The following is a 72,089-nucleotide window of genomic DNA, read 5'->3' as shown; positions in this document are numbered from 1 at the left end:
GACCAATACAACCACTTGCTTATAGAACCCAAGCTCAATATATCATTGTAGCTACGGACTATTTGACCAAGTGGGCCGAGGCTAAAGCAACTCAAAAGAATGATGCCAGAACCACTGCTGCATTCTTATATGAGTATGTATTCACGAGATATGGACTGCCAATAGAAATTGTCAGTGATCGGGGAACTCATTTCCTCAATGAGGTAATCGAGTATTTGCTTAATGAGTTTATGGTCATTCATAACAAATCAGCTCCCTATCACCCACAAGCAAACGGACAAGGTGAGCATACAAATAAAATTCTTAGCTCGGTACTGACTAAAGTGGTTAGTTCAAGAAGGACGAACTGGGAAAGGAATGCTACACCCTATGGGCTTATCGAGTTTCATTCAAAACAGCTTAAAATGCTACACCCTTTAACCTTGTTTAAGGTCTTGATGACATACTTCCAATAGAATTTCTACTGCTGACATTAAGGGTAGCACAGAATCTTGAGTGGACTGGACATAAATTGTCAGAAAGACTTCAAGATTTGGAAAAGCTAGATGAGCAAAGGCTAACTGTTGTAGCTCATATCTATGCACAAAAGCGGGAACAAAAATAGTTTTTTGATTCCCACTTAGTCACAAAAATCTTCAAGAAAGGGGACTTAGTTTTAGTCTATTCCCTTAAGCAACACATTCCCAAGTTTCAGAAAAAGGGAAACGGACCGTTTATCATTGAAGATGTATCTCCAAGTGAAGCAGTAAAATTTTCCATCCTAGATGGTGAACCCATGCCTAATTGGATTAGTGGATGTCGTTTAAAGAAATATAATTTGTCATTAACCAATGAATTGCTAGAAAGAATGCATGCAGCCAAGCAAAGAAAGATCAAACGACATCAGATTATTGATGAAACCCAAGAGGAAGCTCAGCTTTGGGTACTCAAGCGGAAAGCTGCTCTCAAGAATCAACAGATATCAATTCCCATCAACACTTTGGAAGTAGATGATCGACAATGGGAATTACCTAAAGACACTGTTTCAAGAGATGATGACTGGTTAGATGGAATGGACATGCGCATCAAAGTACAGCTCAACAATCATAGCACCAATGCTTTGGTCGACACAGGAGCTAGAGTAAATGTAGTAAGTTATTCCACGTACAAAAAGGCAACAAGTCAAGTATTGACAGCAGGAATAACGACAATCAAAGGATGCAACAAGAACCCAACTCCAATATTGGGAGTAGTCAACTTGAACGTGATAGTACATGGATGTTCATCTCCTCATCAATTTATATGCTTACCAGATGAACACATGAATGAGATAATGATTCTTGGAATTCCCTGGATACGAACATACAAAGCAGTACCAGGTTGGGATACAAATCAGCTAAAGCTATCACTTAAAGGAGGGCAACTCATTGTTCCAATGCACCAAGCAAGGAGGAATGAAAAAGAAGCAATCAACAGACCAAACCACGAAGTAGTCAATCTTCTCCATCCCTTCGACAATCAAATGCTACAAGTAGCATGCAATGAGTCAAGAAAATTTGGGTACCAAAAGCACAGCTTAAGTATAAACCAATTCAGATCTGGGTGCCTAGAACTTCACCGACAAAACAAAAGAAGGTTCCAAGGGTTAAACACAGAGACGAGCATCTCCGAGCAAGGAACCTAACATGGAAATGGTTTGGAAGAAAAAGGAGCACTTATCTTCTCCACAAACCGTAAAACCAATCAAGCAATGGCGAGTTAAGTCTCAAAAGACCCCACCACACTAGGCAGCACCAAGCAGACCAAGCTACCAATGGAGGAAAAAAGTTGGACAACAGTCAAATGTGCTACCAACAGCTGAAGCAATCAGTGTGCTAAAGCATCCTGATGGTACAATTAAGCAGAGAGCACACAAGCTACAAGATTTGCTCTTTGGAAGACATCAGCACAAGAAACCTCGACATCGAAAACCCCTGAGTTAATTACTCAAGGCCTAGCTCTTGCACACCATATTGGTTTGAATTGCATTGATCTTCATAGCATGGTAGAGCCAACCACGGCCATGCATGGACACAATTGTTCAATCCATGCACACAGTCGTCCCGGAGTACGCCATCTAAGAGGGGTGGAAGGGCACTAAGTAATAAGTAATTAAGGGCAATGTTTGAAGAGGGAGGAAAAAGTTCGATGTTAACGTGTGACTTTTTGCAAAATTACCTAAGAATGTCCTTATAATTCATCATCAAGGAAAAATTCACCGATAATATCTTCCCCATGAGTGTAAATAGTATATACACTATCAAAAAATCATCAAAAATAGTCTTTTTGGGGTATTTTTCATCATTTTTATTGATAATGAGGCTTAGAAATAGAAAAATCCAACAAAAAATAATAAAGATGTGTTTTTCAATGGATTTTCTTAATTATTGGATTTTCACTTTACTTTTTTAGAGCATTTTTCTATTTTCTTTGATTTTTTTAAATAGATAGGTCAAAAATCAATAATAAATAGTAGGGAAGCTCAGATGGAAAAACAGAAGACACGATGGTGATCAGAAAGACAAGGCAGACAAGCACAAAAATTTTCAATGAAATCAGAAGATGGAAGCGGGAAGCCTAAATGAGACGGCCAGGCGTACTTTTGCAAAATTCTTGCAGAATGAGCTACAGGAATCCGATCAGGAAAATTTTTGAGTCTAACATAGATTTCACGGACTAGTAGGACTAACGAGGGAATCTGGGGAAAATTGGTTCGAGAAGTCCGGGTATAGATATCCAAGGTAGGCTAAAACCACCTCATTTCCATTTGCAGCCTTCGCAGAGAGAGATTTCGGCCTCTTTCGCGCGACTTTTTTGAAGCCCACAGTTGACCATTTTCAGTGTTGTGTCACACGAAACATGAGGGGTAAGTTCTTTACTAGTCAATGATCCATTTTGTACGGCTGGTAGCTAGTCTAAAGCCCTAGAAAAAACCCTAGAAATCGAGCAGTGCACGAAGACCTACGACCAAAAACTGACCATAGCGGCCTGCCATCTCGACCAAATCAGATGGGATTTGAACCATAGCATGCCCTAACATAATAGAACCTTTCTATATCATCATTTGACCATTCAGAATGGGTCGAGGGGGTCCCTAGTAGAAAAGTTAGGTTTTTGACAAATGCCAGAATTCTGATATGACTCCACAGATAGCTTGCTTATGAGGTCCATATACAATGTATATGATTGGTTTGGTGAAATCCATCAAGCAAAGCCCTTGAAAAATAGAAAACGGATAGAAGGTTACAAAGCGTTAAATTCGACATACCAGGTCAAACTGACTCCAAATGAGCCAGAATTAGACAGGTTGCTTCACAACTATGTTGCGGACAAGTCCAAAGCCTCAAAGCTGACCGACCAACCCAACAGGCAGTGTAGGCACAAAAAACGGTGATTTCAGAGTCGACAAAGCACAAAGTGATGCCTGCATGACCAAACTTGACCAAATTCAATTTAGGACTTGTATTAGGTGTATGGAATATGACTAGGTCAAAATTTGTGAGTTCTGCAAAAAATTTGTCACTGTTGTAAATAATCGTAATTATTTACTTTTGCATCAATTTTGCTTCGAAATTGTCACCTCACCTCACCTCACTTGTCATGTGTACACACCTATTACATGCCAAAAATCAAGTATAAGCCAAAATGACCACCCATTACTTAGAAAATTGCAAAAAAACGCAAAGAAGTCTTTGCAAGCCAATTTCTTGGTTATGGACAACATTTCTTGACCCAAATCACCTTATATTTCATATACAAGGTCTACAATGCCTAGACTAGTTTGTACCAAAAAATGTCAATTTTGGAAGAAAAGTTAATAATCACGATTATTTACTTTCTAGTCAAAATTGAGGAGTTTTGATATTTTGCCATCATACATCCAAAGTACATGATGTGTTAAGCCCACTAGCCAATTTTGAACCAATTTGGAGCTCAAAATCTCAAATTTCCTTTATATCTACTGTTTCAGAGACCTAAAACCAAAATCTGGTACCATTTTCACCCTATGCATCCAAATGAGCCCGTATTTCACTTAGAGCATGTATTTGGTATATACTTCAAGCCTATGAAGCCAAGTTTGCAAAAAGTTGAAAATTTTTCTCAGCTATAAATAATCGCGATTATTTATTTTGGTTGCAAATATTTGTTTTGACTTTACAGTTTTGTTCCTTGCATGTTTTTATGCATCTATGCTTGTTCAGAAATTGATTTGAAGCTAATTGGACCAAAATTATCAGCATTTCAGCCTAAAGGACATTTCAGAGAAAATTCCGACAAATCTGCATCTACTAACTTTGCACTCTATTCAGTGAACAGGAGCCATGTAAGCAGCAGAGAACGCTAAGAAGAAGCCCAACCAAAAGGAAAAGCTACAGGAACTGCCCGCATATCTATTAGACCCAGATTCGGTCAATGCAACCAAGGCAGCATACCTCTCCAGAGAAGAGCTAGAAGAGCATCACACTACAGTCTTCACCGACAGATTTAAAAGTGAAGAGGGACATCAAGTGGAGTTGCAACTCTTACCGAAGGAAGTCTATGATGTAGCCGCAAAGCCAGAGATTAAAGAGGCTAACCGCAGGCTGGGACTCAGGGATTTCTACGAACAGGAGTCTTGCAGAGTGGATTTTTAGAAAGCTTACGAGCTTTTATCCACCATTAAACAAGATGGAACCACACAGATATCTGACACTCAAGGAAACAAGGTCGAAGTGGTCATCACTAAAGATATAGTGGCAGAGGCCCTCAGACTGCCTACGGAAGGAATGACCATGAGAGCAAGAGACAACATCAGGAACCTTTACCAAAGAGATAGCCGCGGCTACATTTGCCGATTTAATTCACAAACAAGTGGAAGAACCAGCTCGCTTGTACCACCAGCACTTCCATTTTTTGGCAAAAAGGCCACCAAGGTACACTATGCCAAATCACGCAGTTGCCACCACATTCACTCAAATTCTTAAGTCGACAACCAGGCAACCAGTGAACCACGCCCAGTACGTCCTGACCACTTTGAAGGGCACCAAGAAAGAAGGCAAAATCACTTACTTGGGTGCGCCAGAGATCTTGACCAGGATAGCATACCATGCTATTGGTATGGTTGACAATTTACCACCTTCTCCTGACCAAAACACCTGGATATTGGCAGCACAACCCTCTCTAAGAGCTATAAGGTCAGGAAAGAGAAATTATAAATTCGATGAAGAATCAGCTGCTGACAGTTTGCCAAAAAGTCACAACAACGAGAGCTCTGACGAGGAAAAGAGAGCTCGTAGAGAAGAAATAAAAAGAAAGGTTGTGGCCGCCCACCAAGAAGAGCTAGCCCAAAAACGAGCACGCTTTGAAAGAGAGAAACGGGCCTACCAGCACAGTAGACAAGCACAAGGGAAGGACCCAGAGAAATGGGTGCCTATTGGACTTAAAGGCCCACGGACGAAGCATCATACGAGAAAAGAGGCTGAAGATCCGACACAGCGTTTGGAAAAAATGTACCAAGAAGCCAAAGCCCTCAAGTTAAAGCAAGCAAAAGAAGCGGCAAGGAAAGCCAAAGAGGCGGAGGAACAAAGACAAGCCAAGGAGACGGCTAGAGAAGAAGCACAAGAGCAAAGTTACGAGTCTCCAAGACCCACCTCACCGCCTACAGAACAACAGGACCATCCCATGCCAAGCCCACCACCATCACCTGAGAAAGAGAAAAACCAATGAATCTGAGTCCAACAAAGAAACAAGATCTACACAAGAGGCTAACCAGCACTAGAAGCAGAAAGAGAAAGAAGCAGAGCCTGAACAAGAGGAAGCTGCCGAAGCTACTCAAAAGCCTAAAGAGAAAAAGGCAAGTGAATCTGCACAAGAGACTGATAAAGAAGTAGAGCCAGAAAAAGAGGCTACCACTGCACAAGAGAAAGAACACGAGCCAGAGAAGGAAGTAAGCCCGTCACCAGAAGAGACAACAAGATCTGAGCCATCATCCTCTACTTCCACTCAGCCAGAAACCGTCGAGTCAACAATGCCTCAGGATGACAAAGAAAAAGCCCAACCCTCTACCTCCACACAAGAAGAACTAGCAGCTACGAGCAGTAGAAAGACACATATGAGGCTACAGGCACATCTCAGCTGGCAAGACAAGAGGATTGGCAGTCAAATGACAAGGTAATAGTACAAGTAAATGAATATGCAAGGCAAATGCAAAACATGACGGAGAGACTCCATTCAGCAGCACTTAGCTGCAGTAACAAGGCTAAAGAGCTTGAGATGGTGATTGACACTCTCCAAGGAGAGTTAGAAGACAGGATGACTGTCCTCGCCGATCTTCAGAGGCAAGTGTTGGAGATGAAGGTAGAAGCTAAATAGCATCAGCTAGCTAGAGACAGACAACATAAGGAAATGGAGGAGTTAGGTGATCTCCTCACCAAATTATCCGATGCTGCAAAGTAAAAGACGAGCAACTGACTGAAGTTACGAATGAACTTCTTACTACATCCCAGTCAGCTCAAAAAAATCAAGTGCAATTGGATGTTGCAAATGCCTCTTTACAGTCTTCTGAACAGCGAATCAATGATCACGCAATCTTCTTACGGCAAATAAGAGAAAATCCAGCCGTGGCCTCAATCAAAGGGACTGATGAAGTGTACAAGGCACTAGAAAAGAAGAACAAGGACCTAGAGTTAGAATTAAATTTGGAGCAATCACAACGCAGGGACCTTGCATTGATGTGGGTTCAGAGAGAAGAAGAGCTCCGAAAGGAAATAGCAGAGCTCAAGAGAGTTAACCAACTCCTCAGAGATGGAAAGCCAGAAACGTAGGATGAGGCAGACACTTCAGAGCCACCACAGATAGACATACCCTTGATCTCATTTGCTGAGTTTGAAACACAATCCACAACAGAGCCGAGTGGTGAAGAGAATTTTCAAATTAACATCACAGATGCAGACACAATGCCAATGGTCCAACTTTCAAAAGCTGAAGAAGACGCACTGAAAGAGAAGATCACCCAAGAGGTGGATGAGCAGTGGAAAGCCGCAATGGATTGGGAGTTGAGAGTTTCTACACTCTGTCAATGTCACTCAACTCACTCCCAATTAGATCAATGCTCAATGGCATCAGCAATCCCTGTCGTACCCTCTCATCAAAGTGGAATTACTACAGGTAAAAGAGAGGATGTACAAAGACATGCAAGAAGATGGCGCAGATAAAGACCACCCCAAGTGGAGGTTAAGCTGGCTGAACAAGAATCCAAGATATCTGATTCTGTTCACAAGAGCACCTGCAGCCCTGCAAAGAGATCCCACATTTTGTCATGTACCAGAGTAAGGACATGGCAAGAGCATGAAGCACTGACAAAGAAGAGGCCAACTTGGCTTAACTACCCAAGACTACCAGCTCTAGAGAGAGGACAAGCTACAGAGGAATACATGGTGAAAACCCTAATGGGATCCATGTCTTTCTTCAAGAGTCTACAAGATCTCTCCTGCACCATGTTATATAAAATCTGCAGAATGTTGCTCACATGTATCCAAGTTTTTAATGAGCGTGAGCAAGCAAGAGCCCCATGGATGTCATTTTTAGAAGGTAACAAAGGCTTATGCTATGATATGAGTGGGTAACCTTCAGAAGAAGTCCTTTACGGCTTCTACGCCAGATGTATGTTTTTACCATCAAGCAATATGTTGGCATTTGAGGAAGCTTTCTACACTGGATTCTTTACCTGGCGAAGGAAGATATTTGCGCCAGTGATCAACAACCTTACATCCATATTTGTAGGCTACTCAACAGTGGAGCTGAAGAATAAAGTGACCATGCAATTTTTGCAAGTGCCAGACAAAGAAAGAAAAACCAGATACCAGAAGGCACTGGATGCGCTTAAAGACCGCCTCGCCAACCGTCAACCTGAAGACTATTTCAGCCATAAAGCTGTGTCAAGGGACGACACAGCCGAGGAGGGGGGGAATGATAGTAGCAAGCTAACATGGACACCATTTTTCGGAGTTCTCTTTGTAAAACATTTATTATTTTGATAAATTGGGAATATTATAACTCCTATTTTCTCGGATAAACTCAACCCAGCTTTGGTAGAACTCAAGATTATTAGTTTTGACCACCCAAAAACCTTGGCCAAGGTATAAAAGCCAATTTTTGTAAATTTTTAAGAAGTTTCTGGATAAGAAATACACAGCGTGAATTAACGGCGCTCACTCCTCTCCTTCTCGCGCTTCCTACTCCCTCCCCGGTTGTCACACTGCAGTCACGTTTGTTGCATTGCAACCGCAGGTAAGAGCTCTACGCATTGACGTAAACACATCACATTTTTTCGTAGCTTTTGGCGTCGCCAACCTGCGACCTAATTTCGTCATAACTAGGAATTTACACTTTTAAATCGCAAACTAAACATAGTCGGGGTATTGGGGCATCATTGCTAAGCATTTAGATGCATTTTGGGTCGAAAACGATTAGGTCAAAAATCCACTGTTGTTAATCGCGATTTTGGAACTTGACCTAAAGTGGGATTTGAGACCATAAGCATGTGTGCTTAGGTCCTATAAACTTATCCTAGAAGTTTTGTTACGTTTGGATGTCATCTGATGCTGTAACGGATGTGGTTTGTTTGCCGATGAGCGATTGGCTTTTGGTGATTTCAGTCACTTGAGTGTAGCTTGAGTTAGACGCGAGTTGTTAGTTGTTTTCTGAGAGATTGACAACCTCTTGTAGCCTCTATGAACTAGTCGAGTGAGCTTCGTCCCATGGTTTGACAAATTAATCGTGGTTTTCACTAATACTACAATACAATAGGATGGTGAGGTTAGACATGCGTCCCACTGTGTGTGTGTGTGTGTGTGTGTGTGTGTGTGAGAGAGAGAGAGAGAGAGAGAGAGAGAGAGAGAGAGAGAGAGAGTTAAAAAAAAGGCTTGCAAGAGAGAGAGAGAGGGAGGCTAGACACCACATGCCATAGGGTCTTAATGACCCCAGGGCGATGGAATCGACGGTGGTGGTTGAAGCGCACGAATCTTGAGGCACGGGAATGGCATAGAAAAAGTCAATGATCGATCACAGCTGGGATTTGAACCCACCACCTTGCGGATGAAAGTTCGGTGAGCTAACCACACGGATGTAGATGGAAGCCCGCTAGCTATCTAACCATACAAATGTGTATGGTTTGTTATAACCATTGTGAATTCACAATATCATAAAATTAGTTCATGTTTACTCCTCCCATGTCCTTGTTTGCTTTTCAACATTTGATGTCTACACGTGTCTCTATTTTTGTGCTTGGGTTTCTCCGCCATTGATCCCACCGCTCTAGCTTCATTTACTACCCTGTGGCATATAATGCTAAGAGAGAGGGAGGGAGATACCGTTATTGCTCAAGGGTTCACAATCTTTGATTGGGCTACGTTGGTGGGTAAACTAAGGGCTCAATATAAATTATGATATTTGAGAGAGAGTTTATGTTTAATGATTCAGGTGCATCGTGGTCCTTGTGTAAGAGTGTGCATGAGAGGGAAGGAGGAAAAGAGTGAGATTTTAATAAGATGAATGTTTGCACTCAAGGGCTCCAAATGTTTGATTGAGGTGTGCTCACTAGGGGAAAAATTACTAGAGAGAGTGAGAGAAAGAGGGGAAGAGCGGAAAGGGAGGGGAGAGAGAGAGAGAGAGAGAGAGAGAGAGAGAGAGAGAAGTGAGAAAATCTTCAAGTCTCAAGGGTTGACCGAGAGAGAATCATGTTTGGAATTTGCTCGCCCGATTAAAAAAGCGCTCCTTCAAAAACGTTTACCAAAAATATACATTTGTCGATGCCTACACTTCGACTCTAGTTAATATTAACCAAGTCATCAAGTTCGACCCTAACACAATTGAGAAGGTTCATTGCGACAGTCGTACCAACCAAGGCATCCTTGTCTTCAAGACTAAAAAGGCGTGCATCGCACTTCTACAACAAGCATGACTCCTCAAGGACACTAAAGTCTGGATTAGTGATGTCTTTACACATGTTCAACTCAAAGTCAAGAAACAAGAGCTTCAAAGGCACAAGAAGCAAGAGCTTCAAAAGGTACAATAAGCATGAGCAACAAGCAAATGGGTCGTCTACCTAGGTAGTGGCAAGGCTATCATCAAGGAGTTTCAGGTTACAAAAACCCCCAAGCCACCTTCTTTCCCTCTCTAGAGTGACATATGTCACACTGTTGTTGTATCCATATTTAGTTATGTTCTCCATGTACTCTTTTAGAAAGAGCCCTTCCATGTATGTTCCATTGGTTCCATAGGTCATATTTGACGTCCGAGGACGATAATGAAATCTATCTTTATATCTAACTCTCTCCCATAGAGTATGCATAAGGCCCAATCTATTATTGAAGATACGTTTAGAAAGGGTAGTATTTTTCACACCCAACACAAAAGTGAGAATGATAAACACTAAACATAAGTTTGTGAAAATGATAACACTCAACACAAAAGTGTGAATGATAAACACTAAACATACAATTTGTGAAAATGTTTATCCTTGTCATTGAGAAGCTACTTGTCAACAAGGTTGTAGAAGGCCTGGACAATGTTCTGATGCCGATCTGTTAAATTACTTTTGAGTGGAAAGCTTGGACATGGCCCATGAGTAGCCGATTCTATAAACCCCATACCAAGGGCATTTACCAAGTGTTAATACATGAGGCTGATTGGTTCGCCCCTTTAAACAAGCAGTGGAAGAAGCAATGGTCAGAGGCTTGATGGATAGACGTCACGAAGAACATTTGGAATCCATGGTGGCCTCAATTTATGAAGATATTTATGTGGAAGGTACTTTGAGGGGCCCTACCGACCAACGTCAAGATTCAAGCACGTGGTATCGGGCCCGATAGATGTTCAGGGTGTATACTGGCTAGTGAAGACGTCGTCCACCTTTTCATAGAATGCCCTGCTATTAGAGGCCTTGCATGAAAGATGTGTAAATGGATACAAAGAACGTGGAAGATAGGGTTTTTCAAGAAGGATCTATGCCTTTGTGGCAAACGTTTCGAAGTTCTGCACTTATAATATGTACTCAAATTACAGATACTGTTTCTTTAATAATATCTGGAAGGCCAAGAATTGTCGTGTCTTTGATAGCGACCTCTGTGGCTAGCTTCTCGAGGATTGTACAAGAAATATATGTGGTAAGTAAAAGGCATAACTCAGATGATTGGCTTAGGGCGACCCTCGCCATTCGATCAAGCCCTGCTTTGTAAAGGATTGGGATGTTCGCAATAGTACGCTACTAGGTACTTTTGACTAAGCTTGGATGTAACCCTGTGTCCCTCAAGGCTTGGCTTGAGCTTGAGGCTGATTTGTATATTTCTCGGTGACATTATAATACAATCACTCACAATTGTGTGTTTCGTAAAAAAGAAAAAAAAAGTTTATCAATAACCTTGTGTGCTAGTGCATGGACAAGAGGTTGCAACAATACTTTTTAATCCCAAAAACATGTGCACAAAGGCCATCCAACATCCGATTTTCATTTTGGTTGAGCATGTCGATTGACAACATTGTGCAATCTCTTTCTCAATGAGCGACCGACGTTCAAGAAGGCTAATGACGTAGGGTCGGTCCTCCCATTGCACTTTGGGATGAGCCACACGTTAGCATCTCCCCTCTCACTCACACACATGCAAGATGGGCATGCCTACGCACACGTCACACATCTAATCCACTAGATTAAGAGAGGATCTGCACGGTTCCACCCCGCCACCCATCAACAACTTTGTCCGTTCGATCAACTATAGCCAACATGAACTGACAGATTGTCGAGATGGATGGGGATAGAAGACGTGTTTTCTAACTCTGCCAATTTTGGCAAAGTTGAGACTCATGGGATCGTTTGTTGGCACTACCTTTCGACAAAAAGGGGGGGGGGCAAATGTGAGAGATTTTCAGCCCGTGTTCAACGGAGCACCCTTTCAATTTTTGGAAGATATGCTCTCTTTAATCTATAGTTTCTCTTTTTCTTCGTTTCCCTCTCTTATTCTCTCTCTCTCTCTCTCTCTCTTTCTTTCTTCAGGCCTAGTGAAAGGCAATGCCAACGTTTGTCTCCAGACGCCTTGTTGATGATAGCGGGCTGGGGTTCTACCCCAGCTCGTGGGGATCAGCCCCCTTAAAAGGTGTACACCGTGCCAACAAAGTTCAAAGTAGGAGTTGAATCTTGAGAAGCTGATATTGAAAGGACCGAGCACCGAAGATGGGGGGGATTTAAAAGCTTCTCGGGCCTCGGCCATACTTTTGGTCCAAGTTTAGCAGCATCGTGCTCGCCATTCTGGCCTTGGCTGTTTGAAGTTTGAAAGTTTGCAGCAGCCCATTCACCGACACTTCCTCAAGCTCGTAGGCTATGGCGGAGCTCTAATTGAGCCCGTTCGTCTGCATCTCTTGATCATAGCAGACGCCGATTCCGATTTGCCTATCGGAAGGAGCGCTGACGAAGAGTGCATTTCCTCGTCGTCCGAGGTGAGGCACCATAGCCTTGCTCACGAAGCCATCATTTTCTGCCCTTTTACGCTTTCAGAAGCTGTTTATGCTAGGTCACAGCTGGTTTGGGAGCTGGCTTAATCATTGCATTGGCATCTCTAGCGTACTCTGAGCATTTTGGGAACCCTAGGTTATGGACAAAACAGGCTTGTGGTTAACAAGACATCAGACATCCCTTTTCGTGATGGCAGCTTTTGCCCTTTTGTCAAACCGTTTTTGGATATTGTGACGTATGAAGAGCCATGTTCCATTGCGCATTTCTGTCAACTCGATCCTTCAAACTTCAAAGCTCCGGTTAGACTTATTAATGTCGTTTCGGCTCGTCCTCACTCAGACAAAGCCAGCACAGGCAGCACTTACCTGCGTCATTCTTTTGAGCTTTCGAGTTCTAACTTCTTTCTTCTCGCTTGTGTGGTTTACTGTGCACTTCTCTCTCTCATCACCGACAAAACTTTTGCCAACCTCCAATCACTGATTTCCTACTTTAATTAATCTCGTTCACGGATAATCTTTGAAGTTCCTTTCCCTTTCTGCTCAAATGTCCCACATCTAGTTGTCGTTACCGATGAAACCTCTCCTAGCTTAGCAGCCTTCCTCTTCTCTGTATATTCTCAAGGTTCTTCCCCTACTTCAGGTATGATTTTATGTTTTCGAAAGCGAGATTTAGTCCGATCACCCTTAAGTTTGTTGCTTGTTCTGCCATCTTCGCCCCGTCTTTGAAGCCCCCAAATCATACTATTTCTTATTAGAATCGTGATGCTCTTTACGGTTTGCGCCTGTATTTGCTTGGCCCTCTTTGATTAAATTCCTTCCTACATTCTTTGAGCGGTGTAAACAGACAGACAGACTAATCAGCCTTTCCTGACTTTTTCAAGCCTCATAATGACTCGTGCACCAGCTTTATGCTTGCTTGAGCATCTGCATCTCTGCAGAACACAGCCGCTTGATAAGATCTTTTTCACGTTATTTCCCTGCTTATCGGGAAGGGGGCCAGGGTGGCATGGATGCAGAGATTTATTGTGGTTCGATTTTCTTCTGTATGCAGCTTCAAGGTCCCTGGTGTGCATGCAGAGGAGGTTCACCTACTTCAAAATTATAGGTAAAGTTCAAGACCTGACTTGTGTCATCAGGGCTCTGATGTTGCATGCTTGTGAGTTTTTATGGTGTGGCATTTCATATTGAAACAGACACTAGTTGATTTGGCTTGCTGTCTGAAGATTGTAAGTGCTAGAGAGACATTTTGCTCTTTCATCAAGTAGAGCTATGGGGCTATTTTTTGGCCTCTTTGTGGGTTTTACCTTGGGCTTGGCATTCGTGGCTGGTTGGAAGCATGTCATGGCAAGCAGGAGTAAACATCGTATTTTGAAGGTTTGTTTTGTTGCCCATAGCACTGAACTTTGTATGTCTTTCCGAGTTTCTCAGATTGTGCAGCTAACTTCCACATTGTTTCCCAGGCTGCGTGTTTCTCTCTCCTAGGACAAATGAACCAAGATGATGTAAAGAGGCTTTGCGATAGCAATTATCCACCATGGTTGTCATTTCCAACCTTTGAAAGGGTAAGACTTGATTCTTGTTTGTCCTAGTGTAAGCTTGGGGCATGATTTTGGTTAGTCTCGAGTTGAAATTTTTGTATATGCTAGATCCGCACAAAGCCCGGATAAATATCAAGACTTGCTGTTCATAATGTGGATTCGACATGCCTTTGGTTTACAAGAGATTTCACTCTCTCTATACTTCATTGGAGAAAATGCTAAGAAGTGATGTTACACTTGCACCTTAAATTTTCGATCTACCATTGTGGAAATTTGAGGAGATGGAACTGCTGAGCATTTGTATGTGGAGATAATTTCAAAAGAATCAACCTTTGATAAGGTCATGGAGGGGTTTATATGTCATCTCATATCTATATGTAGTCTCTTTGGGCTTGCATGATTGGATTCTCGGCATTCATGGATCCACATGCCAGTTGGAGATCTTCTTGATTGCTTTCTTTTGCTTTCAATGTAATGCTTTCTTAATAGTTATATGGGTTGTGATAGCTTCTATTTTCTCATGTGAATAATTATGTTTTAGAGCATGCAATTTGGACTTAAGAGACATCACCTTAGAAGAGTCTAGCTTAAATGACACTTAGGAATCATTGAAACAATGTCAAGCCTTAACCAATAATCAGAGTCCAGTGTAGTGTCTAGATTTGTGAAAATAGTTCTGGATTATCTAAAGAACCTATGATGATTAGTTTTGCCTAGATATACAGAGTTTTGATAGGAGAATCATTGGAGGGCCGCTTGTAGGGGGTTTTGGGACGTTGTCTCGTGTTAGTCTTTTCTCTCTCTCTCTCTCTCTCTCTCTCTCTCTCTCTCTCTCTCTCTCTCTCTATCACTCCGAGAACCTTTACTCAATATCTTTCTCTCTCTTCCTTTGTTTATTGCACATCTCTCTCATGAAATAAAAGGAAACTTGTATACGTACAGAGCGCTCATCTTGAGCTATCACCATCAACACTTCCGTTGCACCTTTGTTATTAGAGCTCTTTGATAGTGCTTCAGTATCATCCCTTACGAAAAGAACATAAAGAACCATAGAATACTTCTTGCTCGTTTAAGATTTGGCACGTAACCCAATAAAAACTTGGACGTGTCGATCTCTCTAGTGTGTGCTATGAAGAGTGGCAAGTAACTCTTTAAAGAAAGTTTGATTTAGCCTCTCCATAGTTCCTCACTTCCACTCATGGAGAGCGGACCTTGGACGTTGCAAAAAGCCAATTGATGTGAGGAGGGAAAAAGCAACCTTGGTGTGAGCGCAAGGCCGCCAAGGGGTGCACCTGTATAAAGGAGGTGAGCGTAGGTAAGAGACTTGGCAAGAGGCACTGATAGCCGCGCACCTCGAGCGTGCCGCTGATGGCGAGCGACTTTTTTAGAATTGGGTTGACTTCTAGGTTAAGTAGCGTTTTATGCCATCGCAGTACCTTGACTACTTGCGAGATGTAGGCAACATTGGCACGTGTACACCCGTTCCTACGCACATGTCAACTCCTACTTCTAGGTTTAGGATAGCCTAGGAAGTGTTCAGGCAAGTAAAGTGACTTAGTTTTTTTTTTTTTTTTGGTGGTTTTCTTGTGTCCCTTGCTTTTGTAGTTTTGTGAGTGTTTTATCCCCTCTTATAATTCGTGAGTTCAGACTATTCTAAACTTGTGAATATATATATATATATATATATATATATATATATATATATAGATAGAAAGTGTTCTTGCACCCTTGTGAGCCTGTACACAACACTTCTAGGGTTTAGGTCCTAGGACAGCCTGGGAAGTGTTTTGGCACCCTTGTGAGCTTGTACACAGGACCTACTTGTCCATGCACTTTAAAGTAGCTGCACACCCTTTGATTGCACATGCGCATAGCGAGTGTTTGGTAGGTGTAGGCATTGGGGAGTGTTCCCATATATTTGCATTTATACCAAGCCTAGGGAATAGCACTATCACAACCTGCTGATATGTTAATCCAATGGGTTAGGGCTCCTTGAGCCTAACCCTAGCCAACCTGTAGATCCTGGTCGAGGGGCCTAAACCCTAGCAAGAGGAGCAATAAGAGAAGTAGCAGAATAAGAACTTCTCACCAACTTATGAAGTTTGGCCGAGTGGCCTAAATAACAAATGGGTTAGGATTTTTAACCCTGACTCCAAACCAACTAGCCAATTTGCAAATCATTGGCCAAGGGACCTAAAACCTTAAAATAAAGGGCCCATATACTCAGTAAAAAAACTGCGTACTAGCTGATGATGTGGTAGACTGTACCAATCCTTCCGCGCTTTGCACTGAAAGCATGGATTTCCACAATATGCGTTGATTGCTGCTCACGTGGCAGGGCTACATGACCATATGCTTTTGATTTGATGCTTTTTATGTAAACTGCTTTTGGTAGGCCAAGGGCCCTTAAATATGAGCTAAGGGCTCATTCTTTGGCATGCTTCCGCATGGAGATGCAGAGCAGTGTTGCCAGCGCTCTTCTGAGTTGAAGCGATTTAAAGAAATACCAAAAGAGGTATGAATTGCTACTCTGGGTCTATGAAGAGCTCGTAGGAGGTCACGAAGCGTGTGAGAATAGTTAAGGGTAGCCCACGGAGCTTGTGTGCGTCCCTGTGTGGACTAGTCGCACTCAGACAAGCATAGTACGGGCTGTCTGCACAAATTTCAGCATTCCGATTGCATTTAGCAGCAGAATTCAGCCCAAAAGAACTCGTGTGGGTACTCCCTACGCGAGCAGGATAACAGCAAAAGTATTTCCCGCTCAGAAAATCTCAAGTACGAAGTAGAATTAGCCATTTATAACCACAGGTATGAAAATTTCAGTCGCTTGGATTATGAATTCATGTGCTCTTACGCATCAGAGTAGTGACTGGGACAGTAGCAGCGTATGCTGTGTTGAATCTATGCGCTTGTAGTTATCAGAAATTATAAGAAATCTCCTTCTAGGGGGGGGGGGGGAGGGGACCAGCCCATTTTCTGGTCCCTAGTGCTTTGTCAATTTTCTTGCATTATTCTCTCAACTTTGTATTGTGCAGAGTTTCTTTTTTATGAAAAATCGTAAATAAGATCTAAAAGTATACGATCACGCTTCCATTTTTGTGACGGGACAAGCATAAGAGCTCTAGAGCAGTGGAAGGAGCGAGCAAAGAAGGGAATGACAAAGGTGGACTAGTAGCAGATTTCGTGGGGATAGACCCGAAACAAATGGATGTAAGTATGAAGCTCTGTAGAGCGTACGAGATCAAGAAGCCCTTATCTTTTTCGAAGGAGGAGCCAAGGCCAACTTCATTCGATTGAATTGGCAGCCCGATTTGATATCACGCCAAAGGAAATGGGACCACCGGTTGAGGCAGTTCTATCGACACTTGGACAGGATGTTGCCATTTACATCTATCATAGGCAAACTTCGGTTGCATTATCAGGGGTATTTAGGGCACGAGGACTTCTATATCATGCCTTTGGAGGGGTGTGATGTTCTTTTAGGAATCCCTTGGTTCCTGGATAGGTTACAAAGTTCTACTTGTTTCAGTAGAGTCGACGTGCAAAGTGGCTATCATTAGATTAGGATTGCTTTTGGAGATGTATATAAGACTGCGTTCAAGATGTCCATTGGATTGATGAGTATTTGGTGATGCCTTTTGGTCTCACAAATGCTCCTACAACGTTGAATAGGATGATGGACATAATTTTTGAGAGTATACGTCATTTGTGGACACCTTTCTCCACTATATCATCGTATTCTCCAAGCATGGGGCCGAACATTGACACCACTTGTTACAGGTTTTATTGGAACTGAGGCAACATCGGTTGGTGGTGAATGGGAAAAAGAGTGAGTTTTTCTTACCAGAGATTTACGTTTTGGGACACATTGTCTCTATGGAGGGTGTCAAAATGGATCCGGCCAAGGTTGAGACCATCATAGACAAGCCAGATTTGAAGAATGTTCATGAGGTTCACAACTTTTTGGGTTTGCGTTCTTACTATTGGCGGTTCATACGAAAGTTTACGGAGATTGCTTCTCTTTCGCATGCTTTGACAAAGAAAGGGGTTCCTTTCACATAGGGACCATCCGAGATTGCAACCTTCAAGACCCTCTCAAAGAGAAGTTGACGATTCGCCTACTGTTGGTTTTGCCAGACTTGCAAAAGCCATTTGAGGTATACTGTGATGCCTATGGTCGTAGTCTCGGAGCGGTCTTGATGCAGGAAGGCCATATTGTAGCCTATGAGAGCAGAATGTTTTCTAGAGTAGAATGGGTTGCACAGATTTACGAAAAGGAGCTGCTGGCAGTTATCCATGCTCTTACTCAGTGCCAACACTTTTTACTCGGAGACGATTTTATTGTGTTTACCTATCATCAGGACAAGCAGATGCGGTGGACAAACATTTTGTCACAATTTCACTTTCAGATTGTGCATGTTTAGGGACAGAAGAATGTGGTGGCGGATGCCTTGTCTCGTAAGCCTTTGGTTTTGGTTATTTCTGCAGCTCCATCACCACAGCTTTGAGGATATGGTAGATCAGTACGCCACAGATTCGGATTTTATAGACATCTTTGAAGGATTGCATAGTGGGGATGTAACAGACTTGGACACCCCAAGTCGGGAATCGGACATGACACACGAGAAAATACTTGAAGTAATCTTATCACAATTTAGTTAGAGACGACACACGACCCGACGTAGTTCCGTACCCAAAGGTATTGGCCCCAAAGTTTGGCGTCCCTTCCGTTATTTATTTTATATTATACCTTGAGCAAAGTACAAAGTTCGAGGGTCCTCTCTGCTCAGTACTCTCAGGCAAAACAGAGAGAAGAGACCCCTAGGTACATATTTATAGGCCCTAGGCCTTCTCAAAAGCAGTTACATAAAAAGCTTCAATCTCAAAAGTAGGTGGCCTAAAAGCATAGCGTCAAAAGCCACGAGTGCAATTTGCGGATTTCCGTACAGCCTGGCACGTGAGCCAACCAGCGCGTTCTGCGGATGTCCGTAATAGCCTGCCACGTGAGCCAACCAGCGCGTTCTGCGGATGTCCGTAACAGCCTGCCATGTCAGCGCAATCGTGGAAATCTTGCCACGTCAACAGCTGCACGCCTTTGTCTTTAATTCTCTTTGTGTCCCCATAGGCCTCATCAGATGGGACCTCATAAGTTTAAATAACTTTTAAAATTGCCACGGGTTTATAAAATTGGCACTTGCCACGACATCATTTTGTGACATACCCTCCTCTTGAAAAAATTGTAATTGTCCTCGATTACGCCTGCAAAATTAGACATAAGCTATAAACCAATTTAGTAGACACCAACTTTAAGTAGTGAGGCACTAGAGGACTTAAATCAAGCACTTGCACAAAGACGACAATCAATGAACATTCAAATCCCATTCATATCAAATCACAGAAAGTCTATCAAGATCTCGGACCATGATCTATCGGCAACGTGTTTAGCAATCACATCTAGATCTATACCCGATCTCATTGATATCGGATTGACTAATTCTTATTGCTATCATGTCCATCTTGTATGGAATCTCAAGACCGAAATGCTGTAATCATTTCGTCTTTCAAACATGCACTCAGACACGACTCACATGAGAGAGCACACGTAAATCAATATCATTTCGAAAATTCCCATGTGAAAGTACTTCTTTCATAAAGTCATACAACAGAATACTGTCAGCCTATCAATATCCTGAAAGCCAAAGGAAAATCAATGACTTTATTTTATCTTGGTAATTTGTGACAAAGGAGCAGAGTAACTCCCCTCTTGTGCAGTCCCGTCTGCACCAGATTCAACCCTGTTGATTTGTGGGATCTCTTGGAATAGCTAGACCAAAAGCCTCAAGGTAAAGTTTCAATATTCAAGGAGTATCTGCTAGGTCCTCCTCCTCCATCCACTTCGCACCAATGCCGGATAGTTCTTGAATTTCAATAAGAACCGTCGTATCACTTTACCTTTCACTTTCCTTTTGTTGTGAGCTAGTATTTGCTCTCTTCTACTTCTGGTTGCTCCTCAGGCTCCCTGTTGATTGGCACCTCACCCTTGAAAGTTCAATAGACTCACATGAAAAGCATTGTGAATCTTCCAAGTATCTGGCAACTTTAGTCTGAAGGATACATCATTTATCTTTTCTTGAATTTGGAAAGTGCCATAATATCGCATACTTAGCTTTGGAAAAAGCCACTCCTTTCCTTAGGCGTGCCTTCTCAAACCGTAAGAGCACCCAATCGTCTTCCTTCACTTGCAAGCCGCGTCGATGTTTATCAGCTGCCTTCTTATGCTGTGCCTGAGATTTCTCAAGAGCCTCGCGCACCTTGGCCAAAGCAGTGCGCAAATCTCTCGGGTACTGATCTGCTTCAAAAATCTTATCTTTGGTGCTTAGAAATGGAGGAACCTTGTTAGCACCCTCTATTAGTTGCAAATGGTGCCTTCCCCGTCAATGAATGAACCGTGTTGTTGTAGGCAAATTCTACCAAGGGCAAGTACTTTTTCCATTGAGTCTTTTGATCCAAAATGTAAGACTTCAATAAATCCAAAACCACTGAATTGGCTATCTCAGACTGTCCATCTGTCTGTGGGTGGAACGAGGATGAGAATTGCAACCGCATGCCAATGTTCTCCGAGATTGTCCTCCAAAACAAACTAGTAAACTGGGGGTCTCTGTTCGAGACTATGGACTCGGGCATGCCATGTAACCGAAAAATCTGTGAAACATTATGCCCACTTTGAGTCTTGGGAAGATCAAAAAAAAAATCCAGTCCACATCCTTTCTGGTATCTATGCCACAATGGCCTGAAAAGGTGAACAATGGCACTCTGGCAAAACATTTTCCCTCAAAGGTTGTGTAACACACATTGTTTTTCGCATCAAATAGTGGTCCCGTATGAAATAGCCTGCAACTGTCTCTCCACTGTGCATCCAACGAAAGATATCTGCAAAATCAAGATCTGTGGCGTATTGATCTACCATATCCTCGAAGCTTCGATGATGTATCGCGGAAATAGCCAGAACCAAGGGCCTTCTAGACAACGTAGCTGCCACTAAATCCTTCTGTCCCTGAACATGGACTATTTGGAAATGAAACTATGACAGGATGTTAGCCTACCTCATCTGCTTTTTCGAAAGCTACTTCTGTGACAAGAAGTAGTGTAAACTTTGATGGTCTGTAAAGACGGTAAAATTAGCTCCGAGTAGAAAGTGTCGCCACTTTGTAAGAGCATGGATAATTGCCAAGAGCTCTTTCTCATAAATCTGTGTAACCATTTCAGGATGTGAAAACATCCTGCGTTTGTAAAGCAATGACACGGCCTTCTTGCATCAAGACTGTTCCCAGACTGTGACCACAAGCATCACAGTAAACTTCGAATGGCTTTTGCAAGTCTGACAAGGCCAACACTGGTCCTATAGTCAACTTTTCTTTGAGAGTCTGAAAAGCTGCAATCTTTGTTGGGTCCCAAGTAAAAGGAACCCCTTTCTGAGTCAATACATGCAAAGGAGAAGCTATCTCTGCAAATTTCCGATAATATGAGCACAAGCCTAGAAAGCTTTGAACCTCATGAACATTCTTCAAATTAGGCCAATCACTGTATCACAAATAGTCTCAATTTTGGCCGGGTCCATTTGTACCGCTTCCGCTGTGACGATGTGTCCCAAGCAGTGTATCTCAGGCAAGACAAATTCTCTCTTTTTTGCATTTATTACCAATTTATGCTTCCACAGGGCCTAGAAAATCTGCAACAGGTGGTGCCTGTGTTCTGCTTCATTCTTGGAGAAGATGATAATGTCGTCAAAGAAAGTGCCCACAAATGATCGGTACTCTGTGAAAATCCTATCCATCATATGGTTGAATGCTTCAACATTCGTAAGGCCAAATGGCATCACCAAATATTCGTACAAACCAAAAGTCATCTTGAAAGCAGTCTTGTAGACGTCTCCGAGAGCAATTCGGATTTGATGATAATCACTCTTCAGATCAATTTTACTGAAACAAGAGGACCCCCAAAGTTTGTCGAGAATATCATCGATCCTTGGGATAGGATGAAGTGCTAGGTTGGATGAGACCCTTATCAAGAAGTTCTCTTACGTGGCTCATTATTTCTTCATTTTGGGCTCGGCTAACTCGATAAGGTGGCCAGTTTGGTGGTGTAGTACCGGGAATCAAATCAGTTATATGGTCTTCAGGACGTGGAGATAGTAACTCGCCTGGTAGGTCTTCAAAGAAACAGTCAGCCTGCGCATTTAGAAATTCTGGTCGTTCCTTTTCTAGATGAGACATATTTGACCTTTGTTCATCATTCAGCTCTTTCAAAAAAAATCGAGCAAACAAAAAGACTGGATTTCATTAATTTGGAAACGGCCGAAGCCGATAAAAGTGGGACGGACTCTATACTTGATGCAATCTCTCGGTCCTGCTCATTAAAGTTGCTTTCCTTGCCCTATAATCGACCACGGTGCTGTGGAACCAAGGGATTCCTAGGAGGACATGTCACATCACACCCTTCCATAGGCATGATATAAAAGTCCTTGTGCCCTAGATACCCCTGACAATGGAAACGACGTTTGGAGGACATCACACCCTTCTAGAGGCATGATATAAAAGTCCTTGTGCCCTAGATACCCTTGACAATGCAAACGAAGTTTGCCAATGACAGGTTCAATGGCAACATCCCTTCCGGGTGGCGCTAGAACAGCCTCCGCTTGTGGCCCCATTTCCTCGAGCGTAATTCCAAGTCGAGCCGCCAATTTGGGTAAAATAAAGTTGGCCTTGGCTCCTCCGTCAAAGAACATCATGGCTTCTTGGTCTCGCAACTTGCCCCATACGCGGCAAAGTTCAGTACTTTCATCCATCTGATCAGGGTCGGTCCCCACACAATCTGGTACCAGTCCTGCTTTCATCTTTTCGTTTCTCCCGCGCTCTTTAGTTGCTCTAGAACTCTCTGGCCTATCTTCTGATTGTCCTCTGTGTCTTTTAGGGCACCGTGTTGATATATGTCCTTGTTCCCCACATTCAAAGCACTTCCTGTTTTGAAGTACTCGGATTTCTGTTCATCTGCCAGCAGCTGGGGACCTGTATCTTTCTTTTTTCTGAAACTTCCCTCTTCTTCTGCCACCATTATTCGAGTTCTGTCCGGTCCTAGTTGTCAAAGGTTGATCAGTTGGATACGTAAGAGTAAACCCTTGCTTAGCATGTCCCATTAGTTGTTTTATGGACTCAGACTTCTGCAGTAAGCAGTAATCTCGTATCTCTTTGGGTAGACCACAACAAAATCTCTCTCTGTTCCTTAAAAGTGATCTTTTTAAAAGAAGAGGCTGGAAAGAAGGTATCCCAAAATCTCTGACAATAAGTATTCGAAGTATCCTCCTTTATCATCCAAAGGTGATTCCAAGTGGTAATCACATCACGTTCATACTCTTGAGTGAGCCAAGAGGAAGTGAACCGGTGCTTGAACTGTAGCCACTTTATCGATGCTTCCTTTCGTAGCAAGAGAGTGGACCACCTTGCCTGTGCATTTCCTTTCAAATAGGATGCTACCCTCCGAACATTGGAGTGCTCTGAATAGCGCCCTCCTGAAAAAGCTATGTCGAACAATTGAATAAAAGTGAGGGCCTTGTGGGTATCTTGGATGCTTGTAAAAGTATCAAACTTAAGTGCTTGAGCCTTGTCTACCCTCCTTGAAATCTTTGGTTTTCTTGCTCTTGTCCTCGTGAAAGTCATATTGGTTGCCTCTGTACAAATGCTTCCTCTTAGAATAAAACATCGGTTCATCGAAGTCCGAACTCTCAGGAGAGGATGAAGTCTTCTCCGAGCTATCTAAATATTTCCGAGATCTTCGGTTGGGATCTGCTTTTCTTGGCCGTCGTCTTGTTCTTTTCGTGTCTTTGGATCTTTCGTCCTGTCCTCATCACTAGAATCAGAAGAGGACGAGCTATCGGAACTATCAGAAGAGGATGAGGACAAACTACCTCGACGCGTACACGCTTCTTTGTTTTTCGTGCATTTGCAAAAGTAGACTTGTGACCTAGTTAGCTAGGGTAGTCTACTGATCGAATATGTTCCAACTTCTTATGAATGCTTTTTGGTCTTCAGGAGTCGGTCAACTCGTCTGTTGACTATGTCGTCAAGTTCATCTTCGGTTTACATCCTCGGAACGGGATCTTTCTTTAAAGCTGACTTCAAAGGTGAATCGATTGCCGTATGCCATCGAGAATGCATCTCATCAATCGAATGCCTAGTCAATTTTTTTGCGTATTAAGGATTTTTAGAATACTTGAGCATCTGCTGAGCAGAGGCACCAACTTGTTGTTGACGCTACATCTCCATGTGTTCATACTCCGTGGGCCGGGGTGTCTCCTACTCTTCTTTTGAATGTCCAGAAGGGGGCCGTCCTCCGTTTGAATCTTTTGTATTTTCTCCCAACTCGGAGTTGCCTGATGGGTTGTTCTGATCCTTGCGGGATTCGTTGATTGAATCCATGTGTGTCATGATAGAATGGATTGGAAAATCAACTGAGCGCTGATACCGTTGTAATAGACTTGGACACCCCAAGTTGGGAATCGGGTACGACACACGAGAAAATACTTAAAGTACTCTTGTCACAATTTAGTTAGAGACGACACACATTTCGACATACTTCGGTGCCTAGAGGTGTTGGCCCCAAAGTCTGGCGCCCCTTTCGGTGTTTATTTTTATATTATATCTTGAGCAAAGTACAACGTCCGAGGGTCCTCTCTACTCAATGCTTTCAGGCAAAACTGAGGGAAGAGAACCCGATTTAGGGGCCCCTTTTGGTATTCGTACAACATGCCACGTCAGCCAGCCATCGCATTTTGCGGACGTCCGTACAGCCTGCCATGTCAGCTCAAATCGCGAAAATCCTGCCACGTCAGCAGTTGCACACCTTGTCTTTAATTTTCTCTGTGTCCCCATGGGCCCCATTGGACAGGACCCCCATAAGTTTGAACAACTTGTAAAATTGTCAGGGGGTTAATAAAATTTGCACATGCCATGTCAGCATTTTGTGACAATTCTCACCCGATTCTTTACTTGAACTTTACGACACAGAGGAACTTCACGAATAAACGTGTGATTGGAATTAACACTTCAAACATACCACGACTTGGCAACTAGAGTGCTACCAAGCAAACAGTGACACCCTATAGGCCCCAAAGACTAGCGCCTCTTTTGGTATTTCTTTATTCTTATAAAACTTGGGAGAAAACCTGCGAGTTCCTACTAGTTGTCCCTCTTTTACTTGGCTGCAAATGGCCTGCTCTAACCCGATTTTGGCAGTGTAACTGTCGTAGGAGGCTTCACAAACAAAATCCCCATGTAAAAGATGACTTTCCCGGCGCATACGGGCACTTTCCCAAACCCGGTGCTGAATTCTCGCACCCGATCAACTATACAGTGATCCCAACGCTTCCTTGAAGCTCTTGGGGTTATTAGGGTTCAATTAGGATCAAAACCCTAAACCTGCAAAAATACACAGTAGGCTGTAATTCACTATTTCGGGCTCTGTTTTGCGTGGCGGTGGCATCTGTAGCAAGCCCTCGAGCTTCTGCACCTATAAGGCTACTTGCCCTTTGAATCGGACGAGATTTCTCGTGTGAAATCTCTCCGAATTCACCTGTACCTGCGGGGGATTAGCAATAGCTAATCCAGTACCTGTGCAAGAGGCTCTTGCCTCGGCAATGGCGCATGAACCCACACAACTGTACATATAGATGAAAAGCCCTCGAGCGGGGCATCACGTTTCTGTATTCCAAGGGGGGGAGAGATTCATGAGAGCGGAATCATCGTGCTACATAGAGCAAGGGAGAAGGCAAGCTTTCCATTAAAGCTGTGATCACTTGCACCCACTACTCACACACACATTGTAAAGCAATTAATGAAGCAAAACAACCTCCTCTCTCAATTTGGGCGCCCCCTCTTTAAAGCCGACTTGGAAAATTTATCTGGAGCCCCCAAGTGTCCCTTATTGAGTTAGTACCCACCAACTTATTAAGTGTAGTGAGGGTCCTAAATGACTTTGAACTGAGCCTAGACACTCGTTTACTGCTCTGATTGCAATGCCGACTGGCACGACCTTCTCGTGGCGACCTGCCCTTCTCGACTGTGGGTGAAACTCTCGGCCATCGACCGTTTCACATTGGCCACACAATGTCCGGCCATTTGTGACTTCCAAAAGAGGCTCCCAAAAACTAAAGAAAAATCAAGGGAAAGGAACCAACAATGAAGGTTAGTGGTTGCCACAGCGTCGTGACATACCTCCTCTCTTGAAAAATCACACATCCTCGATTGCATGCCAGATATACATGCCATAGATGATTTAGTGTGGTCAACACTCTTTTATCATCACATGTATCCATAGGAAAGGTCATGAAACATAGAAACAAATGACCTAATGAGACCTTCATACTTTTGTCACTTCATCTACGATAGAAGTGAGCATAATACCTTTAGCATTTGTAGAGCAGTGTTGACTTCTATTGCACTGAATGCCTATGTACATTTGATGTGCCAGCTCTATCATTACCCCTCCTTTGAGCACGTTGAGTTGGAGCATACATAGGCTATAACCCAAAAGCCTCAAGGTAAAGCTGCAATACATTTGGTGACTCTAGCAGTTCACACTCTTCCGTCCACTTTGCATCCATAGGTGGATAGTTCTTGAACTTCACCAAATAGCATCTTGCAACCTGTCCCTTAACTTTTCTTTTCTTATGTGCCAAAATTTGCTCAGGTACAAAGATCTAATCAAGTTCCTCAACTTCTTGCTGATCTTCATCTGACATATCTTTTGGCACATCACCCACAAAGGGTCTTAGAAGACTCACGTGAAACACATTATGAATCTTCGAAAGTATCAAGCAATTTCAGCTTATAAGCAACATCGTTGATCTTCTCAAGTACTTGAAAAGGCCCATAGTAATGCATGCTGAGCTTCGGAAAGAGCCGTTCCTTGCCCTTCATCTTCTTTAACCTTGCCTTTTCAAACCGTAAGAGTACTTAATCACTAGGTGAAAACAACAATTTTGTCACGTGACACATCCCAACCCTATGTGTCCATGGACAAGCTACACCATAGCAGGGTTCAGTTAGTCCGATCAAGTTAGATTAGCAGTGATATGGCACTTTTGTGAGTCTATTCGTAGACCGTGCATGCCCAGTCATTTGGCATAGATGCATATCCTCTGGTTGCACACAACATGATCATCGGAATTCCCATCAGAATCCATTAGCATCAGTTAGGGGAATTTTCCAGTGCATTTAGCCTATTTTCCTATTTGTTGGAAAGTCACTTAAAAATAATAAGTGAAAATCCCAATAAATAGGAAAAGTTGTTAAGCATGATGATTACAGAAAAGTTACAATAAAGTTGATCCCAATAAATATCAAAGTGTAATCCCAATAAATCCTTGTTCTCTACGTGTTGATCTGCCTCAAAAATTTTGTCCTTTGTGTGCAAAATGGGAGGAACCTTTTTGCCACCCTCAACAATCTCAAAAGGTGCCTTGCTTGTTGACGAATGGACCGTATGTTGTGTGCATACTCAAGCATAGGTAGATACTGTTCCCACTTGCCCTTATTATTTGAGACACAACATTTCAGCAGATCCAAGAGAGTAGAATTAGCCTCTTTTGAGTGTCCATCAGTTTGTGGATGAAATGAGGATGAAAACTTCAGCGTGGTGCCCATGTTTTCAAATAAGCCTCTCCAAAACAGGCTCGTCATACGAGGATCACGATTACTAACAATAGACTGTGGCATACCATGGTACTTGAACACATTGTACATAAATAACCGTGCCATCTGGTGAGATTTTATCTTCTTCCTGACAGGAATAAAATGGGTCTGCTTGCTGGATGTGCAAAGATACCATCATTCCCTGTCGACGTTCTTGGAAGATCAAAGAAAAAATGCACAGCAATGCTTTCCCATGGCTTATCTAGAATAGGTATTGGCTGTAATAACCTTGGTGCCATTTGCCTGCCAAACTTGACCTTTTGGCACATCAAGCATGCTCGAACAAAGGCATCCACATCTCTCCTCAAAGTAGGCCAATAAAAGAATGTCTCGATTGCTTTTACTGTCGCATCTATACCACGATGCCCTGCATACGGTGAAACATGGCTTTCTACCATAACCTTATGTCTCAATGGCCTAGTGACACATAATATGCCATGCATCATCATAAAACCATCCTTGAGGAGGTAGTGCTCATGGCATTGCCCATCTTGCAACTGTTCAAAGATCCTTGCAAAATCTTCAGCATTAGCAATGTCTTTAGGATTTTTGTTGCAACACCACTTCAAGAAAGCAACTATCAAAGTGATTGGACCTCAATAAAAAGGCTGCACTTATGAGCCATAGATGCATGCACCATCATTAGTAGCTTATCTGTGTTTAATAGTGCTGCATTGCGCACAATTTACGCTGCAACCAACTTGTTGGTGGATTTTGACAAATATTTGAGCCCAACTGTGGTTAGCGGTACAGGAATAACAAGCTTGTTTATAAGTTGTCCACCATATGATCTTTGGTCTTGTAACATAATATGCTCGGCGGAAAGGTGGGGTAGTGCTTTGTGTTCCCAGAGAAGCACTGGTGTTGTTCAAGCAGCTTGAGCATTATCAGTTTTTGTTCTCATCGAGATTTTTGATTTATAGGACATGGTTTATGCATTTTGTTATGGCAGAAATATGAACAGTAAGAGGATATGCTTGCAGGTAAAGTGGCTCAACAAGCTTCTGGAAAAAATCTGGCCATCTGTTGCTTCGGTTAGTAATTTGTGTTCTTACAAGTCTAAGCATCCCTTTGTTTGTGTAGGTTATCAAGTGATGTGGGTGTCATGTTGAATTGTGACTCTTCAGTTTGTGTTTGTAGGCAGCCTCAGAACTCATCAGAACAAATGTAGAACCCATGCTTGCAATGTATGCTCCACCTGGAATCAAGCTGAGGTTTTCAAAATTATCTTTAGGGAATGTTGCACCTCAAATTGAAGGTTTGGAACATCAACTATTTGCTCTAACCTTTTTCTTTTCTGATGTGAAGGATGAAAGCAGCTTCCTCATCCCATGCTTCTGCTATTGATTGCATGATACTCTTGTGTTTATTAATACCATTCGATGCATGCTTTAACTTGCTTTTGGATCCTTCATCATGTTTGAGAGTTGTGTGCAGGCGTAAAGATACAAACGCTTCAGGAAGGTCAGCTGATAATGGATCTTGATTTCAAGTGGGGGGGTGATCCTAGTATCATTTTGGCAGTGCAAACTCCTGTGGGGGCCAATTTACCAGTACAGGTTAACTTTTTACTTTTGGCTATATTTGCGCAAGTGCTCACTGAACACTTGATAATTAAATTCATCTCGAGTAGTGAATCTACCTCATAGGGGTTTGTATCAACATTTGTTGCACTTAAAAGCATCATTTCAAAATGTCATTCATGAAAACTTTATTGTAAGAAGTTAAGGATTTGTCATTAATTCCCACAACAAACTTGGCAAAAGCAAAGCACGCTAGCTGGTTGGAAGGGGAGGGCAATAAAGAGATGTTGACCTTATATGATGTATGTGTGTCCGATCTATCCAATTCGTTACTTCAAAGCGTGAAGTTGGTTGCATTTGTGGAGTGCAGATGTCATGTGGTTGGGCCATCTGCAGAATAGTTAGCTTGTCGTGCCATGCAAGGATTAGCTTCCACCCTACCAGCAATTGCAAGCGATATTGAGAACCACATCCTCTCTATCAACAACTAATTGTTGAAGGCGATAATGTTATTGTATCTAGGAAGCAAAAACAAACATGTATTGCAACCAAGAGGAAGAAAATGCTTCACACCAGCTTGAGTACCTGAGACAAGAATGATTACATCAACTTAGACAATGATCTTGAGCCACTACCTATTGTGTACTGTACTCCTTTTTTGGATACACTAAAGGAGTAAAGTGATGAGGAGATTGAAAGAATGCATGCGTCAACCAAAAGAGCAAGTGGCAAGAGGAGAGAGTGTGACAAGTGCAAGAACATCAAGCTGCGGCTCAAAGATTTCAAGAAGAGGAGGAGAAAAGGCTAGAGAAAGAGAGGAGCAACAAAGTAGCCCAAGATGCACGACCACAAAGGGGAAGAGGAACACGTTTGCGGAAATGGTGACAAGGAGTTTTATGTGAGACAAAACCACCTATTGGGGCTTGGAGAAGGATAGACTAATGTGATTGCAAGCTAGAGACATTGGTGGTTCTTTCTTAGGATAAAAGAAGACGAGGCAATAAAGGCAGCAAGTTTCCTTTTCTCAGGGGCCGGAGGGAAGGGGGGGTGTGCGTGTGCAAATCCATCTTACTGATGTGTGGACCTTTGACACCTATCATCTTGCTCCCTCGATAGCATGATGGTATGATGCCTTTGAAGATATACTATGTACCCAATTTCAAAGGCTTCTTTGTAAAATGTCGTTAAGCAGAGAAGCATATTCACCTCCTGCAGGAATATGATTTTATTATAGAGCCAGCATGCCTACTCTAGAAACTGGGTTCTTTGCATCTTCCTAAAAATCAAAGCAATAACCATTCTTAAATTTATCAAAAGCTTCTTCATACTCGTGCTTGTCTGCAAATTCTATCAACTACCTTATTGTTGTATTAATTTTTTCTACTTAATACTTATTTTAGGGCTAGGCTTCATTATGGCTGAGTCTGCCTGCACTCAGTAGGCTTCTCTAGAGTTATGACCGACACTCAGTAGGCAGATCTTTGTATTGATGTATGCTCGAATGTGGGTGGTGTGTGAGTGTGTGAACATATATTGTTACCTTGCTCTACACCCACTATTTGGCAATGATGACATCCAGTGAGTATGTCATAGAATTTAGTCAATACATTGTGTGATGGAGCTAATGGTTATATTGCCTTGTGGATGACTATCATGAGTCTGACTTGCACGTTCCTTTAAAGGGCCTATGTTTTATCTTGGATAACATCTAGGTATATTTATTAGGTTGTTTCTTCAATAGATTACAAAGGCTCTCTGCTTCTTAGATACGCGCCCAACTGTTCAGTGTTACGACTGGCACATAGGCCATTCTTTTATAGTTCCTACATACTTAAGACTCATCTAGATTTGCAAACTAGTCATCACCTATTGGTCTCACAATTCATATCAAGCTCATCTAGATGCTGACAGAGTAGGCAGCGGAAGATGGAATGCAAACAAGAACTGGCTTGTGATCTTGTGGACATCTCGATTCTGATCTAGAACACTTGGAATGCCACATACAAGAACAATGCACCTGTGGAGAAGAGAAGTCACTGAGGTAGAAAGAGATAGGACATTTGAGAGAGAGAGAGAGAGAGAGAGAGAGAGAGAGAGAGAGAGAGAGAGAGAGAGAGAGAGAGAGAGATAGATTTGATTATTGTCCTCTGAGGTCAAATATGACCTATGGGACCAAATAAAACATTACAAAGTGGCTCCCTCATATGATTGATACAACTCGGGTAGGACATAGATTGGATGGGAAATTCTAGCTTTTGGGAAATCATATTTAGGGATGCACTAGCCGGTTGACATAAGACAAGAATAAAGGGGACTAGAAAGAAATGTAAAAGATAAACCTAAGAGATATCTTCAGTCGATTGCGGCGAGGTCTTCTTCGGAGTTCGAAAATCGTGGATGATAGCCCGTCCATTTCGATAGACTGCCCATTTGCCTTGTTTGCGAGCGTCGTGCATCTTTTTTTGAGAGAGAGAGAGAGAGAGAGAGAGAGAGAGAGAGAGAGAGAGAGAGAGAGAGAGAGGCTCTCCATGTTGATAACAAACTGCTCATACGAGTGACCAAGGGTGATCAGGCATAGATGTGACATGCGCCAATGGACGTACGCACACAATTGCGATTGCTATTCACATTGCCAATAGCTCTGCACACGACACTGACATGGCCACAACATGGGCAACAACCCCAACATTGATCCACCTTCATGCATCAAGGAAGAATTGGAGAGAGAGAGATAGAACTGTATCTCTGCTTTCCTAGGATGGCACACAAGATGTGCTCTGCCTCTGACTGGGATGCCGACGGGATGGGCTGCCCAGAGGGATTACTCAAAGGGGAAGATATGCAGCCCATCTCTCCTAGCAAAGGACCACCTCCACAAGATGCCCGCCACTGCCTGCAAACCCCGCTATGACTGTCCACGAAAAACGATGGGGGTTGCGAGGCAAAACCGTAGGGCTGCCTATTGCTGGTCTCCAACTGCCTCCCATTGGGGCACCTAAGGGAGGTCGCCCCCCACCAGGGCTGAATGCAATGATTGAAGGTGCTCCCCTAGGTGTCCATATATAGGCTCAGCCCAAACCTGCCGATCAACAACCCCCATGACCAAGTAATAAAATCGCTAAAATAGGGAATTTTGGGGAAACACATCCCTGTTAGAGTTACATCTCCGGCTGCTTCACACTTCATGTTGTACGGCTAGTATGGTCCGGGTTGGCCACCCATATCATGCACTTCGCCTAGGGTCACATGTGCACATTGCACATGGTCATTCCTTTTTCCATTCACCACAGCCACATTGGATGGTTTTATACCTTAGGGTATTTTTCCCATGAGGGTCGTGGGGTCTTTTATCTCATGAGGTCGTGGGGGCCTTGGGGCCTAGTATATATGCTAGGCCCACTCCACTTGTATCATTCACTTGTACACTTACGATAGTAGAGAGGTTCCATTGGGAACCCGTTTACCCACTCTCTCTCCATTCCAACGTTGGCACTTTCTCTCTCTCTCCATCGCCATTCTCACATGGTATCATCGCTTGGACTGGGAGCACCCTACACCTGTGATTGAGGCATATAAGGCTAGCGCTCAACCTCCTCTTCACTTCTATCGCGAAGAAGCATCAGTTGGAACAGCAGCGTTTTTGCCACCAGCGTTTTTGGGACCAGCCCCCCTTGCGTTTTTCTTGGGATTAACTCCAGCGTTTTCCCCTCATCATCGCATTGGGCAGAGATTAACTCCAGCGTTTTTTCTTTATTGGTCCATCTTCCCCCCTCATCGCCACTTGGTGCTTGTGTTATTCAGCAACACAGTTGGAGGGTTTATCGTCTGTTGCAGTTGGCTTCAGAGTTCCCCTTCATCCCCTATCACTTACTCCTCATTGCCCCTCATCGGCCGGGCATTTACCTTAGCAATTCGGCAATTTTCAGCTTGCTGCGTTTTTTGCTACTGCTGCGTTTTCAGCGCACACACGAGGTGAGGACATCGATCTTGTCGGTTCTTACGGTACCCTCTTCATCGGGCATTTCCCCCTCTCTTCCGGTTCGATTCTGGACGAGTATTGCTTGCTGTTTTTCTCTCATTTGAGCCTCTTTAGAGCTGAGATACACAGGGATTACTCAACATCCGCTTCTGCAGCGTTTCCATCTTGTTCGGAGACGTACAAGCTTGCTGTTTTTTACTGTTCAGCAATGATTTTCAGCACCTTAGCAGTTGCTCTTGGGTAGACAGCTTGCCTGGCACTTATCCTCTAGCACGGTTGATCACGGTACCCTCACATCGACTTGATCTCTCTGTTTTCTGGGCATACGCTTCCGCACAGAGATTGACGAGACATGGCTGCCCCTGCAGCATATGGTTTTACGGTCTTCGCAGAGACCTCCAAGCTGGATAATTCCAACCACAGTGTTTGGAAGACGAAGGTGAAGACCCTGATCACCTACAATGGATTCTGGGATTGGCTTCAGGACATCACATTGCCTACGAAGCCGGTTCTTACTCCAGGATCTGTTTCACAGGCAGATATTGATTCATGGGTCGACACTGACCGTCGGGTGTACACTTTTCTCCTTATGAACCTCTCTGACACGGTTCTACAGGAAGTTAGAGTAGAGGAGCACGCACACAAGCTTTGGCAACGCATTACGGAATTGTTTGAGGACAAATCTATCGCCAGGTGTCTTCGTCTAGAGCGGGAGCTTTACCTCCTGCAGTTCAGCCAGTTCAACTCACTTCTGGGGTTGACTCGCAAGATGCGGGAGATCTGGGACGACCTCGTAGCCTCTGGAGGCAGCATGACCACACAGCAGATGGCCAAGCACTTGCTCTTCAAACTCCCTCCTCGATTTGATTCCTACTACCAGGGGATCATACGCTCACGCCCCGTAGCCCCGCCTACCTGGGAAGAGGTTCTTCCCGAGCTCATGCAGATTGAGAGCCACTCCGAGTTTTGGGCCGGAGGAGCTGTTGGCGCGGATGGCGCATTGTTGGCTAAGGGCAAGGACAAGGGAAAGAAGGCCCAGACATCAGATTCGGGCAAACCTTCTACGTCAGACGACAAGAAGAAGAAGAAGAACAACTACCTCCTTTCAGTGGCTTCACTTGATTCACAGGGGGCGCAAGTACTATTTGGAGGAGGTAAGGTTGTTATCTCCGACTTTGCTACTGGCTCAGTGCTAGCCCATGGTGAGCGAGACGGCGCCCTCTTCAAGCTCATAGCACTACTATCACATGGCTCGGTATCTTCTTCATTGTGGCATGCCAAATATGGCCACTTGAACTATTCCTACATGCAGTAGGCATCCAGGGAGTCCTTGGTTGATGGGCTTCCTAGCATTCGCTCTCCTACGGGTGTTTGCACAGCTTGCCAGATGGGCAAGCAACATCGTGACGCCTTTCCGAAGCAGGCTGAAACCAGAGCTTCGAGACCACTAGCCTTGATCCACACTGACATTTGTGGCCCTCAAGCCACTCCTTCCTTTAGCTGAGCCCTCTACATGTTGGTGCTAGTGGATGATTTTACAAGGTACACTTGGGTTTACTTCTTGAAACTCAAGTCGGAGTGCCTATCCTACTTCAAGGATTGGAAGACTATGGTGGAGAAGGAGAAGGACTTAAAGATCGTCTCTCTTCGCTCAGACAACAGAGGTGAGTTCACTTCCAAGGAGTTCGTGCAGTTTTACAAGTCGAAGGGCATACATCGCCAGTTGACTACTCCTTACACTCCATCTCAAAATGGAGTGGTCGAGCGGAAGAATCGGACTATTATTGAGATGGCTGGGACGATGCTTGAGCATGCTTCTCTGGCTCGGGTTTTCTAGGCAGAAGCTTGTTCCACGGCGGTCTACCTTCAGAACATTTCGCCTACATCAGCAGTAGCATCTATGACCCCTTATTAGGCTTACTATGGGCGCAAGCCCTCTGTGGCACACATACGCGTGTTTGGGTGTCCGGCCTTCGTGCATGTGCCGAAGGAGAAGCGGACGAAGCTGGATCCTAAGTCCAAGAAGATGATCTTCGTTGGATACAGTCAGGAGTCCAGTGGATTTCACCTTCATGATCCGGTCACCAAGGCCACTATAATGAGTCGTGATGTTGTCTTTGATGAGCAGTTCATCGGCTCTTCAGAGGGGGCGTCTACATCGACACCTCTCTCCCTTCCCGCACCAATTAGGCCTCCACCTCCACCTCCACCTCCACCTAGACCTTTACCTAGACCTCTACCACAGCAGCCAGTACCTACCTTGGATCATGCTGATTCTGACACCGACTCTTTCCAGTCTGCAGATGATGCCGAGGACCCTCCAGAGGACCCATCAGCAGCACCTCGGGAGCGACTTGTACTTGGTTGGCTTTATTCGACAGTTTCTTCTTTTGGATTGACGGAGTTACCACAGCTGCATGAGCCTGGGCAGCCTAGACGCTGAACACGCCTTCAGAAGCGAAGGCAGGTATATGAGGGCAACGAGTTCGTGAACTTTGCTCTCATGACGCGGATTTCTTCTGCTGCTCCAAAGCCCTCTTCAGTGAAAGAGGCCCTTGAGTCTAACTCTTGGAAGCGTGCGATGCTTATGGAGCTCGACGCTATTGAGCGGAATGGTACTTGGAAGCTTGTTCCTCGCGCTGGATCTTCAAGACGAAGTTCAAAGCTGATGGTTCCATCGAGAAGCACAAGGCGAGACTTGTGGCCAAGGGCTATGCACAGCGCCCTAGCGTTGACTTTGATGAGACTTTCGCTCCGACCACTCAGATGACTACTATACGGATGTTACTCTCATTAGCAGCCCACTACGGCTGGCCTATCTATCAGATGGACGTCCAGAGTGCCTTCCTCAACGGTACTCTTACAGGGGAGATTTATGTTGAGCAGCTGCCGGGTTTTGCGAAACCTGGCTTCGAGGACTACGTTTGTCGACTGTACAAAGCGCTATACGGCCTGAAGCAGGCTTCCAGGGCCTCGTATCAGAGGATTGATGAGTTTTTCATTAGTCTCGGGCTGAAGCGTACACATGGTGACGCGAACTGCTATGTAGCATCATAGGGCAGTTTGGTTGCTATTGTTATTGTATATGTTGATGACTTGATCTTTTCAGGTTCTTGGACAGTCAGGATCCGCTCCATCATGCAGTCTTTGGAAAAGACATTTGAGATGACGGATCTGGGCTTGCTACACTTCTTCTTGGGTTTTGAGATTTACCAGACACCTCACGGCATCTTCTTCTCTCAGCGGAAGTATGCTACGTATATACTTGACGGACACAGAATGGGACAGTGCAAACCTATAGGCACTCCACTTGAGCCCGGGGAGAACCTTTCTATCCATGATTCCTCAACTGAGGTTGACCAGACACAGTACCGCAATGTCGTAGGCTGTTTAGTGTGGCTTACCTATTCACGCCCAGACATCTGCTACGCTGTTTCCATACTCAGTTCCTTTTCCTCCAAGCCTCGGCAGCGACACTGGAAATGTGCTCTTCGTACGATGAGGTACATTTCTGGCACGGTTGATCTGGGGATCTTCTATCGTCGCTCAGGCGGTTCCACACTTAGTGGATGGTGTGATTCGGATTGGGCTGGCAATCCCGACACTCGGCGCTCGACTACTGGAGTCGTTTTCACACTTGGCTCAGGACCTATCTCATGGAGCAGCAAGAGGCAACCTACCGTTGTGCTCTCATCTACAGAGGCGGAGCACCGCGCAGCTTGCTATGCTGCGTGCGAGGGCATTTGGCTACGGAGACTTTTGGGGGAGTTGGGGTTCCCACAGACTGCTGCGACACTTCTTTCCTGCGAAAACCAGAGTTGCATCGCCATCGCCATCGTCAAGAATCCGGTGTTCCATGCGAGGACCAAGCACATCGAGGTGCAGTATCACTATGTACGTGAGAGGATTCTGGTTGGAGATTTGCGATTGGAGTACGTCTGTACGGCGGACAATGCTGCAGACATCTTCACCAAGGCTGTTTCCCAGCAGACTTTGGCTTCTATTCACCGCATTCTTTCTGTTTGCTTAGCATCCGGTGCTTAGAGGGGGTGTTAGAGTTACATCTCCGGCTGCTTCACACTTCATGTTGTACGGCTAGTATGGTTCGGGTTGGCCACCAATGTCATGCACTTAGCCTAGGGTCACATGTGCACATTGCACATGGTCATTCCTTTTTCCATTCACCACACCCACATTGGATGGTTTTATACCTTAGAGTATTTTTCCCATGAGGGTCATGGGGTATTTTTCCCATGAGGGTTGTGGGGTATTTATCTCATGAGGTCGTGGGGGCCTTGGGACCTAGTATATATTCTAGGCCCACCCCACTTGTATCATTCACTTGTACACTTGCGATAGTAGAGAGGTTCCATTGGGAACCCGTTTACCCACTCTCTCTCCATTCTAGCGTTGGCACTTTCTCTCTCTCTCCATCGCCATTCTCACAATCCCAACATGAGAAACCTACCTCATACTGGCCGGGCACAATCACAAAACAGCCCACTCCCTAACATCTGTCCTTGGGAGAAACTGGGACCGAGTGGACGAATCCAGAGAGATGCCATAACTCGAGCAGATGCTCATATGCAATAGTAGATGAAAGGCTACAGACATTGATTGCTCAAATTGACTAAATATCTGAAGAGTTTATAGTGATGCAACAAGTTGTTGATGTACATATGTAGAAGTCCCATAGGCAAAGCATTATGAGCTTAGTTCGTGAAGTGTGAACACAATTTTAGTGCTATGAATCCAATCGTATTCATGTTTTGACAAAGGAGAGGAGTAGCTTCCCTCTTATGCAGTCGGATAATTCATGAACTTTACCAGTTTTCTTCGGATGACCTGCCCTTCTTTTTTCTTCCTTGCATCCGTGAATGAATCATGTGCATCGTGCAATATGGCATTCCTAAGAAATGGTAACACACAAAGACGATAACGAAAATACAAGAGACCGTCACAAATGAGAGACTCGGATAATGCATATTGACTATTCACATGAAGAAAAGATACTCCTTGAATGGGTTCTTTGAAGTTTGGATCTCGACTCGAGAGCCAAGATCGGTCGAGCGTGATTGATCTCATCTACAATTGGGTAAGCTTTACTAGGAACACAATCAATCAAACCACCAAATTGCTCACAAGACTGGAACCATCTAGCGTGATGGTCACCTCAAGGTGTACTCGGTACAAACTTGAGCAACTTGAAGGCTTGATGACCCTTACGAACAATCAAATCTCTATCATGCACAAAATGCGTGTCATGTTGAGAAGAAGGAATGACAAAAAGAGATTCCTTTTCATGCAATGATTGATTTTTTTTTTGGACAATGGGATTGTATATTGAGAGAGACTATGAGACTGCGTGTTTTATCCTCTTTCAAAACATGAGAGAGAGATTAATGACAGAGATGGAATGTTCTTGTCACAGCGAAGAACCACGAGAGCAACACCTTCTACTGTAAGAGAGAGAGTTTGCTTTCTAGTTAACTTGTGGATCATAATCCTTAAACCATTTGCTCCCAAAAATCATATCATATCCTTTGAGAGGAGAAAACACTTGATGCCAAAAATCATATCAGATCATCTGAGAGGAGAAACCCTAAACTTACGACGAAAACCAACATTTTGAACCAAGATTGTCACATTAGGACATTCATGCGTGAAGGAAGAGTGCATGCCAGGAGCAAATCTAGAGATCACAATTGGATTTTTTGAAAGAGCTTCTAAATGTGTGCTCTGCACGAGAGAGTAACCAATCACATCATGCATACTACCAGAATCAAACAAGATCACAATGGGTTGACTATTCACATGACCATAACACTGAATGAGAGACTCATATACATGATCATTAGGAACTTGGGACAAATTAATGTTCTCATTTATTGCATTAATAGAAGATGTGCAGTGGGTGGGTTCTTTGGGTGCCTTAGGACAATCTTTTTTCACGTGACATTTAGTGTGACATTCAAAACATCTTCCTTCCTTGCCATATTCGATTCGTTCTTGAAGACTTAACCAACCTCCTACTATTCCTGAGTTCTAGCCTTTCCTTTACTAGGTGAAGAGTTCTGTGCTCTAGGTGTAGTGGAAGATTGAGAAGAGTAAGAATTACCATTGTTCTTATCACGATTCATTAATCTTACCATTTGGTTGGTTCTGAGTGGTACTTGACTTGTTCTCCTTCGGCTTACCTTGTTGTGCTTCGTTTCTTGTGTTAGAGCGATTCTGACAACGTCATTGTAGTTCGTAGGATTGAAGACGTGCACATCGAATTTGATGTACTCATCCAACCCAAAGAGAAAATCCTTCTTGCGATCCTCATCCGACTTACGCAATTGAACGCGAATGTGCAAATTAGGGTTAGAAAAAGGCATAACAGGAGTGCCATTTTGCTTAAGGTCTCGCCAATCTTACTTTAACTCATCAAGGTATTGGAGTGGCATAAAACGAGCCTTGAGCTAGTCTTGGAAGTCGACCCAACTGAAAGAGAGGGGTACGCCATCCGCGGCATGCTCAAGATGCTTAGTCAATTGTGACTCCTGCCAAGCTTGATACAAATTAGGGAATATGGTCATTACCAAAGCAAATGCCCTCTGCCCGAAGGGTCCCCTCCCTGCCGTCATTGCCCCGAAACGAAGGATCACTACAGTAAGGATTGCCCTAAAATTCGTCCATCCAGGGCTTCGAACCCAAGTCAAAGCCAGAATGAGTTTGCCTTTCCCAAGCTCAATTTGATAGCAGTTAGCACCGTTTCTCAGTCAGCCCCTTCTACCCACGTGGTTACCCCTCAAAATAAGCCGCTGCAGTTGGTAGACGAGCCATCGGGTGTCCTCACCCGGGCCCAGAGAGCTGCTCTCGGTCTTAGCATTCCAGCAAGTTCAACTCCCCTACACATTCTCACATCAGTGGATACCTTGCCTTCACCTGTTAACAAGCCATCCCCCAGTGCCATGAAGGAATCCAAATCTTTGCTCTCCGGTATTGATGAAGCTTTCTTGGAAGCAGTTTTAGATCTACAGAAGATCAAGGTACCAGAGAAACCCCACTGGTAGAACAAGAAAAGCCTACAGCAGAGACAGCCTTGAAGAACACTTTCCAACAAGTGTCCCTCTATGACATGTTGCGGCTAGATGCGAGTTTCAGAAGTGACACCCTTGCAGGTATTCAGTCACTTTACCCTGGAGTAGGTCCTAGTGGCGAGCACCTCCTAGTGCGACCGTTATAGTCTTATATGATATCCAATCCCGCTGCTCCACTCACTAATTATAGAAGCGCTCGCCTGACAGTGTCCGTTTTGGGTCGGCAATTCTCGGGAGTGATAGTGAATGATGGATCTGGCATCAACCTGATGCTCGAGTTCACTATGTTAGCTCTAGGTCTACAGCCTACTCGCCCTGCTCCCTTCACAGTTACATTGGCCGACCAACGGACAGTCTACGCAGTGGGCATAGTGGACAATGTGCCTCTACAAGTACAAGACTTTACTTTTAACTTGGATTTTGTTGTGGTTCGTCTTCCCCAAGTGGAGGGCGGATTTTCCTTGCTCATTGGAAGACCATGGCTGGGACACACTAAAGCACTTCATGATTGGGGAAACGATGCAATGTGGATACATATTTGTGCCTCCTCCCCGATGCAACCCATTCTCTCAGGAGGAGGTATGGATCCCGTGGTGCAGCAAGTTTCTTTGTCAATGGAAACTAACCCTGAACAAGAACAACCTACTACACCGAAGGGTCAGACGAAGATCTGCTGGAGTGGTTGGAAGCTACCAAATCTATGCCCTGTTATGGAGTCTCTATTCACTCCTTGCCTAGAGAGAATACTCGTGATGCGCCCTTGGTGGAAGCCTTTGAATTTGGTGAGCCTATGAAGAATCATAGAAGCGGAAAGAAATCCACTCTACAAGAGTTCACCCCCCTTCACCATCAACCCCATCAGCCAGTGTGCCTGCTTCTCCGAGCAGAACAAAGCTCTCCTCTGTGTCTAGCTTCCACAAGATGGGATACAACCAAAAGGTTGTTGCTTTCAAGTTTTATGAATTCCCTGGTCATGATAGCTGTTTTGCTCATGATACCTCCTCATGCTCTCCATCAGCTGCTGCGCTCTGTAGCATCTTCTCTTTCAGCCAGTGGACCACGGAATTCATCTACAGTGGAACACGAGCTCTTCCGGCTATACCTTGCATTGAAGATGAATGTTTGTTGTCTCCTATCCCCTCTCTTCCGACAAGATGAAGAGCCTTTTAGCTGTTGCCTTGTGGCTTTCAAGCATTCACCTGGTTGCCATTCCGTTGCTATAAATGCTTTTTGTTCTGCCATCACGATGGCGCTTAACCTTAGTTGCGGTATTACTCGAGCTTCTGGTCATCCCTATTTTCGAGAAACTTCATCTTCAAGCATGGACCAGGTCATTTTCCTCTCACTATGGTTATGGAGGATAAAGATGCACTGGATCCAACCAAGTATATCTCTTTGTTGTGGAGCCTCATTCTGTTTTGCCACTTGGGATTCTTGGACTATGCGATCATACTGGGTTCCGGCCTATTCAAAGGCTTAAGGTGTTTGCAAGCAGTGCAGTGTTTTTAACTCCACTTTTGAGGCATGTAAGCTCATGGTTGGGCCTAGCACCTGCTTCAAGAAAGACGTACAGATGCGGTAGCTAGTGGTTTTCTTTCACAATTTTTTCAGTATTTCCTCTCACCGAGACGGTGAGCGGTTTTGTGGCGGGCAATCTGTAGCAAGCTACAGTGTCACTTTCATAGGAGACACAGTTAGTATAGTTGGTTTAGTTTGGTTCACACTGGACGGACTCTCTGGGCTGGGCAACGACACATGGCAGGGATACGACACGTGGCAAGGATACGATGGTGGTTCTAGTGGACATCGTGGCTAGGTCACCATCACCACTGAGTCTGGAGATAGACTTAGATGGCTGACATTTATGAGCCGTTGGTGGCTCTTTATGGTGGGACATGAGTAGTAGTTGTTGGGTCATTGGATTATCTTCTTCATATATGGTCTAGTGTCGTCGTTTTGATTAGCGAGTCTATACACACAACACTTCTTCACCATCCCTGCACATCTGAGCCTCGACACCCGTATCTGTGAGTCCTGGGCTAGAGCTGAGTGTGCTGCCACGCCAGAGTCTGTATAGTTCTTTGAGATAGTCGAGTCATATGTTGTGGTCTGCTGCTGTTGTGTCTCTGTGAGCTTAGTTGTTGTCTATTGTTTCTTTGTTTTCAGTCTGTTTTGAGTGAGATTGTCACGCACATTGCACTGAGGAGCACCCATTGTAGAGAGCACGACACACTGTCTGCGCTACAGCTAGGAGATCTTGGTACTCAAGATCTGGGTTTACGTGTATCCGATGTCGATCTTCCTTCAAAGACATGGCAATGAAGATGGGATTTGGTAAGTCCACGGTCGGGACTCAAAGATTCTTTAGGGAAAAAAAAACTGAGTGGGGTTCCTTGGGTTTTTGGGTTCTTGATGGTTCTTCCCTTGAGTTCGCGAAACCGAAGCACATAGAGCTCTGATACCAATGTAAGGTGTAGCGGAAGTGAATGTTGAACTTTGCTCAAGATGAGTGCTCCGAACTGTGCTCAAGGGTTTCTTTTACTTACGGAAGGGAGAGCCTTCCGTTCCTTTAGTGAGAGTGTGAAAATGATCACAACAAAGTGGTAAACACTGTGAATGGAAGTGATGAGACTGAGAGATAGCGAGAGAAGAATACGACACCAGAAAAGTTGTCAAGCCCTCCTCCAAGGGCCCCTCTCTCGATGGCGAGAGAAGTGTATGCTATTGATTGCACAAATCTCGTACAATGGTCTAAATGCAGTGGACTTGCCGACGATGTCGACGACGATGAGGACGGCGACGAGACGGGCTGAAATCTGAAAATGCTAAGGGTGAAATCTGCGAATCTTGTATCTGTTGAATTCTGACTCTATGTCGGTGACGACGGCGATGATGACGACACGACGATGATGCGCTGAAAACGCAGATGCTGAAATCCGTGAATAGCGGGCTGAATTTGCAAACGCTTGCTGATCTGACCGTGTGGCGAGGATCTGCTACGGAAAGGTGAGATCTGCGAGGTTTGGGGGCTGCGGTATGGAATCTAACTGTTGAAAATGCAGAACGCTGATGCACGTGGATGTTCTGTCGCCGGGAATCTGCAAAACGCTAGGTGATCTGCAAGTTGCAAAAACGCTAGGGCTGTTGCTGCAAAAACGCTAGACAATCTGCTGTGAATCTGCAAAGGCTAGGCTGATCTGCAAGTTGCAAAACGCTCGGGCTGATCTGCAAATGCTGAAAACGCCAGGCTGTTCTTGATGGCTGAAAACGCTAGGTTGTTCCGTCGGGGATCTTGCTGAGAAGGTGCACTGCCAGATGCTTGGTACTTGCTGCCTCTTCTGCCAGAAAGTGTCAGCGCTAGCTTTTCTTATATACTTCCTTAGCCAAATTGCCCTACCGAGTTTCCTGACAAAGTCACTTAATAATAATAAGTGAAAAATGGCTAAAATAGGAAAATGGCATTGTAAAATGCTCCTGATGGGTACTGACTGTAATCTGATGATCATGCTGTGTGTAAGCAGAGAAAATGCAACTACTTAAGTGTCTTGACATGCACAGTTTGCGAACAGACTCACAAAGGTGCTAGAACACTTCTTAAGCTAATTGAACCCTTGTCATGAAGGAGCTTGTCTACATGCACATAGGGTTAGATGTGCACGTGACACGGGTGGGAATGGGTAAAGGCTCTAACAATCCCTGTGCTTTATGCCGGTCAAACTTGACCTTCTGGCATACCAAGCAACTTCGTATAAAATCGTCCATGTCCTTCTTGAGTCTCGGCCAAAAGAAGTATCGCTCCACACCATTCAAGGTGGTATCAATGCCGCGGTGACCCGTAAATGGTGGAGACTGGCATTCGGCTAGAACCTTTTCCCTCAACGGCTGTGTAACGAACAAAATGGTTTTCTTCATCAAGTAGCCATCCATAATGGAATATCCCGCTACTACCTCCCCATTCTGTATCCGATTGAATACATCTGAAAAGTCTGGATTTGTGGCGTACTGATCGACCATGTTCTCGAAGCTTCTTTGATGAATCGCGGAAATAGCCAGGACTAAGGGCTTCCGGGACAAAGCATCTGCCACCAAGTTCTTCTGTCCCTGCACATGGGCAATCTGGAAGTGAAACTGTTGCAAGATGTTAGCCCACCGCATCTGCTTTTCCGATAGCTACCTTTGTGACAAGAAGTAGCGTAAACTTTGATGATCAGTGAAGACCGTAAAATCGGCTCCGAGTAGGTAGTGTCGCCACTGAAATGGATGATCGCCAAAAGCTCATTCTCATTAATCTGTGTTGTCAATTCCGGTCATTGCTCTCATAGGCAATGACATGGCCCTCTTGCATTAAGACTGCATCCAGACTACGACCACAAGGATCACAATATACTTTGAATGACTTTTGCAAATCCGGCAAAGTCAAAACTGGTCGTGTAGTCAATTTCTCTTTCATAGGCAATGACATGGCCTTCTTGCATTAAGACTGCACCCAGACTAAGACCACAAGCATCACAATATACTTCGAATGACTTTTGTAAATCCGACAAAATCAAAATTGGTCCTGTAGTCAATTTCTGTTTCAAAGTCTGAAAGGTAGTCACCTTTGTGGGTCCACACGAGAAAGGGACTCCTTTTTGTGTCAAGATATGCAAAGGAGAAGCAACCTCTGCAAACTTTCTAATGAACCGCCGGTAGTAAGAACATCAGCCTAAGAAGCCCAAGAAGCTTCTAACTTCATGGACATTCTTCAAATCGGGCAATCACGTATAGTCTCAATCATGGCTAGGTCCATCTGTACTCCTTCTGTTGGGATGATGTGTCCTAAAAAGTGCATCTCCGATAAGAAAAATTCACTCTTCTTGGCATTGATCACCAACTTGTGATCTCGCAATGCCTAAAAGACCTGTAGCAATTGTCGTGTATGTTCTGCCTCATCCTTGGAGAAGACTATAATGTCATCAAAGAAAGTGTCAACAAAAGATCTGTACTCTTTGAAAATCTTGTCCATCATTCGGTTAAAAGTCGCTGGAGCATTGGTAAGGCCAAAAGGCATCACCAAAAATTCACATAAACCGAAGCTCGTTCGAAAAGCTGTCTTGTAGACGTCTCCCGGCGCGATTCGGATCCGATGATATCTGTTCTTCAAATTGATCTTGCTGAAACAAGAGGATCCTTGTAGTCGGTCAAGAATATTATCAATCCTCGGAATTGGAAATTTGTTCTTGATCGTGATTTTATTGAGAGCTCTATAATCAATGCACATTCTCCAAGATCCGTCTTTCTTTAAAACCAACAACACCGGAGAGCACTAGGGTGAAATACTCGGCTGGATAAGACCCTTTTCCAATAGGTCTTTCACTTGGTTCATAATCTCTTCATTCTGGGCTCGGCTCACATGGTAAGGTGGCCGGTTCGGTGGGGTGCTTCCAAGTATCAGATCAATAGTATGATCCTCAGGACGAGCCGGTGGCAACTCGTCTAGCAAGCCCTCAGAAAAACAATCGGCATGAGTGTGGATAAAGTCTTGGCGTACTTTATCAAGGTCAAAACTTATTCGACCTTCATGCATCATTCAGTTTTCCAAAAAATTGAGTAAAGAAAGTGAATTTCATCAAGTACAATCTTTTTGCCCTTCTTTTGTTATAGTCGCTTTCTCAGCCCGATAATCAACCATGGTGTTGTTCTTGTGGTACCAAGGGATTTCGAGGAGGACGTCACAACCTTCCTAAGGGCATTATGTAGAAGTCCTCGTGTCCTAAATACCCTTGACACTGCAAACGAAGTTTGCCAATGATCGATGTAATGGCAACATCCCATCGGGGTGCCGCTAGAACTGCCTCCGCCTATGGCCGGAGCCTGTCATGCATAATTCCAAGTCGAGCCGCCAATTCAAGTGATAAGAAGTTGGCCTTGGCTCCTCCATCAAAGAAAATGAGGGCTTTCGGATGTTTCACTTTGCCCTAACTGCGGCAAAGTTTTGTACTTTCGATCATCTGATTCGGTTCGAGCCCCACGCAATGTGGTACCGGTTCTGTTTTCATCTGCCTTTTCTGCCACGTTTCTCAGTTGCTCTCGAACTCTCTGGCCTGTCTTCATTCTGTTCTTGTTGTGCCTTTTTAGGGCACTTTGCGGAGACGTGTCCAAGTTCCCCGCTACCAAAACACTTTCTCTCTTTGAGATAGATAGCCCTTTCTCTAAGAGTCAGTCGGGGAGGTGTATCTTTCTTTTCTTTGTCATGGGAACTCTTTCTCTTTCTACTTCCATTGTGAGAGGTCTGTTGGTTCTCTGAGTGGAGATCTCATCAGTGGGGTAAGTCAAATTTCCCAGATGTATCACAAAACCCCGTTTCGCATGACCCATCAATTCTTGAATAGAATTCGACTTTGTTCCAAACAATAGTCTTGGATCTTTGTAAGAAGTCCGCAACAAAACCGCTCAATTTGTTCTTTAAATGAGACCTTCTTAAATGAAAAGGTTGGTAGAAAAGAGCTCCAAAATCTCTCGCAATAAGCGTCCAGAGAATCTCCCTTGGTCATCCGAAGATGATTCCAAGCAGTTCGTATATCTTGTTCGTACTCTCGAGTCAACCAAGAAGAAATAAAAAGAGCCTTTTGAATTTCAACCATGTAACTGGAGCTTCCTTTCTCAGAAGAAGAGTCGACCACCATGTTCAAGCATCTCGGAACCTAGGAAGGATTCAAATTCAATCGACTGTCTACCTTCTTTGAATTCTTTTGTTTTTTTGCCTCATCTTCAACGAAGTCATATTGGTTGGCTCTGTAGAAGTGCTTCTTTTCAAGAGTGCTTGTCCATGTGTTTCTGCGAGTACAAGTTCCACTTTTCAAGACTCGTGTGTCTTTTCGGCTTTCCTCCCTACATGAGAGGAGAAGCGATGGCCACACGCCATCTCGAGTAAATCTTATCAATCGGGTTATTCTTCAGGTGTTTCGCCATTCTTGGGTCCTTGGAGTACTTAATCAATCTATTCACACCTATGCCAATCTGCAGTTGACGTTTGTACTCCTTTTGGGCAAACTTGTCCGGAAAATTTTGTTATGCCCAAATCTTCATTCTTTTCTTCAGTTCCCACACCCGATTTTCAACTTTTCTTTGCCTTCCCATTGAGAGGTGTCATCTCTGTCAAATTCTTCACGAGATCCCATGTGTAATCTGGGATTCTTTATGGCTTTATGCCCTGTAAGACAAGACGGTAGCGTGCCCGACGCGTGATGTATGAAGGGTGGGAGTAGCTAATAAGTCCGGGGCTGGGCGCCAAAGATTCTTTCCCAAAAGCTGTGTGCTCTGATACCACTGTAACTAACTGGACACCCCAAGTCAAGATTCTACCGTGACACAATAGAGATTCACTTCAAAACAGTTCACAATTCACACTTTGAGTCGACACAGCCCGGCGTAGTTCCGTGCCTAGAGATATTGGCCCCAAAGACTGGTGCCCCTTTCGGTATTTCTTTTGTATTAATCCGTGTTCAAAGTACAGACTCTGCGTCCAGATGCTGCCCACTTATTTATTGGTACAAGGGATGCCCAAAAGCAGAGCCCCAAAAGCATTAAACTCAAAACCTTCTTACTCAAAAGCATTGGGCCCAAAAGCTTTTAGAGATTAAAGCATTCAAGCCCCAAAAGCATCTCAGCGCAATTTCCGGAAATCCATGCAGCTGTGAGCGTGAAAAGCGGAAATCCATACTGTTGTCTGTACGGCCTGCCACGTCAACATGTCAGCTTGTTTTTCGGCGGGTTTTCTGCTGGCTGCCCCGTCAGCCTGTCGGCCCATTTCAGTGTGTGTCCGGGTCTGCTACCACGTTATCCATTTTTGACATCGAGGCCAATGGTCTGAAATCTGAAAACGCTTGTGATGCTTGAGGGCTGAAAACTGAATCACTGAACTTAGGCTGAAATCTGCATTTGCTGTGATGATGACGAGGACGATGGCGACAGCGACGATGAAGCTTGGTAAAGGTGCTTATGCGGCGAGGCTATCGCTGAATGCAAAAATGCTGATGACAATGGGCTGAATATGACGAGGATCTGCTGCGAAGTAAGGGTGCGGGTTCTGGGAGGCTACGGCTGAAAAAAGCTGAGGCTGATGGCGTTTTTCACTGGCTGCAAACGCTGCTGCAGGCTTGCAAAAACGCTGGAACTGCTGGGGTACTTGAGAGGCACCTTTGCTCTGCTCCTCTGTTGATACTGGTGCCCTAGGGATTGCATACGTACTTGCCTAATGCTGGGTCAAGTAGGCACAAGGGCAGCCCCACGATTTTGGAAGTCCAAGGGTCATTTAATTAATACAAATGCCCTGCTAAGAGTTGGTTCACACACAGTAGGAAAAGGTTCACATGCGGTGAAAATGCTTATGCTTGGTGTTAGGTACTGATGCTAATGCTAATGGGTTGTGCAAGAGGGTATGCATCTACTCTTGAGTGCCTGGACATGCACGTCCTGCGTGCAACCTCACAAGGTTGCTAAAACACTTCCAAGGCTGTCGTAAACCCTAGAAATAGGAGTTAGAACTTGTCCACATGCACATGGGGTTAGATGTGCATGTGACAGTTTGCAGTTTTCAGTTGATCTGTGGCTTGGTTGTCACTTCACTGCCTCGCCAGTGGCTTACATGCGCTTTACACAAGCATCCATACAACCTGGCATGGTGGCTCCGAAGCCCAATATCCTCCTCGGGTTCCATGCGGCGTGGGGTCATGCCATATATGCTTTGTCCATACAATTTGGCATGGTGGCACCACCAAGAGGATTGGCCTTTATCGTCAAAAAATAGTTACCTTGACCTCACAATTCGAGGGGGCTTTCAATTCCTTCCATTGTGAGAAGAGTGTTTAAAATACCTGGGCTCTTTGGAAAATAAAAGTGATGTAAGAGATTATCCACTGTTGTCTTACTTTCATCATCATTGCCTGGATTGGTTGTGGCTTGAGGTTCATTTACCCTTGGTGGTATTTCTCTATGAAATTGATGCTTCATGAGATTACAAAGGCTCATTAGACTTACCCAATTGTTGTGTGTTACAACTGGCACATATGCCACTATCCTATAGCTCTTAGCTTTGCTAAAAGCAACCCACTTAAAGATATATACTTAGCCTACTGCTCAAAAGGCTGCCTCGTGTGATTCTGCTAAAAGCCATGCCAACAGCTAGTCCATGCAGTCCCAACTCCCTGCCATTTCAGCAGTGACGTCATCAACTGCCAATATGGTTGAGGGACTATTTGAGATTGTGGGAGTAAAAAACCTAATAGTTGTGCAAGTGTGGATTGCTTGATTATATCACACTCATTTAAATAAATGTTGATTGCATCCCTGTCAGAAAGGGTTCTTAGCTATACTCCAAATAAATATGTAGTTTATAGGTTGCTGCTAAGGAAAGCTGATCTGACGTCATGTTCGAGGTTTGTTATGAGGTCCAGCATTTTGAAGGAGTTGCATAATTGTTATTTCAGATAGATGGACAGATTGTGAATTTTATTGTAACCCGTTGTCTTACCTCCTCTTGGTTTTATAGTTTGATATTTGTTCTGTTCAAGCCTCTGTTACGTGACGACTTATCTTCTACTTTCGTTTGTCTTAGCTGAAAAATCTCAGGTTTTTTTCGACAGTTCGGGTCATTTTCAAGCTTGCAGAAGATATACCATGTATTGCAGGTGTAGTCGTTGCACTCTTGGCCAAGGTGAGGCGGTATTCAAATTTTAGAAATTTTCTTCAAAATAAGCAACTACATTGTATTGTGCCATATCCTTATTAAACATTTATTCTGCACTTTGAGTTGAGGTCATATTTTGCATAACTTGAAGCATAGCGAAGCTCCATTCTTAATGGGAACAAGCTTTTTCCTCCAACCTAGACAGATTTAGAGCTACATTAGAATTGTGTTTCCCATCTGCTAGTGAATACTTGAGCAAGGATAGGGAAAGGATGGGTGGCTAAGTGCTTATGCTATTATGGCAGCCAAAACCGGAGATAAGATACACGTTAAAGCTCATTGGTGGGAATTTGGGGGCTGTCCCGGGACTCTCAGAAATGATTAAGGTAATTAATATTCATTTTCGTCATTTATTGTTTGTTTGCTTACAATTGTGAGTTTCATTTTCTGCATGCTCTCATATCCCTGGTTTATCTGCTTGCGTGAAGTCTCTTCTCGTGAATATAAATTTTTATGTTTTTTGTGGATGTCAGCCAGCTGTTGAATGTTAAAGCAACAAGTGTGTGTATGTGTTTGGGCGGGGAATATTTCCAAAACAAACCACATGATACATCTAGGCTTGAGATACTCTAATCAGGTGGTGAAATGTAGGTATCTGGATTGTGATCAAGTCTACACAAATGTGCCCAAAGCCCTGTCCACCTCAGGTGATGTAGCGAAAACCACAGAGTCCAGTGCTGTGATATAAAGCAGCTACTGTGTATCTGATTGATATAAAGCATCCGTTGTGTATCTGACCGATATAACACATCCGCTGTAAAAACTTCCTGTAGCTGCTCACAAAAGCCAAGGGATTGTGAAACCCTAGGCGGTGCCTCCAAAATCATCTGCATTTACTCTTAACATTTCTTGATGATGTACCTCTGTTTTCACTATTGAAGAGGCTCCATTTTGGAGACTATGGATTTGGCAGGGCAAGCCACTTGTTCAGTTGGGCTGGGATCCTGGAGAATGGCTCTGGCCTTCGTTCATGACGTCCCTCCCCACATACATACATATATATGTATACACAAACACACACACACACACACACACACACACACATATACACACATATACATATACATATACATATATACACACACACATATATACATATTCATATACATATATACATACATATACACATACATACACATACATACATACATACACATATACATATATACACACACACATATATGTATGTATGTGTGTGTGTGTATATATATATATATATATATATATATATATATATATATATACACATACATACATACACACACACATACATACGTCCTCTAGCAAGACGTGCATGCCCAGGCCACTCATAGATGCACACCCTCTATTGCACAGTACAACATTTTACCGTGTAGGCATTTGGTGCTGCGTGAATGACCTCTTCTTTTGGGCGTACATATGTATCTATGTATGTACGTACATATGTATGTATGTATGTGTATGTGTATGTATGTATGTGTATATGTATGTATGTATATATATATATGTGTGTGTGTGTGTGTGTGTGTGTGTGTGTGTGTGTGTGTACAAGAGTTGGTCCAACGGTAATGCTTTGGCCTCTCAACCGATGGGTTTCGGGTTCAAATCCCCCGTTGGGTCACATTCTAGAGGGACACCTTGTGCTCACCTAGTGTTCAAGTTGCTAGGGCTCTTGCCCTTGGACACTCAAGTGCATCCTCCTCCTCGGGTGGGTCACCCGAGGAGGAGGTTCCTAGCTGGTTGCTACGAGTTCTCTCCGTGGTTCCCAGCACATGGTGCATCAATTAGGTGGCCATGGTGATGCCTATGCGTGGCTCTTGCGCGATGGTACGCGGCCCTTGCCGGACCATGTAACATGGCTAATATTTGGAAGGGATAAGCACCTCCCCAGCACCTCCCCTTGTGGGCCCTCTGGTGTGTCTAAATTTTGGTCTCACATAGGTCACTTTGGCCTCTTGAAGACGTTAATATAACATTTCATTTCATCTCTCTCTCTCTCTCTCTCTCTCTCTCTCTCTCTCTCTCTCTCTCTCTCTTCATGGCGAGGACGAGCTGCTGAGCTGGTTGAGGGCAAGCAGGTCTGGAGGCGAAGGTGAGCAGGTCTGAGGCGAGGGCGAGCTGCTGAGCTGGCTGAGGCGAGGGCGAGCAGGTTCTTGGCGAGGGCGAGCTGTCGCGTTGCTAACCTGCTTGACGAGGGACGAGGGGCGAGATCTCTCTCTGTTGGACGAGGGTCTTGGGCGAGGGCGAGCTGCTGATCTTGGACGAGAGACGAGCTAGACTGGGCGAGGGGCGAGCTACTGGTCGAAAGGCGAGGGGCGAGCGAGGTACCTGGTCAAGGGCGAGCTGGTCCTGTGTCAAGAGGGCGAGCTCTTGGGTCGAGGGCGAGGAGCCTGACAAGGGCGAGGACGAGTTGCCTGACAAGGGCGAGGGCAAGGGTCCAGACCTCTGAAGGACGAGGGCAAGCTGCCTGCCAAGGGCGAGAGCGAGCTGCCTACCAAGGGCGAGAGCGAGGAGAGCAAGGGCGACGAGACGAGACCTACACGGGCTAGGACGAGGAGTCAGCCAGGACGAGGGCGAGGACTTGGTGACGAGAGTGAGGCCAAGCAGGGCGGGTGCTTGCTTTGTTCTTCTCTCTCTCAGATGGACCAACCAGCCGAGGATGGTGATGCAAGTGGCTTCACCACCCCACAAAAAATGAGAGCGACTTTCAAGCGGAGGAGCAGAGATAGTAAACTCTCGCCAAGCTCACTGCGGGCAGGGAAAACCGTTAAGAGTCCAAGATGATTTAATGATGGAGAGGGTTCAAGTGATGATTAAATCTGAGCTCAGCTTTATGAGAGATGACATCAGGAAAGAGATGTACGCAAACGTAGATAGTTATAAGAATTCTATGTATGCAGATATGAGGAAAGAATTAGATAAAGCGATGCTTGGTAGGCATGATGAGATGTATCTATCTGTGAAAGGGGAGATGCAGGCTCTAATGCGGGCAGAAGTGAATGTAATGGAATGTATTATGCAGAAAAAGTTGGATGAGGCAATTGCAAGCTTTGAATCTTGGAAAACCAATGTGGACAAATGCATGAAGGAAAAAGATGCAGTGATTGAAGAGCTTAAAGGGGAACTTGCAGCTTGCAAAATTATGCCCAAAACGGAAGGGGGAAATCAGCCCTCGATGTTAAAGGAGCTCGAAGATATTAAGGAGCAGGTAGAAAACTCGGCGCGAAGGGGAAGAACAAAACTCGAAAGAGGCTTCCTTATGGGCAGAGCTCCTTTTAAAAACACAGGAGAAGGTTGACGAAGCAGAAAAATGGATTGAAGGTGCAAAGAAAGGGAAGGCCCGGATGCTAGAAGCCGCACAGACTTCTACCATCATCAATATGACCATTGAGGAGGAATAGAATAGGAGGACTAGAGCCCTCCATGTGCATATTACTGGTATCAAAGACACCGGAAATGTAGAAGACGAAGTGAAGGAACTCTTGCAGCGAATGGGCATCCCAGAACCTATGCACACAGGTGCTTGGAGAGTCGGAAAGAAGGGAGTGGATGAGAAGGGAAACGTCAAAGAGAAAGCACTTATTTTGCGTTTCCCGACCAGCACTCAAGAAAGCTGGAATATTTATGGGGGATGACCTTACTTTAGAACAAATAGCACATATGCAAGAGTTGATGCCAGAGATCAAGGCAGCAAGGGAGAAGGGAAAAATTGCCTTTTATAGAGGAGGAAAAGTAGTGGTTTTGGAAAAACGCACAGCATGACGGTGCGAGACATATGGGACCACACTCCGGATGGCGGCATGGAATTGTAATGGATCATATAGGCTGGATGTGGGTGCCTTTGAGGATAGCTTCAGAGATAGAGACATTGTCTTTTACTCAGAGACGCATCAAAAATCTGGACAGTTGATGCCAAGTGTGACTGGCTATTTATGGGAGACAGCTTGTCGGCTAGACGCTAGATCCAAGCATGGGAGTCGAGGTTCAGGAGGGGTAGCAGTCTTATTCAAGGAGGAGTTGCAGCCGCTATTACAGATTGTCCGGAGAGATGACCAGGCGAGATACATGTGGGTGAGACTGAGAGCTGAGACAGGCAGATTCTTATACATTGCTATATGTTACTTTCCCCCTAGCACATCACTCTATACCTCACCTAGAGGGCAATCCCCTTTCTCTATACTTGATGATGACATATGGGAGTTCTCTAGAGATGGAGATATCATTCTCTTGGGAGACTTTAATGCCAAGACGGCCAATTCCCAAACGGTATTTTATGATACCTCGGAGGAGATTCTTAGAGAGATGGATATATCGGAGATGGGGCTTGACAGACACTCACAGGATAGAGAGCACACAGAGTATGGGAGATATCTCATGGAGATGACGACTACGCATGGTCTGGCCATACTTAATGGTCTAGAGACTTTTCCTTCGTTTGGGGGATTCACATGCTTTCCACACAGACATGGGGCCAGTACACTGGACTATGTCATGACTTCATCGAGCTTCATCTCTAATATTCAGGATTTCAGTGTGGGCCCTAGGCCTGTTGGAGTAGCAGTGGACCATGCTCTCCTGACTTTTTCAGTCTCTTTCCAGTATAGTCTCTCTCAGACACCACGGAGGATTGCACACAAGGGTCGGGCACATGGGAGATGGATGTATTGCTGCTTTGTGGACTTCGGCAAAGCATTTGACACAGTGCCGAGGGCTAGATTGATGCACAGGCTACTGAAGTTGGGAGTACCCACAAAGATCATATGGGGGATCCTGGCTTTATACGGTTTAGTGACTGGCCAGGTATGCACTTTTGAGGGGATTTCTGACATTGTTCATTCCACTATTGGAGTGAAACAGGGGTGTCCTTTGTCCCCTACACTTTTTGGTATGTATGTAGATGAGGTCTGTGACTACATTGACAGAGCGGGTGACAGAGGCGTTGAGCTAGCAGGGACATGGATCCCTTTATTATTATATGCTGATGACATTGTGCTGATATCAGAGTCGCCAGAGGGCATGCAGAGACATTTGGATGCATTGCACAACTTTGCAGAGGACAGTGGACTGTCTGTGAACCTTGGTATAACCAAGGTTATGGTGTTTAACACCACACCACAGTGGGTCAAGAGATCGGCACCTACACTCGTATATGGTCAGGACACTGTGGAGTACACAGATGAATATACATATCTGGGGGTGGTATTCACGGGACCGAGGTTTACTCTGAAGGTAGCAGCAGAGACTAGACTGTCCAGAGCCTATGCGGCATTGGGAGGGCTAGAGAGAATGTGTTCGCAGGTTCAGTTTCAAGAACCACGAACAAAGTTATGGCTCTTTGATACTTTGGTTGCTTCAGCTATGCTTTATGGGGTCCAAGTGTGGGGACCATCTATGAATCATGACACTCGGAGGAACATGGAGAGACCCTTGGTATTTATGATATCCCGGATGATTAGAGCCAAGGCCTCCTTACCACATGCGATTATTCGAGTGGAGGTAGCCGCCCCTCCTATAGAGATTGAGGCTCTTACCCGATCAGTGTCCTTTATGCACAGTCTATGGGATACACATAGAGGCAGATATACTAGACTGGCTCTCGAGTCCTCTAGACAGCTAGCGATGTAGGGAGATGCATCATGTTGGTATGCGCAGATGACCTCATGGTTTCAGAGGCATGGTCTCAGCATGGATAGATTGCCTTCTTTTCAGTATTCCCTGGATGCACCCTCCCTGCCAGTCACACGGACGGAGATCACTAGACTCATTCGTCAGGATCTTATACAATTGGACACCAGGAGGACATGGGTAGAGCCGATGTAGGAGTTGGGCACGAAGATGGCTTTCTACAAAGAGCACCTTCTCCAACTTTCGGGAGATGGGTTTGTGACTCGTCCGAGCTACATGGACACTCATTTATCTCATGGTCTACGATGTGCTATTGGTCAGATTCGCACATCCTCACACCAGCTGGAGATTGAGACGGGTAGATTCCGAGGGATACCACCGGAGTCTAGGATATGTCAACTATGCGGTAGAGAACCAGAGACAGAGCTACACTACATATGCCACTGCACTGTGTATTATGAGATACGAGGGCGCTTCCATTGCTTATTCAGGGAGGGTTTTGGACCCCTAGATAGTCACGAGGTATCAGGACCATAGATGCCTTGGCTTATATCTACTTGAGCTACACCGACATAGAGATAGTCTGTTGGGGAGAGATGGAGTACGACAGTCGCAGAGACAGATCACCTTGGATCGAGGGAGCCAAGAGACCAATCAACAACACAGGGTTGTACCCGCATTCATACCAGAGGCACCCTCATTGACAGGGCGACTGAGCTCTGGAGATCGAGACGACCACGATCGAGACAGAGGAGCACACTACATCGACGGAGACTCCAGCAGAGGATCAGAGGCATTCTAGCACGACACCCAGATTGTCATTGAGGGCCTATTCTACATTTTCACATTACACATTTCACATTTCACATTTCACATTTCACATTTCACAGTTCAATTTTCAGTTTTCATTTTTGGTACTTTCAGTACTTTTTGTACTTGATTTTCAGACATTGTACTAGATTCACCACTTTGTATCTGATGGTCTCATAGGTCATGTTGGCCTTTTGAAGACGTTAATATATCATTTCATTTCATTTCTCTCTCTGTTCTTTTTCTTGCTTTCTCTGTGCTCATGGCTGCTCCATGCTCTTAGCAGATCCCTTTTTTACTGATTTTTATGCTCTATGTTTGCAATTTGTCAGGGTATTGTTGAAACTGCAGTTGCTGATAGTCTTGAGTGGCCACATAGGATTGTGGTACCAATTGCTCAACCTCCCGTGGATTTGAGGTATCTGCTATTTGTCTTCCTTTTGTGCTGGTTGTAAGATGTTCTCCCTACCCTCTAAATTTGTCACTTAAAGCCTTTTTTGTGATGCTTGTTTTTCTTTTGTTCATTATAGTGATTTGGAGCTCAAGCTTCAGGGTAAATTAACTGTAGAAGTGGTGAGGGCTGAAAAGCTAAAGAACATGGAGATGATTGGGAAGTCAGATCCATATGTGATTACGTACGTGCGAGTGCTTTTTCAATCCATGACAAATGTTGTGGAAAATAAATTAGACCCAGTGTGGCACAAGACGTTCTGTTTTGATGTGGAAGATCAGGAAACCCAGTCCTTAGTATGTCAGGTATGCCCTTATCGTCAACAAGGTGGGTGTTAAGAATTTGCAGCAAGTTTAATTTCCGAGGGTGGCAAGAGTAGTGTGGATTTTGTCAAGAACAGAAAGAGGAAATTTCAGTTATTGCGTCTGCATCGCTTTTATTGACTAGCGAATTGTTGACAGGTATTTGACAAGGATATTGGAAATGATAAGTTGCTCGGCGCTGCAATGTATCCGTTGGCTAAGCTTACGCCAGGGGAAACTAAAGAACTTGTTCTACCTCTTACTCCATCTTTGGACATGGATCATGTTGTGGACAAACGGGATCGTGGCCATCTATTTCTCAAGGTCAGTCTCATTGCTCAAACAAAGTATAATATGATTGGATCTGTAGAGCAATTCAAAATTCTGGGTACCTTTCCCCTAGTACACAATAAGGAAGACCTCTTGTTATGGTTGTATACGCAGGTTACGTACGAAATTTATTCAAAAGAGCAGCAGAAGGAAGCAATGGAGAAAGAACAGGCAATTCTAGCCGAGAAAAGGAAAGCTGCAGAAGAAGGCTTGATTGGTGGGACTATTGATGTGATTGGAGGAGCTGTCGGGGGAGCAGGGAAACTGGTGGTTGGAGGAGCCAGTGTAGTTGGTGGTGGGGTTGGCATGGTGGGTAGTGGAATTGGCAAAGCCGGAAAGTATGTGGCGAAAAGTGTGTCTACTTCATTCACATCCAAGAAGGGGAGAACGGAAAATGGAGCTCCCGGGACGCCAAAATGAGATGATGTAAAGCCAGCTCTGGTTGTAGGGACATGGTAAAGCGAGTATATAAAGCAATTCTTTTAGTATGAAATCTTTTTTTGATAGGCAGCAGCTTTTTAGTTGGTTTGTACAGATATCTGCGATAGGAAAGTTGTAAAGCTGGAAATTGAGTTTTGATGAGAGCAAAGCCAAGGTCAATTGAGATGCTACCTTATTCTTTATCATGTATGGGTGGCCATTTTAAGGTGGTGCAGTTAAAGATCATCGTTGCAATTGTTCTGAGCGTCGGAGATACAAAACAAAGAGGAGGAAATTTCAATGTAAAAGATAAATTAATTAACGAAGAGGTGTAACTCAATTTCTTTGGCTTGTCCAATTATTTCTTTGCACTTTGTGCCTGCTACCTTGTTCAACATTTAATCAAAGTATTAGCTTGCTTTTGGGCTAATATTGTGGTACCTTGTAATTACTTCGTAGAAAATTGCAAAAAGTGCCTGGCCTTGTTTAGTTTCACGTTTCTATTATCGATTTGCTGAACTCTGTCCGATTTTTTCTTTCACCATATTTTTGGTATAATTTGACATAATACACTGCGTGCACACGAGCGCTCGTGTGTGTGTGTGTGTGTGTGTGTGTGTGTGTGTGTGTGTGTGTGTGTGTGTGTGTGTATGTATGGAGAGAGAGAGAGAGAGAGAGAGAGAGAGAGAGAGAGAGAGAGAGAGAGAGAGAGAGAGAGAACCCCAATCAATGCCCTTCTCTTGAGATCGATACATTTGGATTACATAGAAATCATGGGTTTTAAATCTCAATTCGAGGATGATGTGGGAGTCTATTGAGATTACTAACTAATATAAACATATTTTTGGAGCTTAGGATTCTTGGTATACAAGAAATTTTGGTGAGTATTGTAAAGACTTTTTTTGACAGAATTCATGTTAGGTGTTCTTCAAACCATACCAAATGGATTGTGGCTTGGTATTGAAGAGTTACTGAATACAACCTTCGAAAGAAAAGCCGTACATAAATTAATTGAAACACTATTCGAAAGAAGAAGCAACGTGGTTACAAGTTCAACAAAAAGAGCTCCCTAGTAGAGAGTATCCAAGAGCTAGAAGAGACTATAGATTGGTTGTCAACTTCTTATCTTCCAAAAAGAAGCTAGAGTACTTGCTTATCTTTACCTTTTCAATCTCCCTCTTCAAGGTGTTGCAGTGGTTGCAAGATTGCATCCTTGTGCGTTTTTTCTTGTTCATTGTTTATGTGTGTTTGGTATTTTGTATAATTGGAATTGAATTTTAGTAAGAAATGTTGGGTCTTTTGTGCATTTTTATAAACACGAGTGATATTCTTATTGTTGGAGCAATTTTAGAGTTTTGTACTCATATGTGAAACCATTGGCATGTGTTCGTTACGCTAGGCATGCTTGTAAAACAAAAATGCTTCCACTTGGTATGTATAGCGTGGCACCCACGCATCAGATTGTTATGTTTTGGATGTATCTTGTTTGCATGATGAGGAAGAACCTTTGCCATTTGATGATGAATTTTTTTTAGCAAATTGGTTGGTCGCAATGCAATTGAAGCATGCTAATTGATGAAGAATGGCACGTGGGCTGTTTGTGGTTTGGCTCTTGGCAAAAAGGCCATTGATGTTGAGTAGTTTTCAAGTAGGAACATAATCTTGATGACAATGTTGATTATTGTAATGTTAGACGTGTGACAAAAGCGTATGCCCAAGAGAAGAGCATTGATTTGGATGAGAATTTTACTCTTTTAAACGACTACCATTAAAGCATTTGTGTGGGAACATACATTAGTCGGATGTAAACAATTGCAATTTTGAATGGTTGTCTACATGAGGAAGTGTATGTAATACAACCTAGCGGTTTTGTGAAAAAGTCCAAGAAAACAAGGTGTGCATGCTTAAAAGGTCATTGTACAGTTTGAAGCAAGCTCCATGCTCTTTGTATGAAAAGGTACATGCTCTTGTAAACGACTACCATTAAAGCATTTGTGTGGGAACATACATTAGTTGGATGTAAACAATTGCAATTTTGAATGGTTGTCTACATGAGGAAGTGTATGTAATACAACCTAGCGGTTTCGTGAAAAAGTCCAAGAAAACAAGGCGTGCATGCTTAAAAGGTCATTGTAAAGTTTGAAGCAAGCTCCATGCTCTTTGTATGAAAAGGTACATGCTTATTTGACTGCACATGGTTTTCATATTAGTTTGATGACATGTTGCTTGTTAGACCAAATGGGTGAAATATTGATGAGTTGTTCTTTCGAAATGTGAGATTTGGGGCTTTTACATCACTATGTAAGCAATTGGAGGAGTTATTGCTTTGTGTCAAACAAAGTATATTGAGACGTTGGTGCGTAGATTTGGCCTCAAAGACTATTAGTGAATTGGAGGAGTTATTGCTTTGTGTCAAACAAAGTACATTGAGACGTTGGTGTGTAGATTTGGCCGACTATTAGCCCATTGCTAATCCTATGGAGATAGGTTTGAAGCTTAGTCTTCATGATGGTAGAGATTACTTCCTGTCACTCTATAAGTAGGTTGCACATTGTCTGATTTATGTGTGCATTATAAGGCCAAGCATTTAATATAGGCGAGCAGATTTATGCATAGCCTAGAAAGGTCTACACATTGGAAAGTAGTTAAGTGGATCTTTTCCTAATTGAGTGGCACTATAAGTCTTAGGCTGTTTTAACACCAAATTGACATGATTTTTAGACCCGGATTAGGCTATTTGTAATGACACTACTGTCTACTAGTGGTTTTTGTTTTGTGCTCGACAACGGCTAGGTTGCACACATGGTAGCTTTCAAAGTTATGGTTAAGTGTTTTGTCAGAAGTTTTTTAATGAAGGTAATTCGTTTTACTGAAAAGCGTCGGGACTCTTTCCCGATGGATAGGGAAGAAATAAAGATGATACAAGAACAAAGTCAAACTAGAAAAGTCCCTTGCACTTGTATTAACTTAAAGTATCTACACGAGAGAGCTTTCTACCACTCAAAGATTGATATTTTGCTTGTTACATGATATGAAATGTCAGGCAAACCCCTCAGTTCATATTTCACAAGGCTTGGTTGCTCTTGACGTTTCCCTTCAAGTCACACTGGAACTTGCGCTTGGTCTCTTGCTATTACTTCTCGAACCTCAAACCCTTACTTATCATCCTTGTTCTTGTGCTTGATGTTGCCCTCACTATTGTTCGAACTCGTATTCTCTCCTCTTTCATGATGCCTCCTTTCTACACCGAATATCCTCCCTATGTGTTGTCATAAAACCCCCCTTTATAGCATTTGAAAGCCACTTTTAATAGTATCAAGGATTGATTTTAATAGCTTGCGAGAAACGTCACTTGGTTATGTGGCAAGCAAATTTAGAAATTCACAAGAACTTGTTACCATGTTTTTGTAACCATATACATGTGGTAGTAATGTGTGTGAACACACTAGGACCGTTGGGGCATCTTTTCCCTCTTTAGGAGATTTTTTCCCCCATGTATTGTATATACGCCCATCACTCTAGTTTCCATTGCACACTAAGTAACACACTCTCTATTGTGTGCCTTGAGCTTCCTTTGTCTTCTCCGAGCTGTGTGCGTTTCTCTGCAACCCTAATTCCAACAATTGTATCAGAGGCCATCATGTGTGCCACTTATGTACTTAATAGGTGTCTTACGAAAGCTTTGCAGTGTATTAGTCCTTATGAAGCATGGCATGATAGAAAGCCTTCTATTGAGCACATGCGTGTTTTCGGTTGTTTGGCATATGCTTTGGTGCCTCAAACACAGCGCAGAAAATTGGATGATAAGGCTGTCAAATATATTTTTATTGGTTATAGTGCTGAAAGCAAAGGTTACAGGTTGTATCACCCGCAAACAAAGTGTATTTTGGTTTCACGGGATGTAATGTTTGTAAAAGATTCTATTCAGTCTTTGTTGTCATGTACTAGAGACAATAATGTAAGCTCACAGGACATTTATGACACTTTGTTGCCTCTTTTTAGTGGTGGAAGTTCGAATGTAAATTCCAATGAGGCAAATGTACAGCCTGTGGGGGTTTCTGAAAATGTTACAGATCAGCCTATTACTCATGCCAATATACATGATGTACTTGATGAGGAAAGGGCTGAAAATGAGCAGGCTAGAGGTATGCCAAAATGGCTGGTGCATACATTGCGTGACAGTAAATTGGATGCACCTTTGTCTAGTCATACTCGTTCAGGCTCTCGCCATGCATCTATGCATCAGATTGTTATGCTTTGGATGTGTCTAGCTTACATGATGTTGAGGAACCTCTCTCTTTGATGAAGCACAAAATTCAAAAAATTGGATGGCTGCCATGCAATCAAAATATGATGCACTTATAGAAAATGACACATGGACTTTATGTGATTTGCCTCCTGGCAAAAAGGCCATTGGTACGAAGTGGGTTTACAAGTTGAAATGCAAGCCGGATGGTGAGATCGATCACCATAAGGGCTCGACTTGTTGCAAAGGGTTATGCAAAACAAAAAGGCATAGATTATGAAGAGACTTTTGCTCCCACTTGTTGTATGACTACTATGCGTTTTCTATGTGCATTGGTAGCTCATTTTGGTTGGGATGTACATCAATCATACATTGTTACACATTTCTTGAATGGTGACATATTTGAGGAAATTTATGTAAGGTAGCCTCGCGGTTTTGTCAAGAAAGGACAAGAAGACAAAGTGTGCAAATGTAACAAGGCTTTGTATGGGTTGAAGAAATCTCCTCGTGCTTGGTATGAGAAAGCTGACACTAATTTGGTCAAACAAGGCTTTCATGACAGTCCAACAGAAAGTACATTGTATGTAAAGCGTGAGGGTGATGTACTTCTCATTGTGGTTCTTTATGTAGATGATTTGCTGATCATTAGAACAAATGAGAGACATATTGCTGAATTTAAGGCTGATTTAAATGCTACTTTCAAGATGAAAGATTTGGGGCTGTTGCATCATTACTTGGGTATACAGTTTAAGCAGTGTGATGGTGGTATTGCCTTGTGTCAGAAAAGTTACATAGAGAAATTGAGTGTTCATGATGCTGGTGATCCTGCTGATGTCACTTTTTACCAAACTGCTGTTGGATGCCTCATTTATGTATGCAACACGAGGCCAGATATTCTGTTTGCAGTCTCACAGGTCATCAGATTTATGCATAGCCCAGGGTCTAAGCATTCGCATGCTGTCAAGAGAATTTTTCGCTACCTTATTGGCACTTTACATCTTGGCTTGTTTTATCCCAAGGGGGGATCATTGCCGCCAGACTTACATGCTTTTTCAGACTCAGATTGGGCTGGTTGTTTTGACACGCGAGTGTCTACAAGTGGTTTTTGTTTCATGCTTGGCAATTCATGTATATCACGGTTGAGCAGGAAGCAACCTACTGTGGCCACTTCGAGTTGTGAGGCTGAGTACAAGGAAGTCTTCACAGCTACGGTTGAGTGTGTATGGCTCAGACGCCTTATGACTGATTTGGGTGTTGGACAGGACACTGCCAACACTATCTACATTGACACTCAGAGTGCATTGGCAGCTGCGAGGAACCCAAATTTTCATGCTTGGACAAAGCACATTGATGTGCATGACCACTATGTCAGGGAGAGGCTCTCAGTAGGAGAGATCAGCTTGGCTTATGTGCCAACACATGACAACCTTGCAAATCTTTTCACAAAGGCATTGTCTCATGAGAAGCGTGAAGCTTTCCACAAAGCTTTGGGCTTACTCCCCTTTGAGGACTGATCATGTCCTCAGGGCATGGCACTTCCCTTTACCCATGTGCCAGCTCTCATTCACCGCATCACTCCAGGGGGGATTTGTTACCATATACATGTGGTAGTGATGTGTGTGAGCACACTAGGACCGCCGGGGCATTTTTTCCCTCTTTAGGAGGTTCTTTCCCCCATGCATTGTATATACGCCCATCACTCTAGGGCTATCTATCTCTCCATTGCACACTAAGTAACACACTCTCTATTGTGTGCTTTGCTTCCTTCGTCTTCTCCAAGCTGTGTGCGTTTCTCTGCAACCCTAATTCCAATAGTTTTTTCAACCTTGTTCTCATCGATTTACTCAAAATATAGCCCTTTCAGTAGCCATTGGATGGCGAAGGGTGCGCATGAGCCCCTTTGAGCTGCTGCGTTTCAAGGCCAACACTTGGATGGCCACTAAAATTGACTTACATTATTGAACCAAGCATGGCCAATCACAACATGTTTCTCCAATGGCCCGTGACTAGAAATGTTATCGTGAATTCTCTCACACATTATCAAGCTCATGAATTTGGGTGCTCATAGTGGCCAATGCTTAACTCTTCCTCTATTGTTGCAAAGGCCACCAAATTTTGTATCCTTCACTATGTCATGAAGTTCACATGTTGATAAAGTTAACTTACACATATAATTTCCTTCAAATTAATCCTTTTCTTGTAAAACCCAAATGAAATTTTCCCTTGTAAAATTTTTCTCAATCGGTGTCCTGCGGGCTGAAGCTAAGATGAGATACACTTTTCCGTTAACACTTAATGAAAACAAACCTATTTTTCTTCGTGTAAACTTGAAGCTGCAGGACATCCATGCCCTTTGAACTTGCACATCTTCAGCATATGGCACTTTATACTTCTTCTTAGTCTAGCACTATCTCTGAATCTTCTTCCTCATCAACCTCTTCATCACCATAAGGTTGTTGGCCCATATTGTGGTCTTCCATCTCAGTATGTGAGCCATGCCTATCAAACATATTAATCCTTTTCCCTCCTATTAGCACCTTCATCTCTTTTTTTGTCTAGTTTGCATAGTTTGTAGGTAGCATTGTCATTGACATGCTTGAGAAGTTACGATCCAAACCATCACTTTACCATTTTTTGCAAAGCTGTATACATGTTTTCAAGAATACTATCATAGACCAATACCTTGCCTCTCTTTTTGATTTTTGTCTCCCTTATTCTGTGCTTCTTGTCAAAACCCTCTTTGTTCGTTAGCCTTGCCTCCCTTACTTTTCTTTAGGAACCTCAATGTCTTCACTGCGTCTCTCAACCTGTTGAATCCTCAGTGTGAGTAGTTAATCTCTCCTCAAATCTCTTTCTCAAGGTAGAGTAGTCCATGTCAATATTGCTTCTTCTGTTAGCATAACCGATTTTTGATCATACATTTACTTTGATGGAATATACCCTATCAATGAACTGTGTGTAGTGCAATATGCCAATAAAGCAAAGGTAGGAGACTAGGCCAATCACCAATACGCCTTTTGCATGCTTTAGCTAAAGCTTTAAGGATAGGTGAATCTTACTTTTTCCATTACCCTCAAGATTGTAAGATATGGTTAGGGTTAGTTTAATCCCTAGATATTTAACAAATTTTCTTGCTTCATTTACATCTAGCTTTCCTCTGTTAGTTGTGATCTTGTTGATGCATCTGTACTTGCATTTCACATCTTCAAGTAGCAGTTTGCATATTGAATTCGTTGTCTTGTTTCTCAAGCCTGTTCCCTCCACTTGGTTGGTGAGATCTTCCATGTGACAAGCACGATATACCTCTTGCCACAATCCCGCAGGCATAGTCACTAGGTCCACAACCTTCTTAGCCAATAAATATGTTCGGTGCAAACCATCTCAATGCTGAACTTGTAATCATCCTCAACAGTGGTAGAAAATCTCTCTCCACAATGGATGACACCCCAATAAAGTTCTCTTTGTTTCTCCTTAAAGCTGAAGCAACACCGCATAGTTCCCTCTTGATTTTTGGACAATCCCTCTATTGAACACTAAAAAATTCATCCCCAAACCTCACTACATACACGTGCCCTTCTTTTTCATCTTGTCCAATCGTTTAACCAATCCTTATAGGATTGGTACTTACTGTCACAATCATAGGTCTCTCACACTTGTAGTCAAGTTTTCTTGATATAGGAGCACTAAGCATCATCTTTTTCAACTTTCTATTATCTTTTGTATGCTTCTCTATCAACACAAAGCTTTGCCCCTTTCATAGCAACTAGTACAGACTGACTCTGCAACATGATCAAAGTGTGGTAACCAAATTAAGTAGAGCACACATGCCCCTAGAAACTTGTGGACTTCTATAGGTTAAGAGCATTTTTCTTTCATCTTCTAAATTGCTTCATTTTTTGCTAATCTCAGCCTTGTCCTTCAGGACTAAACATATGTCATACAACTAGGTACCCCTGAAAAATCTTGCATAGTCTTGGATTTTCTAAATTCTTTGTTCACTCTTGGAAGAAGATGCTCTTGAAGGCCATTTTTGTTTTTGTTGTGATCCACACACTCTGTCAAAAACTACACGGATTCTTTCCATCTATACTTTGGAACCTTGCATGTATTGAACCATCATCAAGAACTTTAGTGTCCATCCTCACTGTTGTAATGTAGGGTTGCCCCAAAATAAGTGGATATGATGAATGTTCTTACACAAAAAAGTATTGATTGTTGCTCACGTTCTTAATGGTAACTTTTAAATGGGACATGCTTCATATAAATCTCCTAGCAAGGTGTTTGTTGATTGGATTGTCCATTGGTGTCAATTGGCCACCTTTCCTTGGAACACAAGAGCTTAGATATAAGATTTTGTCAGAACCATGATCCACAAGTGCAATCACTGGCTCATCAAGATCCCCTATATTTACCGTAGTCTTTGCCATTGCCCTTGCCCAATGTTTTCTTGAATACTATGACTTCTCAAAATATAATTTCCCATCTTCTTCACTAAACTAGACATGCTTAGTAGTGCCCAACATGTTGTAGGTATCCATCATGCTTTTAGACTCATCTCTCTTTATTTCCTCTACATATCTCTCATTTATGCATCGATGTTTTGACTTCTGTGTGCTTTCTTTGGTTTTTTCTCTACTTCATTCAGTGTCTATCACTTTTTCTTCACAACGCCAATTATGTTGTCATTATATCTATATCCTATTGGGAAGCGTGTTCCCCAGCGTTAGGCTATGGAGGATGGAGCCTTAGCCTAGGGTTAGGTTAGAGAGATGGAGATTAGGGTTAGGCTATGCTAAGTGCAAGAGAATTAGGGTTAGATTAGAGAATAGCCTCTTAAATAGGCTTAGTGCTTTACAATCATTGGCTAGCTTGCTATTGGACCATGTCATCATGTCATCTTTCCTAGGTGGCTAGAGGGATTTCCCATATGAGCCACAAGTTGGAACAACCACCCCCTTAAGCCAATCTTGGAGTTTGACAAAGATTTCATGTGTTTTGGTTCATGTGTTCATGTCATCGAAACATGATTCATCCACTTGGTACTTTATGGTTGTTCAATTTGATTCATCACCATGGTTCAATGTCCTATAATACATCATAGTGGTTCTCAATTGGGTTCACAAGTGAAACTTATTAGGTTCACTACTAGTCCTAGGTAGTACAAAAAATCATTCATTCATGTGCGAAGAGGTCATCATATGTGCCCTCTTCAAAAATGTATTCATCTTGTTGTCGTTGTTGTCTATTTGTTATTGTTTTGTAATCTTCACCTTCATGTCATTGGCTTTATGTGTTTTTGTCATGTTGATCATTTGACCTTATCATGTCATGATCTTCATTGGTCCAAAATGTTGAGGGTATCGCCTTCTTGGCTAATGGTGTAAAACACACATATATATCATGTGTCATGTGTATGTTTGTGTGTTCATGATGTAATGCCTCATGAGGAAGGTCGTACCATGTGTCATGACAATGTCTAATCCTCTTACGAGGGTTGGCATGTTCATAGATCTATCGTCAAGGATAGATGCGTAAACATACATATCAAAATAAGCTTCATGTGATTTATACACGATAGAATGTGCAATCATGTGTGCTAGTTGTAGGTCAACTAGAAAAGAAATCACCAAAAGATGTGATCTTTACACGATGTATCTATTCTATTCTACAAATGTGGGAATATACCCTTAGGCAAAAAGCACTTTCGGGGGATATGTGTTTGAAACGTGAACCGAGTAGGCGCTGGGCCGGCCTGTGGCTGTGAGAGGTGTGAAAGAGAAAGAATAGGAAACACTGGAAGTTCTGACAATCATCGTAATCTTCAATTAATCAATTCAAGCTTTGAGTACAATGTAATTGGTAGCCAAGGCGGGCTATTAGCAACATCAACACTTGGATTAATTGGTAAAAAGGAGTTTAAGCTCCCTTTACAGACTAATCGAGCCGTTAACGAAACCGAGGCTTAATAAAATGATTAATTAATCTTCACACTAATGACGCTGATGGTAATTATCTCTTGTCACTTTATCTGCTTCAAGTGCCCTTGGATTATGCAAACTTAAATTCTGCTCACTGCCTCAATCATCATGCTTCGATTTATTGTCGAATATTCTACAGCTTCTTGCTCTATTTGCTTTACACTGACTTAATTGCTGTTCTCAAATTTTAACTTTCTCCTCCTCTTCAGTTGCTATTCAAAGTTTTAACCCTTGCTTGGCCTGCCTTGTGCTTTCCTCTTGCTTCTTTAGGTTGAGTCTCTTGCTTATGCATGAGAGAGAGAGAGAGAGAGAGAGAGAGAGAGAGAGAGAGAGAGAGAGAGAGAGAGAGAGAGAGAGAGAGAGAGAGAGAGAGAGAGAGAGAGAGAGAGAGAGTCCGAGCTTTCTTGTTCCTTGGCTATGAGAACCTTGGGTTCTTTCTCGCCGAACTTCTCAACTCTGCCCTCCCTCAAATCTCGAGCTCGTCCTCCTCCTTCTTGTTGCTTTTGTTTGGGGAACGAGAAAGAGAGAGATGGAGTCCTCCCCCTTGCTTGCTCACCCTCCTTGCCTCATTCTACTCCTTACCTCATGCTTCCCTTGTCCGAGCTTATGCCACCTTCATGCAACAACTCCAAGATCCTCTCCTTCTCAAGCACGGGAGAGAGAGAGCCGTTGCTTTGCTTCTCCCCTTTCTTGCTTTGCTTCTCAAGCACAAGAGGGAAACCCGTTGCTTCGATTCTCAAGTACGAGAGAGAGAGAGAGAGAGAGAGAGAGAGAGAGAGAGAGAGAGAGAGAGAGAGAGAGAGAGAGAGAGAGAGAGAGAGAGAGAGAGAGAGAGAGAGAGAGAGAGAGAGACTTTGCTTAGGTTCTCAAGCACGAGAGAGAGAGAGCCTCCGCTTTCTACTTCTTACCCTTCTTGCTTTACTTAACCTTCTCCAACATGTTGATGCCCTCCAAAACTTCCAAATATAAGCTCCCTCCCACATAGTCACGGCGCCGTGACTAATGTGGCATGGGACTCCCTTCGATGACATGGCATCCCAGAGTTGACCAGCGGGGCTGAATAGCCGCGCCAGGAGGTGCTGAGCCTAGCTTATTTCTATTGCGGGAGCATCTGAGGCCCGTATTGACTAGCGCGAGCTCTCCTTGTCTTCCCTCGCTGCCTACCGCGAACGCCATGCTTCCCTATTTTCTTCTCCTTTTACACCTCTTGGGCGGCCCCTCCTCTTAAGGTCATGGGCGGGGGGCCCTTTGATTCATTGGGCGGGCGGACTTTTGGCCCTTCATTCATAAGGGTACCACATTTGGCATGCAAATAAACCAAGGCACCGACAAAGTTGGCATTCTCTGCACTCAAGGCACTCCACGAGATGACATCTTATAATGAAACCTCATCAATATCTTTATGCTTTAGTAAGGCACCACACTTATTGCCCAAAGCATTGTTGAGCACGGCATGTTTAGCCAAGAGCCCTCTTGCATCGCACAATCAATCAAGGTACTACCAAGCACGAAATCTTCCTCCAACAGTCCTTGACTAACAATGATGTCGTGAATTTTGCTGCCATTTTAGTGTCGTGGATATTGCCACAAATCATTAAGATGCAAGTGTAGGTGATTAATTTTGGAGAAAGGCATTCGATTTGCATTTGGTGAAAATAGCTCAGAGCTCCTTATGGCTACCGTGTTGGGCATTCTTGCAATCATTGTTTTGCATAAGATGACATTTTGAACAAACCTCACCGCCGTTAGTCATTGTTACCGAATTCAAGCATTAATCTCTTACAGCTCCATACTCCGATTTGCAATCTGTAAATTCCTTTAGCCTGCACTCATCACATAGTCTCCATACAAACCCTTGCTAGGTTGTAAAATTCCAGATGGCACCCCGACCGAGCTGACCAGATTGGTATGGAACTGGCCCCTGGTGAAATTTAATCTGGCGATATCTTGGTAACCGTAACTCCAATCACTGATCTGAAAAGATCAACACGCTTCACAAAGTGAGCACTTCAGGCCTATGCACTCACTTCATTTCCGTCCCCTCGGTTGCACTTGCCCAATCTGGTACGGATCTGCATCAACTTAAATTCAAACTGCCATAACTTCTTCACCGTAGCTCCAATCGACGAGCCGTAAAGATAGGCCGATATAGCACTTCAAGCACTACAATTCTAGATCATAATCTCCCGTTTGTGATCACCTCAAGTGTACTCCTTTTTAGCATCATCAAGGCTTTGTTGGCCCTTTAAAGCCACATTTAGCATCAATCCTTACATGTTATCAACCCCCGATCTCTGATAAATAATCAAGTAGACTTCAATCAATCACAATGTGCATCCTTCTGATAATTTTCCCATCATGGAAGCGGAGCTGTACGACATCCACCCCCTCTGAACCTACAGAGCCTTAGATCTGTGCCAATTGCACTTCAATCTACATCAGCTATAAGTACCTTAAGCTCTTTTCCATCATGAGACTCACGTTACTAGTAAATATATGGAGAATATTATAAGTCTTATACCCTATCATCAATGTTCTAGCTTAATCATTAGATAGCTGCCCATCAAAAATCTTTGGACCGTATTTGCGGTATCTCCAAAGCATGCAATTTGTGAAAAACCTGTTTAGTGAACCCCTCCAGACTCAAGTGCTCTAGTTAATGATGCACACGACTTGACCATTAAGCTCGCTTTAGGGAACCCTATTAAGCTCAAGTATGCCTCACTTTGTCTGTAAACGGAATGGCCTTCAAGTCCTTTACTTCAAATTTTGGTAGCAGAACTAACTCAAAAGATGTGAAGATACTTCATCAATTGTCCAAAGAAGTCAACTAGAAGCTAACCATGTAAGCTTCTGAACGCATAACCAAAACTTTTCAGACATAGCATAAATCTAGAAAACAAAACCTGTACCATGCAACCTGCTACGAGAGACATCTGGTATCCTTTCAATCTGCAACTTGCACTTCAATAGACCCCAAGATAAAATGGAATAATAAGGAATTTGCCACACACTGGAGCATCATAATATCCACATGAGCATACATTTCTTGTATCAATCAACATCAAGCATTTTTGGTACAAATATGCTACCTGTGGTTCAAATAGCACGCAATTACTATGCATACTTAATAGTATCCACCCATATTGAATCTGCTTATGAATATCCTTAGAATCTCCTGGATCAAACACCAATGAAACCACATAGCATTGATGGGCTCCACAATATACTAGAGATTCACTTGAAGCATAGTGCAACACCCACATCTCATAAAGTTTTGGCAACTTAAGCTCGTTACCAGAAAGCATTAAAGAATTTTGACTCCCTTTTACTGGCAGCCAAGACATCACTGACATAAGCATCAATAGGAATAGCATCCAAATCTAGCCACATTTGGCACATTGTCCAAGGAAATAAAAAAACCTATCCATTTTTTGCAGTATCAAGGATAATTTAGCATCATCACCCCCTCTAGCTGCATAGCCATTCCAAAAAACCTTGGGACTCATTGTACTCGTATCATTAGAGGAACTTTTACCTGTTGGGATTTCAACTTAATCATGAAAAATAGTTTTATCTTGTAAATATTCATCCATAACATCTTCGGGAAAATCACTCTTGGAAGTGTCAACATTAATCAAAACTATAGGAGTTATCTCCTCATGCAACCCATGTACAAGCATATATGTAGAATCCCTGTCGATAACCTGTTCACAATCAGCATGATCTAGGCAATCTTCATACTCTTTGTTATCATCCTCTACTTCCTCATCTGCATCCATGTTACTTAGCAATCCATCATAGCATTGTAAAGGTTCATCTGGCACCCCCTCTGAAGGGGTACACGCAT

At 43.5% G+C, this 72,089-nt stretch overlaps 1 protein-coding gene across 6 annotated transcripts; it reads left to right on the top strand.

Annotated features, from left to right (window-relative positions):
- The first annotated feature begins 12,215 nt into the window (after nucleotides 1-12,215).
- Nucleotides 12,216-58,508, top strand: LOC147431026 (calcium-dependent lipid-binding protein-like). 6 transcript variants are annotated; one of them, XM_086493536.1, is made up of 14 exons: nucleotides 12,216-12,486; nucleotides 13,553-13,606; nucleotides 13,695-13,875; nucleotides 13,962-14,063; nucleotides 28,768-28,818; nucleotides 28,925-29,042; nucleotides 29,222-29,343; nucleotides 49,967-50,065; nucleotides 50,344-50,424; nucleotides 56,845-56,930; nucleotides 57,043-57,268; nucleotides 57,425-57,589; nucleotides 57,710-58,050; nucleotides 58,131-58,508. In XM_086493536.1, the coding sequence occupies exons 3-13, from the start codon at nucleotides 13,771-13,773 to the stop codon at nucleotides 58,013-58,015; spliced, it is 1,461 nt and encodes a 486-aa protein (XP_086349662.1). In that variant the 5' UTR covers nucleotides 12,216-12,486; nucleotides 13,553-13,606; nucleotides 13,695-13,770; the 3' UTR covers nucleotides 58,016-58,050; nucleotides 58,131-58,508. The 6 variants fall into 6 exon arrangements, with proteins under 6 accessions (XP_086349662.1, XP_086349660.1, XP_086349658.1 ...); XM_086493534.1 differs by having other exon boundaries at nucleotides 12,217-12,486; nucleotides 13,725-13,875; nucleotides 57,710-58,508; XM_086493532.1 differs by having other exon boundaries at nucleotides 12,217-12,486; nucleotides 57,710-58,508.
- The last annotated feature ends 13,581 nt before the right edge of the window (nucleotides 58,509-72,089 follow it).

The sequence above is a fragment of the Adiantum capillus-veneris genome, chromosome 21, assembly GCF_014529385.1.
Source record: "Adiantum capillus-veneris isolate H3 chromosome 21, ASM1452938v2, whole genome shotgun sequence".
In the NCBI taxonomy this organism is placed as follows: Eukaryota; Viridiplantae; Streptophyta; class Polypodiopsida; order Polypodiales; family Pteridaceae; genus Adiantum; species Adiantum capillus-veneris.
Note: the sequence above shows the minus strand (reverse complement) of the source record. Positions and strands in the feature narration are given on the sequence as shown.

Excerpts from the sequence above, each read along its gene's own strand:
- LOC147431026 (XM_086493536.1), top strand. The coding sequence starts at position 13,771 with ATGGGGCTATTTTTTGGCCTCTTTGTGGGTTTTACCTTGGGCTTGGCA. Across the intron at positions 14,064-28,767 it reads CATTTCCAACCTTTGAAAGG|GTAAAGTGGCTCAACAAGCT; the intron begins GTAAGACTTGAT and ends ATATGCTTGCAG. Across the intron at positions 57,590-57,709 it reads GTGGCCATCTATTTCTCAAG|GTTACGTACGAAATTTATTC; the intron begins GTCAGTCTCATT and ends TTGTATACGCAG.